Raw genomic sequence first — 72089 nt, forward strand, 5'->3', positions numbered from 1 at the left:
ATAATAACAATGGTATATTTAAATATACCTATACTTATACACGCACACATACATACATACATACATGTCACACATACGCTTATATATATACACATAAACACACATACATCCATACACATACTCACATACAAACATATATATATATATATATATATATATATATATATATATATATATATATATATATATATATATATTTATACACACACACATACGCATATAAACGTATACATACGCACATACATCACATACATACATATACATACACACAACACACATACATACACATATACACACACATTATACACGTACCCATACATATACCCACACATGCATACGTACATACACATTCAATCATTGTACAAGGACGACAAAAAAGCTGTACAAAAATGTAAAGATTCTTAAAAAAAAAAAGAAGGTATAAAATAAAAAATATATACATAAGAGAGTATTTTTTAATAAGACTATTAACAGTGATATATTGCTTTTATTGGAGTTATTATTCTAGTAGCTATCCAAATATTGTTTTTTTAATCTATTGAGAAAATTATAACGAGAAATTGAGTTTTCGGTTTTTCTCTATTCAAAGAATGAGGGAGATTGTTCCAAGCATTGGTGCACTAATGTTTAATTGATTCGCTGCCAAATTTTATAGTCCTAGTATGTTCTACAAAGATATTGTTGCATGAAGAGGATCATGAAGGAGGAAGTGAGAATGTTTGTTTAAGTTTAACTATAAATAACCAAATTATAACTGATAATGCCCTAATCACCAACTCATTTAATGACTATTTTTCCACAATTGCAGAAAATCTTTCTAAAACAATCATCTCTCCTAGGCATAACTTTAACCACTACCTTAAAAATACTCCTTTTATATAACCCTTGTTACACCACAAGAAATAAATGATTATATATCCAGTATGAACCCTAGAAAAAACACAGATCCTAATAGCATTCCTACTCAAATATTGATCTTAGCATCAAAAGATTTAAGCTACCCTTTGAGCATTATGATGAATAAATCATTCGAAATTGGAGTGTTTCCTGACTTGTTTAAAGTTGCTGAAGTTGTACCTATTTTTAAAAGTGGATCCAAACTAGATCATTGTAACTATCAACCTATATCTTTACTTTCAAATATTGGCCAACTAATTGAAAGATTCATGTTTAACAGACTAGAAAACTTTTTAAATCAATCTAATAGTTTCTATAGCCTTCAATTTGGCTTCCGCAAAAAGCACTGTACAAATCAAGCACTCATTGATATAACTGTGACAATACGTGAAGCTCTGGATCAAAAATAGTTTGCTGCTGGAGTCGTACCTGTATATGAGCTCTCAGTTTGTAAGCATTGGAAACACTTCCTCTAATACTAGGTTTACATGTATTGGTGTTCCACAAGGTTCAATCTTAGGTCCTCTACTCTTCCTCGTTTATATAAACGATCTGCACACATGTGTAAAATTCTCCAAAACATATCATTTTGCTGATGATACCAATCTTCTTATTGTTAGTAAATCTCTTAAAAAACTAAATAAAAATCTTAATTATGACCTTGCATGTTTGGTACAATGGCTACAATCAAACAAAATTATACCAAGTCTGAAATAGTTATCTTTAAATCTCAAAGCAACAAAATTACAAAAAAACTTAATTTCAGAATAAGCGGTAAAATAATTAATACTATATATAATATCAAATAATATAGGCATTATATTAAATGAAAGTCTATTGTTTTACCGACAAGTAAAAGCAATATCTTCCAAACTTCAAACAAAAGTCGAGCTAATAGAATGCTTTCCAAAGTAAGGCATTTTGTCAACTACGAAACATTGATAAATATTTGGCATGCTATATTTAATTCCCACCTCAGGTATGGCTGCCAAATTTCATCTACTCATCTTAAAAATCTTATAAAACTTCAAAATAAATCTATACGAATAGTTCATTTCCAGCCAAGTAATTTTAATCCAGACTTATTGTATAGTTTATCAAATATCTTGAAGTTAGATGAACCCATCTTCTTTTTAAACTGTGTTTTTGTGTGGGATATCATTTATAATACCATGCCTATTGCTTTCAACAACTATTTTAAATTCACAAGTGATATCCATAATTACAAACTTAGCTCAATATCTTGTTATAAACTAGCTCTACCTTCAAAAAAAACTAGCAAATATGGTATTCAATCAACTAAATACCAATCAATTCACTCTTGGAACTCTCTGCCACTTTCAATAAAAATAAATCTCGCAAACATTACTAGAAATGCTTTCATTGCCAATATCAAAAAATTTATCCTTCATAAAAATACTCAATAAAATTCTAACACAGCATTTTCACTATCTTATATCTTCAATTAATTCTGTCTATTTTTCTAAAATATAACAGCTTTTAGTTTTCCCTTATTTTAAACCTATTATCAGTTATCTCTTCTACCACTCCTTACCCTTCTGTTCCATATATGTATATATTTGTATGAACCTGAGTGTGCATTGTGTGTATGTATGTGTATATGTATAATGTGTTTACTTATTTTTTTATATGTTTTTATTTACATTAATGCATATGTGTGATTATGTATATGTATGTATTGTGTGTATGTTTGTATATATATATATATATATATATATATATATATATATATATATATATATATATATATATATATATATATATCTGTGTGTATGTATATGTATGAATGTATGTATGTATGTATCTGTATATATAAATGTGTGTATATGTATATATGTGTATATGTGTGTATATATATATATATATATATATATATATATATATATATATATATATATATATATATATATATATATATATATATATATATATATATATATGTATATATACATATACAATATATATATATATATATATATACATATATATATATATATACACATACACACATACATATATATACACATACACATATATATACATATACATATACACACACACACACACACACACACATATATATATATAATGTATGTGTGTGTCTTAAATAAATGTAGGTATAGCTTATATGGTATTATTTATAGCACTTCCTCAAATGACCACTTCTATGCCACATATTGTTATTGTAAAGTATTAGTATCTCTATAATTGACATTATTATTTTTATTATTGCTACTGTTGCAAATTACTAATGTTATTATTAAAATTATTATTGTTATTACTACTATTATTATTACAATTATTATTACTGTATTATCATTATTAATTTTATTACTATTTTTAATTTACTAATAAGTTTATATACTTTTACAAATTTACGGATAATATTTGTAGGTCGTCACGTTTTTGTCAGTTACATAACTGTTTGTGACTGATCCTAGCTTTGTATTAATTTTATTTTATAAAGTAAAATAAATGATTGATTGATTATTGTCAATAATCAATCAATCATTTGTGTAATTTTTTGTGTAAGTTACGCTTATTGACAATAAGAATAAAAAACTTACACAAACTGGAAAAATCCTTACAACGGCTTATTAAACTTTAGAATTAACATATACCTTGTCATTTCTATATCCATTTAAAACTTTTTTTTAATTTTAAAACTATAATTTTATTATTTTTTAGCTTACGAGCACGCTGTCAATAACAAGCTTTATAAAGATGGAATAATTAAAATAAAATTCGCATAACTTAATTTAAATAATACACGCATAATTACGTGTTTTTGTCATTGGACTTTGATCGTATTCTGAGTGATACTTTCTTGCGCTGACCCTTTTGACGCAGAAAAATTATTTCGCATTTTCAGGCGATTTACTTGATGTTTCCGGTAAAGCACCTGAACGTTCCGGTAGAAAAATTCACGGAACTTCTTTTGCCTGAACATTTCAGGAATTTTATTCTAAGTGTTCAGCTGGTTTGCTAAAATACCTGAACCAATACGGTAATATGCCTGAATGTTTGAATTAAATTGCCTGAATATTCAGGTAAATTTGCCCACCTGAACCATTCCGGACAGAGTTAGCCTGAACTTTTTTAAGAGTGTAAGTGAACTAACAAAACTTCCAAATTAGATTATTTGACCGCAAAAAATAACGTTCAATCAACACGACCTTCAAATCTGGTTATTGCATCATTATTCACCAAACCTGGTACCCCTCAAAATCTTGCAATAATAAAAGCAGTATCTGAAAACTCAAAAATTAGCGAAAATAAGTCATAAAAAGCTATATTTGTTGGTTATAACTTCTTCAAATTTTTCAGAGAGAATAATCTTTCTGAAAAATTTGAAGAAGAAACTATGACAGTTCAAACATTATAAAACCATTGAATATCGATGCTAATATCAACGTATTCAATTCAAATAGAAAAAAATATGTAAAGGCAAAGCCACAACCAACAGTTGAAGTTGAATTTGAAAGTAGAAATACACGCAACCAAGTTATAGCAGCTGCCAAACATATACATAAAGGTAACTATAAAAACATTTATTTAAGACCTGATAGAACAATGGCTGAGCGAGTTAGTTAAATTATTAAAAGAAAGAAATAAAAGCTAACAATGATCTACATAAGAATGGTCATCTTGACAAGCTCTTTAGGTTTATCCTCCGCACCAAACGGGGTCCGCTGCATTGATGTTACACAGACCCACTTATTTAACGGCAAAGAAAAACACACATTTACTGATCAAGAAACATCTGCTGATGCCTGCAAAACTTAATGAAACTGAAGTCAATAGTGGTATCTCTGTAATAAACAATCAAAGGAAATCTTGTGTCAAACTTATCATAACTACAAATATGAAGTCTAAAAACTTTAAAAGAAATATAATCAACTTAGGTATCCAAAATGTTCAATCTGCTATAAATAAATCTGCCATAATTTATGACACTATTAGTAATCAATCTTTAGATATTTTCATAGTCACTGAGACATGGATAAAATCAGACGACTCTTCTGCAATTCGAAATAGTATGACGCAATCAGGATTTAAAACAATTTAATATTGTTGATTAGACCGTCAGGGAGGAGGTGTAGCTATAATTTACCAAAACTACCTAAATATCAAACCCTTGTTACTGTCATCCACCTGCCATTCCTACGAATACATAGACATTAAAATGAATTTAGTTAATAATGTATATGAAGAGTACACGGGAAAAAACGGCAGTTACATTTAAAAAGTTTTAAGAAAGTATATAAAAGTTTTTAAAAAAGTTTTTATAAAAGTTTTCATATAAAGCATAGAAATAAATTAGAAAAAATTATTTCTTGATTAATTTATCTGAATTTTACATTTTTAATAAAGTATTTGTAACTTTTATAAAAAAAATTTTTTTCCTCACTTTATACTAAGACTTTTATAAGTGATTAATATATACTTTCTCAAAACTTTTTAAATGCGACTGCCGTTTTTTCCCGCGTACTCTTCATATACCATCATCGCAATTTAAAGATGAAATCCAATTACTCCAACTGGAAATTTTTTTTTCAGAATTGTACGAGCTCTTGAAACTTTAAACTATTTCTGAAGTTCTGTTTCTTACTTCAATTTCTGGTGAAGTTTTATTGTGTGATGATTTTAAATGCCCAGTCAATAGTCTAACAATAATAGACTCGTGACTTACTGATGTTTTCGGTACCTCTAATATGATACAACGGATTCATACTCCAACTCGCTTGTCTTTAATTACCGGTTCTGCTAATCTACTTTTTAATCAATCTCAGTGACGATAATTTGCTTTACAACCTTAAGGTCAAAGATCTTGCGTACACGCAGTGCCGGTTTTAGCACTACCAGCGCCCTGGGCAAGATTTCTACGGCGCCCCTAGCTCAATTTAACCCCATTCAAAAAAAAGGCAAAGGGTAAAATAACCAATTAAATTCGCCCCTTTATATTCGGCGCCCTGGGCTATCGCCCAACCAGGCCCTACCCTAACGCCGCCACTACGTACACGCGTAATTAAACATAAATTATTATTAATTATTTTGACGATTTCACTTAAAATTCTCGTTTATTTTAAATTTATAATTTTTTTATACAAATTAAATTAATTTATAAACCCAATTTAAATAAATAATAAAATACTTTTCTTTTTCTTTAAAGAATACCTGCCCAAACCTAAACCCTTAGTAGACATGTACACTCCACTGCGTCTGTCCCTATTTAAGTCAGTCGATGGATGTACACGCTATTGCACCTGTGCCTATTCAAGTCTGTCGCTGTATGTACACTCCAGGGTCAGTATACTCCACTGTGACTATATCTAAATCAGTCAATTTATGTATGCATTGATGCACGTATTCTATGAAACTTTGAAAGATGAAAATAGATAAAAGACATAACTATAAATAAAAAAACAACAACAGCTAAAAAGCATAAAACTACTTAGAAATAAAATATTAAATTTAAAAATTAAAAATCTCCCCAATTAGGATTCAAAATGCAACCATGACAGTCACACCTCAAATGAAAAATATTTTTACACCTACGTTGATATATTGATGGCGAGAAAAATTAAAGTATATAAACGTTTTTTGCTTAAAAATAATGACTTTGAATAATATATGCTCGTACATACATATATGATATATGTATGTTAAGTACATGCGTACAACATTTATGTGTTTATTAATGTATAAAAGCATATATAGATGTACATTGATTCATAGCTTCTTGTAGTCCCCGTGTTAAATATCTCTGTGGTAAATAATCTCTTGAGGAACTTCGGGGCCTCCCTTTTAGTGTTGTTTAAAAACAACCTAACTTGTTATCCATTCTAATCAAACCTGATGTACTCCGTCTTATCCATCTCGTTCTGAGTGACCAGCCTTTATATAATCTTACATATAGTTCTTTCCTGTGCCATTCTATTTCTCATCAATAAGAACCTCCACAAAATGAGAAATGTGTACTTCCAACATGTGTTGCCTGCAGATAAATCAGAACAGGGAAGGTTGTGAAGATGGTAAAAACTCTATAAAAGAACTTCAGTGTTGTCATAATAGCACTCTTCTATAATTAAGCATCATTATTAACTTTATTAAAAACAATCACTTCCTGGGTAGGAAATTTTTTTTTCTATTGATTTTTACATGCATGTTCTGTTGAGTGCTGTGCTTGAAAGCCGAATTGTTTTTTATTTAAGAACTTGTTTTGAATTAGGTATTCATATAATCTATTGTAGATTATTCTTTCAAGTATTTTAGAAAAGGTTAGAAGTATTGAGATTGATCTGTAATTGTTTATTAGAAATGTTTCACCGGTTCTAAAAATAGTTACAATTTTTTTTTTTTTTTTAAATTTTTATTTTTAGGTGCCCCAAGAAGTCCTAACGGTCTTGTCACAGAGCACCGCGGAAGTGCATTTTAGCTACTTTTAATTTATCTGGTACAGTTCCTGTTATAATTGACGATTTAAATATTTCGAAAATAGGTTTGCGTATCTCCGAAAAGACATTGACGACGATATTACTGCAAATGTACATGGAGACTTGTTTATTTTAAGAGAGTTTATTGCAATTTCGAGTTCATCAATTTTTAGTTCTTTAAATATTAATTCGTTGTTGACACTAGTTAAATAAGTTTCAAATGAGTTGTTTGGACAATTGGCTTTTGAAGCTAGATTTGGGCCTATGTTGACAAAAAAACTATTAAATTTTTCTGAAACTGTATTATTATTGTCATACTCTTTATTGTCTATGACAATTTGAGCAGGTAAACTATTTATTTTGCAGGTTTTTATCCCAATTATTTCTTTCATGATATCCCAAGTTTTCTTAATATCACCATTTATGTTTTTTATTTTATTTGAGTTATAGTTTTTCTTTGAATTTTTGAAAATTTTTTCAAACAAGATTTTATACTGTTTGTAAACATATAGGTTTGCCTCATTTCTATTTTTTAAGTATTTAACATAAAGTTTTTTTTTTTTTTTTGAGGATTTTTTAAAACCTTTGGTGATCCATGGATATTTTAAGTATTTTTCTTTTATTAATTTTACTTTAATTGGGAAGTGCATATTATAGTTTTTTAGGAAAATTTTAGCATGGTGATAATTATTTTAGCATGGTGATAAGCACCGAAAATAAATTTATTCATGAAAACAAGTAACTGTCAATAAAAGTATAATTCTTAAAATAAAATGTTCGTTAAAGTAAAGTACAAACATTTCATTTAAATTTTGAAAATAAAAAAAACTTTGTCTATTGGCTCTTAAGACGCTTTCTTACATAGAGAAACATCGTTTAAAATCTAAAAATGTTATTGTGGCATATTTAAAAGATCTCCACAGTAGTATAAATTTGGGTTGGATAAATAATACATATAGCTCTTAAAATGTTCTCTTTAAAATATCAAAACCATAGTTTCAATGACATTTTTAAATTTATTTTTAGTTGAAAATGCTTTCTCTTCGTTTATGTTTAAAATGGTATCAACAGCATCAGTAACAGCTTTGATTTCCGTAAATATCTTAAAAGGAAATTTTGAAACTGTTAATCCAAAAAACCTATATTTAGACAAAATAAGCAGAAAATTAGCTTTCATTGACAGGTCATCTAATGCATCTTTTGAGACTTTGATTAAAACCGCTTCCTCCTCATCTAATGAATTAAGTATTTGCCTAATGCTTTCAAAATTGTGTACATAATATTTGATTAGTGCAATCCAAGATCCTTCTTAATTTTTGGTGGTAGTGGTAAACCAAGGTCTGGTTTAAAATAATTGAACATTTCTTTTGATAAAGCTTATAAAAAATACTTTTTTTTACATTTAATACGATCAATGTTTAGGTATATATTTTGTATTTACTCATATACTCTATGTAATCCATGAGTAAAACAATTTAAGTGTGTTATTTTGGAGTAAAAAGTTTTTATTGCTTGACCAGCTTTAACCATATATGGTGCAACATTAGAAATGAACGGCAAAATAGTGTCTTTTTCAAAATTTATACAAAACCTTTACAGATTCATTGAAAAGTTTTTGCAATAATTCTATGATAATTATTCTCAAGCTTACTCAAGCTTAGCAGAGCTAACATTTGCAATGTATCTTCTTAGAAGATACATTGCAAATGTTATAAGCATTAGCTGTTTCATCAATTGACATCAACAAATATCGGTCGCAATTTTTTCTTTTAATGGCTTCAATATAGGATTTAGGTTTTGGGCGGAACTTTTTACTCCGTATACTTGTGTAAGAAATCTGTAATATTTTTGTCACGAATTTTTTTTGGGGGTATTTCAGTAGCATCAAAAGTACTACACAAGTCATGAGTAAATTTTGAATACCTGATAGAACTGCTCGTATCCCAAATTGGTTTTTGTGTTGAAATTGCTTCATGCTTAATTTTCCTTTTTAAAAAATGAGATGTTGAGCAATTAACTTTTTTATTATTATTATTATTTTATATTTTTTTTTGTAGCCCCATTCATCATCAATAGTTGTGACAACTGATTTCGATTGCAAACAGAAAAAAAGAGCTTAAGAAAACATTTAAATAATCAGTAATAGAAAGCATTATGGCAGAAAATCTTTACGTAATAAATTTCAAAAATAAAATTATAAGCAAAAACAAAAGCTTGTAATACGGCCTTAAGGTTCTGGATAACAACTCATTACGATCGAAATGCTTAAATGCTGGGTTCTTAATTGATAGAAGTACACATAAAACTAAACTAAAATCTCTTTATAATCTCGCTTGAATTACAATTTAAAAACATCGTTTTTCAAACTCTGAACCGCATTTTTTTTAAATCGTCGCCTCAAATGTTTTTCAACATTTGAGGCAACGATTTTTTTTATCTGAATTGACCTATTCCTTTTTCAAACAATCTATTAAAAAAATTATATTTTCAGTTGCTAATTGCATATTGATTTGTTATGTTTTATTGTAAGTTTCACTTCTAAAGTATTTACAGTATTAAATTTGATATATTTAGCGCGTATATATTTTAGATATGTATTTAAGGTATATAGATGTTTTTATTGTAGAAGAAAGTAGATTTTTGTTATGGGCTTTGTAATAAGGCCATTATAATCTACTTAAAGTCCTGCTCAAATAATATTATAAATCTTATTGTAAATAATATTAGGCGGCAAATAAAATAAATAAATATAAATTTGCGAGAAAATATTTCGCCATATCCACATTAGGCAACATAATTTTCTCAACTATAATATAATTAATTTCATTTCGAGACAACGTAGTTTTCAAAAATTTTTATTTTGATTAATGTTTAGCTTCTGATTTAGTTTTTCTAAATTAATTTAAAGAAAAAAATCTTAATTAAGAATCTTCTACTATACTAAATTATTAAACTCGATTGTTAACTTCAAAGAAAAAAGTGTATAGATAAACTAAATTTTCTTAAATTTGCTAAAATTCAATATTGGAACGATTGTTTAATAGAATTGGATTGTCGCGAAAACTCGGTCAACGTTACTATTAAATTGTGCAGAAATGTAAAGAACGTAATAATTAAAAAAAAAAAAAAGTAATTAACTTTCTAAATTAGTGTTGCCAATTTTTAAACTATTCTGCCCGAGTGTGTAACAGCTTCTTTAAAAAGTTAAATTTAGTTGAGTTCATTATAATTTAAATGAGCTCAAGTCATAGGTCTTAAAATATTCGTATTGACATTTAGGGATTTAGCACATTGTTAAGTTAACTAATATTAGTTAAACTATTAACATATTATTATACATTAATACATGTACTAATTTTAAAAGAGAATAAATAAAATTATACTTTTTACATTTTACTCTTCTGCTTTTCTGCTAAATTTTGAGTTAGCGGAAATAATTTATGGCTTAAAAAGAATGTCTAACTAATACTTTTCTAATTAAAAACTAATTAAAAATGCTTCAGGGAAATTAAAAAATTAAAATTGAAGAACGCTAAATTATTTCAATATTCTTATTATAAATATATATCTTTATTCGTATTAACTTTTTTGTCACAAACACCTTAAGTAATTAAGTTACATTTAAGTTACTGTTTGTAAAATTAAGTTAAACTTTATTGACAATTTTTAAATTTTTTACTGATCCAGCTTGAGCGGAATACCACTCATCACCTAGGTAAACCTTGACATTTTTGAATTCACGTGCATCATTATTTCTGACAGTAAAAATAATATTGCCATTTAGACTCACTTCGTAAACATAGTATGAATAATCAAGTCGCTGACGTATTTCGATCTTTGACCATTGGTTTAAAGGCAACGATGAAGTTGTAGTAAAGAAATAATTTTTGTTTCCATTTATAGCAGAAGTAATCAATAACTTTCCTGATCCATCTTCGTGAAACCATACACCTGGTATTCTATCACCATAACTTGCTAAATCCTGTCCGATAGTCATATGAAGGACGTTATACCATCCTGTTTGATATGAAGTTGGTTTAAGTTCAAATGAAACACTGTATTGTCTCTTTAAGAGCACCAATGTCCCAACCAAGTTGTTTTTTTTAATCACTATTTCTGATGCATCGTCAATAAATTCTAAAAAAACAAAAAGTTCTTTAGACATTGTTTATAAAAACTACCAACTGAAATATATATATATATATATATATATATATATATATATATATATATATATATATATATATATATATATATATATGTAGTATAAATAGTAAATACCTCTTGGAAGAATAATACCATTTAGATGCGGATCATTACCTAGAATTAAGCAAAGTCATAAAAAATTACATTTATAAGTAAATTAGATATTCCTTATAAAATATTTGATGTTACTATTGTACTGTAATTACATATTTAGAACAATTTTTTTGAATTATAATAAAAAAGATATGACATAAATATAGTTGCTGTTTACTTGAAACAAAAAAGATCTTTACTCACTAGATGCTCCATTAACAACAAACAAATTTCTTATTGAACCATCTTGAGCATCATACCAAGGATCAGATGCATATACTTTTACATTATCAAAACTTTGAACTTGGTTATTGTTTTCAGAAAAGACAACTTCTCCATTTATTCGAATTGTGTATACATAAACTGAGTTTCTCAAAATTTGACTTATTTGAACATTAGACCACTGATTTAATCCAATCGGATTTGTTGTAAAAACTCTGTCAATGTTACCATTAATTGGTGCAGAAATATAAAGACCGCCTCTTCCATCAGCATGAAACCAGATACCGGGAACACGATCACCATAATGACCAAAATCAGAACCAATAGAGAAATGAACAACACTATGCCAACCAGCAACAAACTTATTTGGATACACATCAAACGAAACTAAATACTCTCTATCTAGCTTTGGTAGTTCTGCAATAAGTTTTCCTTTTACTAATGGGGTAGATATGCCAACCAGGTATTCTACAAAAAAAAAAAAAATTATTGAAAGTAATAGAAATAATAGAATATTAAGTTTAAAAAAAATACTTTACTTTAATTATAATATCATTTCAACAGAACTCTTGGGCTTACGAGCATTTCCATTGAATATTTGAAGATCGGAGATTAAGCCATCTTGGCCAGCATACCAGAGATCAGATGCATACACAACCATGTTTGTAAAGTCTCTAGGTTCAGAATTAGCAACTTTGTGAATATTTGCTCCATTTAAATCAACAGAAAACCAATACTTTCCATCATGCATACTTTGACTAATCTTAATATGAGTCCATTGATGTAATGGAAGAGGAGCTGTTTCAACATTGTAGTTATTATTACCATTTACTGCAGCAAAAATTGAAAGTTTTCCAGAGCCACCTTCATGAAACCAAACACCTGGATTTCTGTCCCCGTAAGCTCCAAAATCATTACCCAAAGTTAAATGAAGAACACTCCTCCAGCCCTTAGTGTAACTTTTAGGTTGAAGATTAAACTCCACAGTGTACTCCTTCTTCAAAACATTAAGTGTTCCGAGAATTGAACCTTGAGTTATGACTAACTCATTTCTATGGCTAATATAATCTAAATAGGAAATAAAATATAACTATTCGATTTCAATATTCATATATATATATATATACTTGTTAATTTTAGAAACTAAAACCATTACCTAAAAGTAAGAATAAAATTTGCAATGAAGTATTATTTTAATTTATTTTTTATTTTATTGAAAAACCAGAACCAATGCAAAAAACTGCTGATACCAATATGTTAGAAGAAACAAAATATTGGCCACATAACAGATACAAATTAGAGATAACTCAATAGATCTGACACTACTCAAAATTTTAATTTAACTGAATTTTCCTAAATAAAATTAACTTTAATTTAACTGAATCTTACTATTTAAATTTCAACTCACTAATTAGGGCAACTCACTTCACCTGCTTGCATAGAAAAAAAGAAAATCAAATTAGCACCAAGTAGAAAAGTTCAACTATTATTATACAACTGGGTGTCTATGGTACCCATACATCTGGGTAAAATAACTGCAAAGAGTTTGATGACACTAGCAAAAGAATTAATTTGAATATATACCAAAACTACCTAATTTTAAAAACAAATAAAAAGTTAATCTAATATAAAAGTATTTTACTAGAGATGCAGCAGATGAAACTAAATGTAGCAAAAATAAAGTACTAATTTCAAGAAGAGAAGTTAAATCATCAACATAAAATACAGTCAACCTCATAACTTATTTAAAGTCATTCCACTCCCTAAATTTACTTTGAAGTTTTAGAGACAGAAAAGATGACTGACAAAAAGATGTGTGAAACAACAAGACCTATCAGGATATATCTTCAATTTAATACTTTTGGTTACTATTTACCATGTTGGTTTATTTTGTGTGTGTTTATGTGTGAGCTAACTGGTTTCTATGGTTTATAGCTAACTGATTTATAGCTAACTGATTTCTTTTGTTGAAAAAGTCTAAATTAATTTTGAAACTTTATATAGAAACCGTTGAACTAGTTGTTGAAGTAAATTTATTGTTTTGTAAAAAACTGAAAAGCTTGAAGCTTAAAAATATTAAAGCTATAATTTTTTTTAATTATTTTTTTTTTTTTATCTATAATTTTTTCATTTTTATTTCTTTAGATGTATTTTCATGTAAAGTGAATTTAGGACTATTTCTCTTTATTTTTACACCTAATATTTAATCGTATTTGGTTATTTGATTTTATTGATTTTACAACTTGTATCATTTTATAACCACTCAAAATGTCTTAAAGGAATCATTTTTTTAAAAGAATCAAAATTATTTTCTTATTAGTTTTGTAAAATTTGGACAACTGAACTTAGTAACAGTTGAGTGATTTTGATTCTCATTTCTAAAAAAAATAAAAACATGAGCAAATATGCTATATAAATAAATCTCACATTTGGCACATTTCTAAAATAAATGTAAAGTTATAAATCTCATGAAGTTCACAACAAAGTTAGATGTAAATTAACAAAATTTACATTTAATTTTCACTGAGAGTCAGAACTATCAACATTAACATATTTTAAGCAACAGCTTTATTTTTAGAAGGCATGAAGAAAATGAATAACAAAATATAATTAAAAAAAACTCAAGTCAAATTTTCCAGGTTTAATAAAATATACCCGAGGCCTTCCTTATTTATGCTGTTTCTCTAACATGTAAACAATCTAGAGCATTTTCTTTCCTCAATTAAAGCTCATTCATACAACATGTAAAGCACTCTCTTCAAGTTTTCTTAATTCTACATTTACCATTTAATCCTGAAGCTGCTACCTCTCTAAATGCTGGTACTTAAATCACTTTAATCTTCTCTAACAAACATTGTTCAACAAGGCACTTTTTTCTAATCTAACTTTATTACTCTTGTCCATCTTCATGTTTCCATTTTATATACAACCTACAACTTTTTAAGTCTTCAGTTAACCATTACCTAGTTTTTTAACTCAACATTCTATTTTAAAGTAACTCATAACATATAAGAGGTTGCTTGCAACCTTGTTGGAAGTAAATAAGAATTTAAAAATATATAAATTTATGCCAGTATTTAACAAATAGTAAATGTAAGTATAAAATTATAACATAAAAATATTTTAAATTTTTTTATAGCCCCAGCTATCAACCCTTGCTAAACGTTATAATTTTGCCGGGGCCGGGTTTCCAAAAAGTCTCATTTTTAGCAAGGCCCCTGTCACTTCCTATCTACAGATCAGAAGTATTTGTAAAAATATATAGTGCAATAGCATCCATAAAAAAGGTTTTAGTAAAATTGTCAAGACAAAAAATAAGGTGACTTTACATACATTTTTTCCTTGTAGGAAATGCCGTGCCACATATTTTTAAGACACATAATACCTGACCCTTGAAATGGTCGCTCAGACAATGACAAATAAACAAACAATATTTTGACAATAGGCATAGATGACACTATAAAAGCTGCCAGCCACAAACTTTATGATTTAAAGGCCAACCACGTAACTGTTCAAGGAACCATTATGAAGCATAGAATGTTTACTACAGATTACTTGGAAAATTTTAGCCAAAACTAAGTTCATTTGACAGAAGAGCAAAAGATAGAATTGGTAGCCATCACAATCTTAAGCAAATTGAGAAAACCATTAAAAGAGAGACTCATGCTTATTTGTAAAAAAGTGTTTAAATAATGAACTTTATGAAAATTTTACTAATCACTTCGAAACCATTAAAAATAAGAAATGTACCAAAAAATATTGTTAAGACTTTCGAAAATAAAACTCGAAATGACAAAAAACTCTTTAACTTTGCAGGAGCAAAACTTTTTAACGAGTTACTTTCGGACATTAGAAATACAGCAGAACTAACATTATTTAAAAAAAAACTAAACAACCACTTTTTTTAAAGTAGCATTTTACTAATTTTAATACTTTTTTTATACCTTTTGTTACTTTTGGATAATTATAATTTCTGTTTTAAGTTTTAGTTTTTAAACAGGACACAGTTTTTATAACTGAAAGTGTATACCCTGTAAAAATATTATTTTAATAAATAATAAATAGACTAGAAACAAAAATGAAAATTGGGACAAAATTCCTCTGAAGAGAAAGTAGTGAAGCAATTAGAAAAAAATTTCATCGAAGTTGTGAAATTGTAAACAATTTTATCATTGTTAAAGTAAGAAGACTTGAAGAAGATAGCCATCTGGACTCTAAAATTACAAAAAAGGTAAAAAAAGCATGGTGGATCACTTATAGATTAAAATTTCATATTTGGGAGCAACAATTGCAACAGGCATTCATCAAAAAAGAAGAGTGAACATAGTTGGTAAATTCAAAAGAATGAATTTAACAACTGAGGATCTCAGAGCCTTGATAAAAAATGCAGAAAAATCAGAATACAATATCATTATCAACAGGTAGCTTGAAATAATTAAAGCAATTGTAATCATATTCACGCTTTTATCGTAGCATTTAAAAAAATCACGCTTAGAAAGCCATAGATATTCCCAGCTTCTAATTGTAAAAACAAATAAAACAATATTAAGCATAGAAAATTGTTTTAGACACTCCAGCTATACTACTTTTTTATTGCCCACATGATTTGATACCATTTGGAAAGCAAAGTAAATACTATGCGTTTTGATTTGCCATCTTCCATATCTTCCATATATGAAAAATGTCATTTTAAACCACCATTTTAAACAAATTATTTAAACCAACCCAAAATGTCAACAAGGAATTTTTTAAGTGTGATATTTGGGCTCAGCATCCTTGAGAGCACAAGAATTCACCAAGCATTTATGAGATTTCTAAAAAAAAGTCCAACCTTATTAAAAAAAAAAAAAGAACATTAAAAACAGGAAAAGCATGAGTATGAGAATATCAATGATAAATATCGTAGCAAAAAGTTTAAATGATTTAATCAATTGGCAAATAGTGGAGATCGATGAACCATTACTTGTTTTGTTTATTAACAAACCAATTATTGCCCAAAATTTACATATTTATGGTCAATCTATTGAATGCATTGTTTAATTAGGTGCCAAGAGTTGTAATGTTAGTGTATTGAATTGAGGAAAGAGATGATTTCACAAAGCTACACATATACATACACACATAGAGAATTGATACTGTGTGCCAATCGAAGTAAGACTTACATAGTATTTTAACTTGATGTTAGTATGTGTAAACAACTTATTTTAACATTATTATGTGTAAACTTTAAAGATTTAAAAAACAAAAAATTGTAATAAAATAATAAGTTGATCATCTTATTGTAAGAAACATGTGTAACAATAAATGATATAAAATCAAAATGCAAAACTAAAATAAATATTCTTATAATATAGGAATATCCACAATATTGCGGTTTCCAGTAAAAAAATAAGTTTAGCTGGTATTAAAATTCAGAAGCCACCGCAACACCCAAACTGAAATCAGATTCAAGATGGACTGTCTGTTCTATGTGACCAAAAAGACTTATTGTCAAGACAGAAAAATAAAGTTATGTTGTTAGTAAAAAAGGCCAATTTAGATGTATGCTTAACAGGAATATCATAAATGTAGATAAAAACAACACAGGACCAATAGTAGAGCTTTGAGGCACCCCAGAAGTTACTGGAAAGGAGAAGGAAAGTGTTGGGCTTAGAGGATGACATTAATACTGCGGTCAGAAAAAAAAAAGTTTAATAGTTTCAAAATATTTCCCAGATAAACCATATGAAGCAAGCTTATGGAATAAAAAAACAGTATGCCAAACTTTATCAAAAATATGTCCAGAGCAATGGTCCTTGCCTCCCCACCTCCATCTAATGCATAATAGAATCTTTCAGTTACATCAGTTAGCAAGTCAGGTCTAGAACAAGAAGACAAAAAAACAGATGTTAGTAGCTTGTTGATTAAATAATCAACAAACTTGCAAATAATAACGAGTAAAATGATCAAACAATTGTTGGAAGGGTCAAAATAATTACGTTTTTAAAAATTAGACCCACAAATGCCATTTTCCAGCAGGCAGGAAAAAAAGATTCAGTCAAACACTAAAACAGAGAGATAAAAAATAAATTAAAGAAATTAAAGAGTTCCATAAACAATTTGTAAGACACTTTTGTCGGGATCACAAGCTGTAGAAGAGTTTAATTGAAAAACAACTGTGATAACAAAAGCCAGAGTGATTTGTGTGGATTAACCAGTTTAACTGGATTAACCAAATTAATCAGTTTAAATGGACTAACCAGTTTAACTGGAACGGCAGTAAAAGAATGGCAATTAGATTCTAGATTTAAATTAGAAAAAATTTTCTTTACATCTGAAATGAATAACTGCCTACCTTAACCAAAACTATTAGTGAACATAGCTACATTGATTAATAACTAATTTTATTATTAAGAAAGAATGATTATTTAAAACAATATAACTATGACCGCATCTATGCATTAAAAAAATAAGAAATCAAAAATTAAAATACTATTTTATATACCTGTAGGGAAAACAATAACTGGTTTCAACTTATTATCTAAAAAAGTTAAACAGTAAACAAACTTATAAAAAACATATAGAAAAAAGCATAGTCACAAAATCAAAAAAAAGGTTAAACACAAAGAATGAACACAATTAAAAACATACTTGAAATACCATTGACAATAAACAAATTTCTTATTGAACCATCTTGGACTTCATACCAAGGATCAGATGCATATACTTTTACATTATCAAAACTTTGAGCTTGGTTATTGTTTTCAGAAAAGACAACTTCTCCGTTTAATCGAATTGTGTATACATAAACTGAGTTTCTCAAAATTTGACATATTTGAACATTAGACCACTGATTTAATCCAATCGGATTTGTTGTAAAAACTCTGTCAATATTACCATTTATTGGTGCAGAAATATAAAGACCACCTCTTCCATCAGCATGAAACCAGATACCGGGAACACGATCACCATAATGACCAAAATCAGAACCAATAGAGAAATGAACAACACTATGCCAACCAGCAACAAACTTATTTGGATACACATCAAATGAAACTAAATACTCTTTATCTAGTTTTGGCAGTTCTGCAATAAGTTTTCCTTTAACTAATTGAGTAGAAATGCTGCCAACAAGGTATTCTACAAAAAAAGTATTTTTTAATAGTAACAGAAATAAAAAATAAGTATCTTTCTAAAATTGTTTTTTAACATTAATCATAATGCCATTGTATAAAAAAATTAAGCTTACGAGTATTTCCATTGAAAATTTGAAGGTTAGAGATTGAGCCATCTTGGCGAGCATACCAAGGATCAGAAGCATATACTTTTACGTTTTTAAAATCTCTAGCATCTGAATTTTCAACTCTATGGATGTTAAGACCATTTAGATCAACGGAATACCAGTACTTACCATCACGCAAAAATTGATAAATTTTAATATGAGACCATTGATTTAATGGAAGTTGAGTTGTTGAAACAGGATAGTTATTATTACTTCTAACTGCAGCAAAAATAGTAAGTTTTCCTGAACCGTCTTCATGAAACCAAACACCTGGAATCCTGTCACCATAAGTTCCATAATCTTTTCCCAAAGTTAAATGAAGAACACTCTTCCAGCCCTTAGTGTAACTATTAGGTTTAACATTAAAATCCACAGTGTACTCCTTTTTCAAAACATTGAGTGTTCCAAGTATTGATCCTTGAGTAATGACTAACTCATTTCTATGGTTGATAAACTCTGAATAAAAATAAAATTTAGCTATATATAGTTTTACAGAAACTGATTAACATATTTTTAATTTCTAGTTATAGTTTTTATTAACTTTAGAAATGAAAACCATAATTATTAGTTTACAACTTTTAGGTAAAAAAATCATGTATCACTTTTTTTGCGGATTTAGAAAGACTGTGCATATATATATATATATATATATATATATATATATATATATATATATATATATATATATATATATATATATATATATATATATATATATAAGGTTTATTAATAGTAATGAGGCAATAGCTTAGACTATTAGATAATGTACTGAGTATTACTTGTGCTTGGAGTAAAGTTGTTTAACCAATTTAAAAATATGAATAAAGTATCAGAAACAATAAAACACCAAAAACCATCGTCATCACCAAGTTCACTAAATCTATAGTTCACTAATATTCATGGTCTTTGAAGAAACTTTTCTTCTGTTGAGTTCTACTTTTTGCAAAGTTTACCAGACCTACTTGCTCTTTGTAGAACGAATTTGAGTTCAGCTGCCTCATTTTGGGATCTTAGTGTTAATGGCTATCTTCCTTTAATTCACAAAGACTTCAATAGTTACATGCTTGGTCTGGGCATTTACATTTGTAATAATTCACCAATTTGTCAGGAAACTAGGTTTGAATCTACAAACTATTCTTTGTTCTTTATCACTTTTTTTAATCTCAAGACTGCACTCTTTTCGATAATACTTCTGATAAAATTGACCAAGCTCTTCCTCTTTATCCTTCAACCAATGTTGTTGCAGTTGGTGACTTTAATCCTTATTGCACTAAATGGCTTGATTCTAGTGTCAGTGACTCTGCAGACATTATGACCCACAACTTTTGCCTTTCCCAATCTCTAACACAAAGAGCCAGATTTTTAACTAGCTTTCCAGAAAATCCAAATCATTTACCTTTTCTATTCGACTTATGTCTTGTTTCTGATCCTAGTCAGTGCTCAGTTTTTCAACATTCACCGTTAGGGTGATTTTGATCATGGTTGATCTCTCAAAAACTATTATCTTATTCTTCTTCATCATCAGAATCCCTCCTAATATCGTACCTCTTACAAATACCTTAAAGCTGACTGGGAATCTTTCCATAATTTTCTTTGCGATAGCCCTTAGGTAGAAATCTCTTTTCTCCCTGCTAATAAATATGCTTCTTTGGTAATTACTTGGATTCAGGCTGGAATGGATTATTTTATTCCCTATTGACAATTCCAAGACAAGGTTCTCTCTTCTCCATGGTTTTCCTGCTGCGATTTCCAGTTGTAACCATTACTTTCATATCTATAGCCAAAACAATTCTTAAAAAAAGACTTCTGTTTACTACTGCTAGAAACCATTGTTAAAAGGTTTTGTCTAATGCAAAAGCCTGCTATTCCCAGGTCACAAAAATTAGTATTTTATCTCAAAAATTAGTCTCCAGAGACTTCTGGAGAATGTCAAGCAGTATCTATAATAAAGGCTAACCTGTTGATCCACCTCTTTTGCATGGTTCAAATTTTCTTATCTCACCTCATGCATTCTGATGAAATAGAGAGCTGCTGGTGGCATCAATACATACATCATCTGATATAGGTAGAACATGCAAGGGAGATGCTTCTAAATCAACTGAAATTTTGGGTTTTTTATTATTATTCTTTTTGCCAAAAAACTGCAAGGACTTGGCAAAAAATGCTGGTGTATACTGATGTGCATAGTGAAGCACCGACAATCAACTATTGTAATTTTATGGAAGTATGGCACTACAATTGACTTTAATGCTGATAAGAAGCGCTAATATATGTGCTTCTTATGTATTATGTAAACAAAAATAAACAAAATAAACAAAATAAAATTAAAGTGCAAGTTTAAAGTAAAACCAACAAAAAAAAAAATTTAACATAAGAAATATAATGAGGCTTGTGCAAAATTATTTTCATAAATCCAAACCATCAGTTAATATAGGTACACTGACAGATAACTCATTTTATCATTAAGAAAGAATGAATAACTAAAGCACCATAATTAAGACAGCATTTTGCATTAAAAAATATTAATTAAATATTAAAATATACCTGCAGGTAAAACAACAACAGGTTGCAACCCATTATCTAAAAAAGTTGAACAGTAAACAAAAAATTATATAGAAAATAGAATAATCTCAAAATCAAAACAAAAAAACAATAAAAATCAAAACATAAAAACATATAAAAATAAAACAATAAAAAACATAAAAACATAAAAAACATTAAAAACATAAAAACATATAAAAACATAATAACAATCAAAACATAAAAACAAAAAAAAAGGTGGAACACAAAGAATGAACATAATTAAAAACATACTTGAAATACCATTGACAATAAACAAATTTCTTATTAAGCCATCTTGGACTTCATACCAAGGATCAGATGCATATACTTTCACATTATCAAAACTTTGAACTTGGTTATTATTTTCAGAAAAGACAATTTTTCCATTTAATCGAATTGTGTATACATAAACTGAGTTTCTCAAAATTTGACTTATTTCGACATTAGACCACTGATTTAATTCAAGCGGATTTGTAGTAAATACTCTGTCAACATTACCATTAATTGGTGCGGAAATATAAAGACCACCTCTTCCATCAGCATGAAACCAGATACCAGGAACACGATCACCATAGTGACCAAAATCAGAACCAATAGAGAAATGAATAACACTATGCCAACCAGCAACAAATTTTTTTGGATACACATCAAATGAAACTAAATACTCTATATCTAGTTTTGGCAGTTCTGCAATAAGTTTTCCTTTTACTAATAGAGTGTTGGAATTACCAAGAATATTTTCTAAAACATGAAAAAAATATAAAATTAAAAACAAGGTGTAAATGTAATTCAGAATTTCATTTAATTATATAATATTGATTTTGGTAATTATATGATATTGAACGACAAATATATTCCTATATGTGGCATAGTTAACCTATATTAAACATTAGTTATAATGAGGAAATAGTTTTTTATACTTTGATTTGATATTCATTTTTGCTATGCAAAAGCCTTCTCAGCTTTTATAAATTTAACAGCCTTACATATTAGGTTGGAGGTTGGGTTCTCATAATGTCATTTTCTATTGCAATTGTCATAACGGAAGAGTTTAAGCAATTTCTACAACCAAGGGCTTTTTCTAACAACAATTCATAATGCAGTTAAGGATTTTTTTCCTTCGAATTTAGTTTTTGTCTGTTAAAGAGTACTTTTATTGCGGTGCTAACACAATAATTAACATCTTACTAGCAACTGAATTGCTTTTCTCGCTGTTACCACGACTAAAAAGTTTCACTATATGTGCTATAAAAAAAGAAAGTCCTCGAAAAGCAACTTTTATGAACAGTAAAAAGACATGTATTAACTAACAAATAGGTAAAACATGCAAGGAGTAGTACAAGTATTAACTGAGGGGGTTGAACAGGATTAGGATTAGAGTTAGAGTTTTAATCAAATAATGCTTTATTTTTATAAATATTTGTTATTGCAAATAAATGAATAAATATGAAGTATAAAACATAATAAATAAATACATATCACAAAAATTGATATAAAAAGCGTACTCTTTACAATGTAAAAAAAATTAGTTTGAATATGTACAGATAAAAATATACAAAATAAAAACTTTCAGAAAAACAAACAGGAAATAAAAAAAGAAAGAGTTAAAAAAAAGTAAAAAAAATATTTTTTATAGAAAAAATAAATGTGCCTTAACAAAAGCATTTTATACATTGATTAAATATTCCAAATTTCAAATATATAATACCTAATTTAAAACTGCATCTGTATTAATATTTGTTTACACAAACACATATATGAAAACTTATATATACATACATACATATGTACATACATGCAAACATATTTTTGAAATAAAAAGGAAAATATTGTTCTTACCAGCTTTTCCGTTAATAATCAGAAGATCATTTATAAAACCATGTTGTGCAGCATACCAAAGATCAGATGCATAAACTTTTATATTATGGAACTCTCTGGCATCTGAATTTTCTACTCTATGAATATTATTTCCATTTAAATCAACTGAAAACCAATACTTACCATCCAACATACTTTGGCATATTTTAATATGAGACCATTGACCCAAGGGTAAGGGAGCTGTTTCAACATTGTAATTAACATTACCACTGATTGCAGCAAAAATGCTAAGTTTTCCTGAACCATCTTCATGAAACCAAACTCCAGGGTTTCTGTCTCCATAAGTTCCGTAGTCTTTATCCAATGTTAAATGAAGGACACTCTTCCATCCCTTTGAGTAACTAATAGGTTTTACATTAAAAGAAACAAGGTACTCTTTTCTTAAAACATTTAAAACACCAATTAAAGAACCTTTAGTTAATGCAAATTCTTGTTTTTGATTGATAAGTTCTACAAAAAAAAAAAACAGTATTAAATGAGGTTAATAATTAATAATAATAATAATAATAATAATAATAATAATACAGCACTGAAAAATTATTAGTTTTTAAAAAAATTAACTTTTTTAAAATTAATTTTTTTATTGTGGTTTTCTAGAATTCCATCCCTCATCTTTGAATTTGATTAGTAGTTGGCTTATAGCTTTCATATTTGTTTTAAACCGGCGCATAACTGCATTTCTGTCATTTCTTTGTTAGTTATCGTATTGTTGAAGAGTTCTGTAACCTTTATTTAATTTCACTCCAAGACATCTCATTCGATTATTTTATTAAACTAATGCCATCAAATATCTTTGTACTAATTATTTAAATTGATTATTGCTTAGCAATATATCATAATATGCTTTCAACGTTTCAAAAAAAATCTGAAAAAAAATCTGAGAGAAATCTGAAAAAAAAACTATGTTTATAAACTGTTTGGTATATATATGTATATATATATATATATATATATATATATATATATATATATATATATATATATATATATATATATATATATATGTTTTGTTTATTCGTAAACATTTATAACTTTGTTTATTTTCCCATAAATGTTATCTTTTTAGAGTGTTATATTATTAAACGAAAAAATAATTATATTGATACAATATATTTAGCCAAGATTTTGTGTGTGCACACATACTTTTACACTATTAGGGCTCTATAACATAAAAAGTGTGTGCATAATTGAAAACTTGAGTGTACTTAGTACTTAGGTCACAAAATAAAGTTAAGAGAAAACATTGTAATCGTTTTTTTGGATAGTCTTTTTTGTTTTTAAAATTTAAATTTATGAACAAAATCAATAAATAAAAATCAGTAAATATAATATTTAAATAAATAATGAATTATAATTTAATTATATTTTTATCAATTTTCAAAAAAAAAAGAACATATAACAATATTGATTGAAATATATTTTCCTTCAACTTTTTTTGTGTGACTTTTTTCAACTTTTTTTGTGTGACTTTTAGCACTAAGGTCTTTAATTTAATGTCTTGAACTTTATTTTAAGTATTCCGTCAGATAAACTGACATTACCCCCTCTTCTCCTTGCTGCTGTGGAAAGAAAAGAAATTAACTTTAGTCTTCCAAAAAGATCAAAACTAAAGGAGTACAACATTATGGATTTTCTTTTTGATATCATGAAGCAACAGTATGGGTTGTAAGTATTTTGATTACTGTTTAAATTATAAGTTAAAATAGTATAATTTTCAAATTTTGAAAGTAAGCATTATTTATCATCAGTATTAAAGTTGGCAAAACGTTGTTATTTTATATTTCTTAACATATAACTATCTTTTCAATAATAATAAAAATTGAAATGAAATATTTTATTGCTTTTCACCAAAGTGAATGCTTTATAAATTTCCAAGTACAAGTAACCTCTATGAAATAGCAAATGAGCTTTTCCTAAGGTATCCTTCCCTAAAACCTTATCACTGGAATGGCTCTGTGAGTATTTAACTGTATAATTAAAACTAATAATATAAATGATGTTACAAAATTATATAGCTAAAGAAGTTTTTCTTTTATTATATTGTCAGGAACCTCTTGTGCATTTGTTGAAGGCAAAATTTAAATGAGCTAGTTGCCCTTAAATGATGAGCAAGTTGTACAGTTTAAGATAAAGTACTCTAGAATTAATTCTGGTCGTAAGTGTAACTCTGATTTGCTGAATGCGTCTACTAATCTGTACTCAGCAAAACGTCACTGCCATCATTCAAGTGATAAGGTAAGCACGATTTCGCTGCATATATAACACATTTATGTGAAAAAATTACCATATTTTAATTATTATATTATAGAATGTGGATGATGGTATAACTCAAGAAGTTATACAAAGCATGGTTAATGAGTGTCAAAAACTGTGACCTGATAAAGAATTTTTGACTCACCAGATAGTCTTGACAATTGAGGCATTAAAATATACATGCCAATATGAAAGAACTTTGGATGTCCTAAATAAATTCCCAGCACTTTACCATGAAAAAGTTGTAAGAGGTTTATTATTTATTTTATATCTATATTGCTCTGTTAATGTTGTCTTAAAACCGCAATGTTCATGATATGAGCAATAATTATCCCATTTAATGCAAGTCCTGAAATTTCATTTGTTATATTACTTTTGTAAAGAAATATCCTTTAAATAAACATAAATTATATATAAAATACATAACAAAATTAAAACTATAATAAAACTAAATAAGACTATTAGTTGGATTTTTTTTTTCTTTGTTGGCGTGGGAAGATTAATATTTCTGTATTAATTCAATTTTTTATTAGTCTGTGTTTTTATTCATGATGCTCTGGGGTATTGCTTCCCTAATTTTTCTAGAATTGCCCCTGCAATGTTAGGGTGGGATTAAATATTTTTTTTCTTTATTTAGTGGCTTTGTGATATCATTTACTTTGTTTTATTTTTAGCTTTTTGCAGCAGCAAGAGCTATTACAAATAAAGATATTGAAATAACTACTTGTTATTATTGGGTAGAATGAAGGAGGGAATAAAGAAGTTGATAGATTTAAAAAAACTTTTGTTAGCAAGATGGAAAACATTATGCAATGAGGTACTGGACGAGATTAGTGATGGTAATAATTATTAATTTAATATTAAATTATTTAATTGTTACTCGAATTTTGTATTTTATTTTCCTATTTTAAGCAACAATGAAAAACCTTCATGCATTAATTCTTCAAAGCATTTTTGTGGCAAAGAAACAATCTTATTCACTATGACGCTAGTAAGTTTTGTTGATCAGTATATTCATTTAAATGATTGTATATCATTATTATCTAAATCATTTTAATATTCATTTATTTGAATAAAAATTGATAGAAAAAATTCAGTTTTTATTATTTAAAAACTCAAACAACTAAAGTCAACTTTTTTATTTTATATACATTATAATATTTTTAACACTTTATTATTCCAATTATTTGCATTTTTATATATATATATATATATATATATATATATATATATATATATATATATATATATATATATATATATATATATATATATATATATATATATATATACATATATAGATAGATATATAGATATAGATATATATAAATATATAGATAAATATTATTATTATTTAATAAGGTTAACTAATGCAATTTTCAATATTTGTTAATATTATGCTTCTCTTTATTAGGATCCAATCTATCCTACCCCAGCTCTGAAAATTGAGGGAGATGCTATAAATCCAACACGAATAAGTCTTGTAGTTGATGGGGTGACAGTAAGCAATTCTGTTCCTGATATAACTTGTGACTTGAGTCTTGTCATCTGTTTATATTATATTTTTGATATCGCATTTCCAAAGAAACTCCAAAAAACCTTGTCTTTTCTAGAGCATTACGTTTTGGAACGAAATAGTAAACTTCCTGGCAACATTCAAAACATTGCTAGTTGCATGAAATTGTAATATAAATCATTAGTTGTATGAACTTGTAATATAAAACTCAATAATATACTAATGTTATTAATTTGTTTTAAAAACTTATTTTAAATCAAGTTTATTTTTTGAACTCGCTTACAAACTTTTAGTTGTTTTTATAGAGAATTTTTTTCTTTTTCAAATGATATAGTTGTATATTAATATGTTCCATAGCACATAAATATTTCTATATAGAATACGATTTATATATAAGTTATATCATGGCCTACTATATAACACGGCCGGATTTGTTGCCTTGAACGCAAAAAATTAGTGGGCCGAAAAAACACGAGTTTGAAGTTTACAATGAACCGATTTAACAATCTTAAATTAAACTTTTTTTAATTCAAGTAATACTTTATTTTGCAATGCCGAAAAAGTGTTGTGTTGTTGGTTGTAGAAGTAATTATAAGCGAAAGATTGAAGAATGTTCCAGTAACAGCAACCACGTAACATACAAAACTGTGTTTAGTTTTCCTGATAGCAATCAGTTAGATCTTCGAAATTGTTGGATTAAGTTTGTCAACCGAGCTGATTGGAGCCCCATAGAAAACTCAGTTATATGTATCGATCATTTTGAAGATAAATATTTGAAAAGAGGTAAACGTATAACATTGAATTATTGCGAAAATCCTATACCAACAATTAATACCAACCAAAACATCCTATCAAAGCCATCTTTAATTCAATCAAACTCAGCTTTAAGTAAGCCCCCTGCAGTTCGTATATATTCTCATCCTTTTCTCGATGAAACATACGATTTTAGAAAACATGATACAATTAAAAGCATTATAGATCTTAATGAAAGTTTTTGTCCAGCAGGATTTTCATTTAAACTAGTTGATAACCTTGTGTTATTTCTTCGAATTTATTTCGACGACGGGGATGGTACTCCTAACATTGAGAGTATTACTATTGATAAAGACTTACATGTAAAGCTACATATGAAAGGTATCCCAGTTCCATTGCCTAAATGGTTTAGAGAAGGCAGTGTTTGTAAATTGACCAGTGCCAGTATGCTTGTTAATTTTGATATTTATATGCATGAAGTTGCAAAGAACGTATCAAAAAGTGTATTATCAGATTCATATAAATTATCTCTTTATAAACCACAAGGACGTCCAATATACACAAATGAAATCATTAGATTTTCTCTAATGCACAGATATACATCAAAACAGGCTTATACTTTGCTATTAGAAGAGTTTCCACTTCCTTCGTTGTCTTATTTAAAATCACTTTCAAAGGGTGGCATTGATCCATTATCAGGATTATTATTACTTTTGGAAAATGGTAGTATTAATGCTGACTGTGTTGTTTTAATTGATGAGATGTATTTACAAAAAGGTGTCCAATATCATGGAGGAAGTTTAATTGGTGCTGATGATGATGGTAATTTCTATTCTGGTATAGTTGTGTTCACGGTGGTTAGCTTGAAAGAATCTATCCCCTTTGTAATTAAGGCCTGTCCAGAATTTCAAATTTCTGGTTCTTTGATTAGTTCACATATAGAAGAAACGTTAGATACTTTATATAAAGCATCTTTTAATGTACGAGCTATAATAACTGACAATCATGCAACAAATGTTTCAGCATTTAAAATTCTACATTTAAAGTTTGGTGAACAAGATAATGAAATATATTTTACTTTTATGGGACACCGGGTTTACAATTTATATGACAGTGTTCATTTACTGAAAAACATTAGAAATAATTTATTAAATTCAAAACGGTTTGTATTTCCACCTTTTGATTTTATTGAGTTTGATGATATTATTCATGTTGAAGCTGGAGAAATTTCTTGGAGTTTATTGCATAATGTTTATGAGAAAGATGAATTGTTACCTGCTAACTTAAAAAAAGCTTTCAAATTGTCTGCCCAAACTTTACATCCAGAAAACAACAAACAAAGTGTTCCTTTAGCTTTAAATATTTTTGATGAAACCACCTCTGCTGCAATCATCAGCTATTTTCCAAACGAAACTGCAGCTGCTGGATTTCTAAGGCTTATTAATATTTGGTGGACTATTTCTAATTCAAAGGTAATGTTTAATACAAACAATAGGATTGGTAATGCAGCTATTCCAGGTGACAAAAAGTCACAATTTTTTCGAGTTTTTGCAAAATGGATTAATGAATGGAAAAACTTGCAGTTTCAAAGATGTAATAAGTATACTTTATCTGCTCAAACAACTAATGCATTAATTACAACACTGAAGGGTACTGCAAGTCTGATTGAAGATTTATTTTCAGAAGGATATAAATATGTTTTAACTAGCATGTTTCAAACTGATCCATTAGAAAGACATTTCAGTAAATATCGACAAATGAGCGGTGGAAGATTTTTAGTCAGTTTACGTGAAGTTCAAAGCTCTGAAAAGATATTATGCATGAAATCCTTAATTAAAGCCAATATCAATTGTTGGACGAGCAATCTTAAACTTGATACAAAAATTGACAAAAATGAACTTTTAATAAAATTGGAAAAATATAGCAATGAAATTCAAGAGAATGAGCTTTGTCATGACTCTTACGAAGTTGCAATCAATATATCTGGTTACATCACGAAAAAGATTGGGGATAAATATAACTGTTCTAACTGTCTGAAATCATTAAGTTTCAATAAAGTCTCAACAGAATATCTGGAAAATCTTTCACGTGGTGGTTTAACAAAACCTTCCAAAGAATTAGTTAACTATGTTTGTAATGGGTTTATAGTTCTGGACACTGTAAAGAAAATGTTATTAAAGTATTCCCATGATATAAAAAATGCATCCTTGCTAGCGCTAGAAAAATATCAACCAAGTGATAGTGATTTTATGTGTATAGAACATGAGGAATGGGTGAGGCATTTGGTAAACACAATTATTACCAACATATATTTTAACAATGAGCAACAAATTAAAAATGGAAACATTAGAAAAAATGAAGTTGCTGCCTTTAAAGTTCGACAAACCAAAAAACACAAATGAATAAACCCATAACAATACTATGATAATAACATATACTATGATATGTATATTGTTTTTTTGAGAAACAAAAGAAACTTGACTTGATTAATCTTTTTGTAATATATGTAAATGCTGTTAGTAAATGTGTACATTTAAAAATTATGCTAGTTTTACTAACATTTTTGTTAATTTTAGTTGTTTGAACCAATAATTTTAAGACTAAGATTTTGTAGATTAAAATTGATGGCTAAAATAGATAGTAAATTCGGCTTAATGCAATCATGATTTATTATTAGCTAACTGTTTTAGTGTTTGAAGGTTAAGAATTTTGGTAATAGTAATAATTATAGCTAAGAGCAAATTATTTAAATATTATTAATGTCTTTATAGAATTAACTTCAGGTTTTGCTTCGAAAGCTAAAAACCTAAAATCGGCCCATTAATTTTTTGCGTTCAAGGCAACAAATCCGGCCGTGTTATATAGTAGGCCATGGTTATATATAAATCGTATTCTATATAGAAATATTTATGTGCAAAAAATAAACTAAAGTTTAATAATTTATGACCATATTTATATATATTTTTGATACGTATTTATATACATTATATAAATAAATGGTGTTATATTATAACACCATTTATTTATATAATGTATATAAATACGTATCAAAAATATATATTTATATACATTATATAAATAAATGGTGTTATATTATAACACCATTTATTTATATAATGTATATAAATACGTATCAAAAATATATATAAATATGGTCATAAATTATTAAATTTTGGTTTTTGTATTAAATTGAAATCTCTGGCCGAATATTTCTATTCTGCAAAACATAACTCATGATGTTAAGTTTTGTAAAATAATCATAAATGCATTGAAAATTGCGTTTCGTGTCAAGCATTTTGACATAAAATAATACTTTTATTGTTATTGACGAAAAATCAGTTTTTGGTTTTACGGCTTGTCCGAATAAACGAACCAATTTTGATTATCCAGAAAACCAAATAGCGTCGGTTTTCTAGAAAACCAACTTAGTTTGATCATCTGGATATTCAAATTGGTTTTCAGAAAACCAAAATTGGTTTTTTGAAAAACCGATTTTCGTAAGAGTGTAAGTACAAATTATAAGAATGTTGCTAGTTACAACATAACAACAAATCTAAAGCTAGTTGTTGTCTACATGTTATAGCTTTTTAACTAGCGATGTTGTAACAATTTAGCAATATCTACATATTATACCGTTGTTGTTAGCTACTTCATAACAACAGTCGTTCAGCTACTAAGTGGATTTAGCCATCTATTGCTATAGTGATATATATATATATATATATATATATATATATATATATATATATATATATATATATATATATATATATATATATATATATATATATACATATTGCAGGTTTTTTGTTAACGTTTTAAAAATAATTTATTGATTACTACATATAGTAGTTTTGTAGCTTGCTAAAACACAACTATACATCTTTAGGTAGTTGATATCGCTAGTTAATAAGCTGTGATGTATGTGCCACAGATTTTTAGTTAACGATATTATTATTATTATATTATTGTAGCTAACTAAAACATATCGACAATTCTTTGACTCTTTGATACCTACGTATCGTAGCGTTGTAACTTTCAGCATTAGATAAAACTAGCCGTCTGTGACTATAGTAAATAAATAACATATAATAATAGTATTGTATATGGATAAATATAAATATATAATATAATGCAAATTTTCGCTAGCTAATTGTGGCCTTTTATCGTTGGCTTATTGCTGTCTTTATTGTTAAGAATATTGCTACCCGATTTCTTCCTGGGGATGCTCTATCAAATCCAGACTCTAGATTAAAAAAAAAAACAACTCTTTCTACCTCTTTTTCTTAAGAAGAAATATTTACCCCTTCTTCTTAAAAGGAAATATTTACATCTTCTTCCTAAGAAGAAATATTTACATCTTCTTCTTAAAAAGAAATATTTACCTCTTCTTCTTAAAAAGAAATATTTACCTCTTCTTATTACGAAAAAATATTTACCTCTTCTTCTTAAGAAGAAGTATTTACCTCTTCTTCTTAAGAAAAAACTTTTCTTTCTCTTCTTAAGTAGGAATAAATTTACTAATAATCTTCTACATTTTAAACTGCAAATGTGTCAAAACATTAAATAACTGATATTGTATATAAATGATAGATTTTTTAAAAATATTATTTAAAACTATAAACCAATTTTTATCAGTGCGGTAGTGTTGTTAAGTCCAAATAACGTAGCAAAGATAATCAACAAGGTAACTTGACATTAGGAATAACGGGGCGAATTCGGGAGATAAACGTTTTCAGTAAGTTATTTAAATTGCTTATAATAGCTTATAATAATCATAAAATTATAAAGGGAATGTATGTACTTGAAAGCAAATGACTTTTACATTTCTAAAACAATATTAAAATTTAAATATCAAATAACAAAATTCAAAAACATGCGTATATATTTTGGATCCATGTTTGTTAAATATAGATTAAACTTATAACCTCAAAATTATGCCCATTTTTCTATCCTCAGTCAGTAATAATAGTTTTATGTTTATATAATCATATAAATGTGCTCATGTGAGCAAGAAAAAAAAAAAAAAAAAAAAAACCTTGTAATTTTTTTTTATAAATCTTACTAAATTTATCCATAAATTTTTATTTAGTCTTAGTTAATGCAAACAATTTTTGTTTGGAAAACCTATTGGACGATTGAGGCCTTCCTAGACTTTAATATTTCAATCTAAATTTGTTCCAAGCTCAGAACGTTGCTATATTTTGCTAAACACTCTTATATGACAAATATAAAAACACAAAAATTTTGACATTGCCTTAATTTTTCTTTCTTTAAATTTTAAGTATAAGTAATGTAATACCTTGAGCATTTGCAACCACGCAAAGTAAGAATGCAAGTAGAATCTCCATCTATTTGAAAAACAATTCAATTAATAATTTTTTTTTTGAAAAGTAACAATAAAGAACAATTAAGTACGGGTCTTGTTTTACGCAAATGTGAAATAGAATACACGTATATACAAAATGTATAGTATCAGGGTTGAGCAGGTAAATGGTAACTTGATGCATTCACCAGTAATTTTACTGGTAAGCTATTAGTATTGCAACCAATCTATCCAAGGATCAAGCTTGCATATATAGTCAATATGATGCTCTATAATGTTGTTGATTACTCTAGTAAAAATTTACCGGTGAATAAATTACCTTGTCATTTACCAAAATTACCTGTTTTACCGGGTTCAATCCTTCATAGTATGTTGCAAAGATACACATATTATAACGTGTTAATGCATTTATTGTGGTGCAAATGCATGTATTGTATCATTCATGCCCGCATTATCATGCAAGCTGTAGATTGACAAATCACACGTTGTAAAATAATTTATATAAATATGTTTTTTACTCAGCATCATAAAAGTTTTATCTTAAACATGTTTAAGATAAAATTTTTGTTCTTTGAAATACTTTACCGACACTTGTAAATACTTTACCGACACTTGTAAATACTTTACCGACACTTGTAAATGTCACAAAAAATACTTATTAAGCAGAATTATTATTAAACTGTTACAAATTTGTTATGTTGTGTTTATATAAATATTTATTATAATATAACATATAAATAAATTAACCAAAATTAAATACAGTTTTATTTTAAATTAATTTTAATTTAAATATTTTCTTACCATCTTCAAAATGAGATTGACGACTTCCTATAAAAATAAAAACAATCCCACTTTATATAGCGAGTTTAAGGAAGAAGTAAATTATTTTTCAAAGTATTCTTATGTAACAAGTTCCGCCTAAAGTTTAAATATCGAATACTGGTTATAATGTATTGAAAATCAAGAATCAAGTAGTACTTTTAAATAAGCATCTAATACCAATAAGATAACTGTATATAAACATATTTAATAAGTTAAAATATATGTAATAAATAACGTTTTTTTTTTTTTTTTTTTTTTTAATGCAAAATATATTAATATTTTTTTGGAAAATTAAAAAAACTTTTTCAAGTTTTTCATTTACTTTTTTGTTTTATAGACTTTTAATAACATCTATTTTTAACTCTTTCTTTCCAAAAAAAACTTAAAGTTAATGGTTCTGTGCATTAATTAAGAACTATGAATGAAAAATATTACAAGATAGAGGTGCAGTAATCATTAAAAACCTTTTTCGGAGGAGAAAATAAAATTTGTTACTACGACGTGGTACTAATACTAGGCCTTATTTCCGCTAATTCAATCAATGCATTTTTAAATTGATGAAAATTTACTGAAATAGTTGGTACCTAGTTGGTTGATTTATGAGGAATATAATACAACGCAATACCAAATTATTAGCCTTAAAAAATATTTCTTAAACCTATGCAAAATGTGCCTTAAAAAATATTTCTTAAGCCTATGCAAACAATATGCACGAAACACATCATAACATAGAAAGAACCTATTTAACTTTGATGTAACAATAAAATAATGCTATAACCAATCAAAATAGGCTTTAATCATAATTAACAATGTTTAAGGAGATCCTACTTGCTTTGGAAATCCCTACGCAATAAGAGATCCTATTTACTTTGAAAATCCATGCAAAAAAAAAGATCCTATTCGTTTTGGAAACCCCTACACAATAAAATGAAGAATTAGATATAATAAACGAGTAGTTTACAAGTAAGTGACTTTTGTTGAATGCAGGAAAACTAAATTTACTTAACCATTTTATCCATATAAAAGTTATTAAAATGGTATTGACCGTAAACATTCTGGAAGTGATTTAAAATGAAAAACTTTCTTGGCAATAATATATAAAATGATTTGAAAGTAAAACTTGCAAATAAATTTATTGTAAACTAAAAGATGCTTTTAGGAAAATATGAGAGGTAAATAGAAATGGATATTGCGAACCTCTCATGTTTGAGATATTATCCGGCATTAAATATTTGTGTGTTAATATTATTATCCACCAAATTCAGCAATTGAAATCAAATCAAAACGTTAGTCAACTTTAATAAAATTTCAAAACTACTTTAAACAAGTTTCTTTAATTCACCTTTAAAAATTTAAAAAACCTATTTCAAATTTTTACTAAATTCAATAATGTTGGAATCTCTTTTATGAAAAAGTTTTCATAGTTTAAATATAAAACAAAGTTTAGCCTTGAACAGCACTTTTGAGAGTTTTCAAGCAGTACCAAAAAAGCAGTACCAAAACAGGATCATCTTAACATGGGCTTTAAGTTATTAGATTTCGAATATCTTATTTAGAAATAATTAAAAAAGCTCGAATCAAATTAACTCTTTAAAATCGTCTTACTTATACAAAATAATGGAATTGTCCAATAGCTTTTTTCGTAAATTTTGTTGAAAATGGAGATTTTTAACAAAAGCTCATTTAATCTTTTATAAACTATTTTTGACTAAAAACCAATATTGTTTTCAAAATCATATTTTCATATAACATGATATATTCTTGAAAAGATTTTGATTAATATAAGGACCCGTCAAAATTGTTGAATCCCACTCTAGAGATTCAACAATTTTGACGATTTTAATGAGTTCTTTGAGTTTCTTAAAAAAACCTCAAGAACTCATTAAACCTCAAGAATCGGAAAATGTTTTTTTACTTTCCAGTTATAACCTTTAAAATACCATTCGTGCCTCAGAAGTATTTATTTTTAGGTTTTTTACTTGTTGTTATAATTTTTTGTTATGAAAATTGATATATATATATATATATATATATATATATATATATATATATATATATATATATATATATATATATATATATATATATATATATATATATATATATATAAATATATATATTTTTTTAAATTCGCAGTATAATTTTATTTACACGAAGATTTATAATATTATAGGGGCAGGACTTCAAGAAGATTGTAATGACCTTATCACGAAGCCCTTAACTAAACTCTATTTTCTTCTTCAATAAAAACATATATACACTATGTAAAATAAATATATACCGAGATTATATAATAACTAAATATATCATAAATTTAATACTCTACATACTTCAGAAGTGAAACTCAAAATAAAACAGATCAATATGCAGTATAGCAACTAAAAATATTTTTAAAAAAATCAAAAAATTTTTTTGTTGAAAAAATGATTTTTTTAATAGAAAAAGGAGTAGATCAATTTAGAAGAAAAAACAAAATTAGGCCGTACTATTTCATTACAGAGAAAAGTTCCATGATAAGATATACAAAATTGAGATGGTTAATTATTGCAAAAAGGTTTTTCTAAAATGCTATTATTACGTAGGTTATATTTGTTTTGGGGTTTAATTTTGTAAATGTTTATAAAATAATCGGGGGACATAAGTTCTTTACATTTATACATAAAACACAAAACATTAAATACATTTAGTTGATGAACATTTAAGGCGTCCATTTCTTTAAAAAGCGGTTCAGAGTTCGAAAAACGATTTTTAAAATTTATTATGCGAGCTGCGTGTTTCTGATGCCGATAAAGAGATTTATGTTTAGTTTTATGTGTACTTCCCATATAATACTTGCATAATTGGTATGACAGTGAATAAAAAAGTAATATAATTGTGCTAATTGCTTTTTGTTTAAAATACCTCTAGATTTGTATAGAATTCCAATGTTTTTTTCAACTTTATAAGAAATATTATTGATGTGTGATTTCCAAGACAGATTTTCTTCAATAAAAACTCCTAAAAATTTTGTCACTTTTTCTTTTTTTAAGATGACATTGTCTATAAAAAGATCAGGCATATTTACAGAATGTATCTGTTTTGTATAGTTTGGATTGAAGAGTATCTATTTTGTTTTTTCAAAATTTAAAGATTGTCTAATTTTTTTATTCCAAAATGAAATTTTTTTATGTTCTCTGTTCAAACTAATAAAAAGTATGTTTTGCAGACGACACAAACTTGTTTCATGTGACTGAAACAAGTTTGTGTCGTCTGCAAAAATTATAGTCTTTAAATTGGATACTTTGTTAAGATCATTTATATATAAAACGAAAAGAGGTGGTCCAAGTATGGATCCTTGTGGGAAACCATATTTTATGTTCATTAATGTTTGAGGCTGGGAATCTTTGTTAAAAACAAATTGCTTTTGGTTGGAGAGACTTTTGAAACAACTTAAACTTTTTCCTGCTATGCTATAACATTCAAGTTTGTTTAGCAAAATATTATGATCAACCGTGTTGAAAGCTTTTGACAAGTGAATGAAAACACCAAGTGTAAATTTTTGATTTTTAAAAGATTCGTTAATACAACGTGTTGATTGAAGAATAGCATTTTCGGTTGAGTTGTATTTTTTAAAACCGAACTGATTTTCATATAGGAGTTTATTGGTAATTAGGTATGTGTACACTCTGTTATACATTATTCTTTCTAATATTTAAAAAAAAACTGGAAGAAAAGAAATAGGTCCGTAAATTGTTATATTGGTCGGGTCTCCTGTCATAAAAATGGTAATTACTTTTGCTGTTTTTAGAGAGTCTGGGAAAGACCTTGTTTAATGGATAATTTAAAGATTTTGTAAAGAATATCTTTCATGACATCATTTAGAGTCTATCACAACATTTCCATTTATATCTTCAGGTACTATGATTTGTTTCTTTTTAACAATCTAAAAGCTACATCAAATTCCTAAAACCTTACGTTTGTAAAAGGAGTTTGACGTTTGAAGTTCATCTGCTGATTTATAATTTATTAAAGTGATTTTGTTTGATAAATTTGTTCCTATAGTGGAAAAAAGTTTGTTAAATTCATTAGTATCATTAGTTATTTTATTTCCAACTTTTATTGCAAGTGGAAGAGCGGTTGAAATTACTTTTTGCTTTCCTGTAATTTCTTTCATTAATTTTCAGACGCGTTTTAAATTATGTTTGTACTGAGTAAGCAATTTAAAATAATAATTCTTTTTAGCATTTTTGCGCAGTTTTTCAAACAGATTCTTGTAATTTTTTGTAATTTTCTTTATGTTTTTCGGAATTTGTTTTTCAGTATTTATTATACACCTTTTGTTTTAGTTTTGAAGACTTTTTTAGTCCCTTAGTTATCAAAGGAGATAATATGTCTTTGGCCTTGAGATTTATTTCACATATTGGATAATTAGCGTCATAGATTTTAAAGAAATTTTTAAAAAACATGTTAAAGATAATGTTTATGTTATCATTAAAGTTTTTGTGATTTCAGTCCTGCTGTATATTTGATCTTTGAATGATTTTAAGTTACAATTGTTTACAATTCACTTTTTTATTGTCATTCTGCCTTCATTTTTTATTTGATAATCTGATTTAATTGAAAAAAATATGGGAAAATGATCAGAAATATCAGTTTTTGTAATTCCTTTTTATAGAGATTTATTAAAATAGTCTGCGGTTAATATATTTTCAATTAAAGTCAACAAATGGTTTGTAATTCTAGTCGGTCTATCTATTATTGGTATGGTACCCATTTCAAATAAATTGTTATAAAATGTTTTTATATTTTCGTTTAGCTATACTCAAAACAATCCAAGTTGATGTCACCCAAAATATAACTTTAATTTTTCTCTTGACTAGTTTATACTATTAGATTGTATTTCAAAAATTTACCAAGCTGGAGTTTCCAGTTGTAAGCCTATAGCAACAACTGATTAAAATGTTTTTAGAACTTTTGTTTATTAGTTCAATTGTTAAGATTTCTTGATCCGTGTATGTATGTATATATATATATATATATATATATAAATATATATATATATATATATATATATATATATATATATATATATAAATATATATATATATATATATATATATATATATATATATATATATATATATATATATATATATTTATATATATATATATATATATATATATATATATATATATATATATATATATATATATATATATATATATATATATATATATATATATATGGTAGATTAGGGTATTATAAACCCCTTGAGCAAAAATTGGAATATTTTCAAAAATATTTCTTTCGGATCTAAAAATTGCAACAATTACCTTGCAAAGCCGTTGTTTTGAAGTAAGTTTCTGTTTCGATCGCGTTAACGACTAGTTTCTTAATTCTCGATTGCTTACCGATCGTACGTTATTTAAACAACTGATTGAAAAAAAATAAGACGCGAACGATTAAATATGAGAAATGATTGACGCAAACAAATTGTAACGAATTAAAAATAAAATAGCAAATAGAAGTCTATAATTACTAAATAATTTTTCAGGCAGTTTGGTAATTGCTTTTTAAGTTAATTATTAAGAAAAAAGAGAGAAAGAAATTAATTGGATTTAAAGGTTTTTTCTTTAATAAATTTTTTTTTATAAAAAGTAATCTTTAATCAAAGGTTTATGTCATAAACCATTATTTATGAGAATTATATGATTAAAAATATGATTATATGATTAAAAGTGGGTGTTGGTGATCATATTGCCCATGCAAGCAAAGAAAAGAAAAACATAAAAAAAGGGGAGACATAGGTGACAAAATTACCAGTATATTAATAACGAGCGTCAAAAAATAACGTTTTAATTTTTAAAATGGGATCTAACTTTTTGTTTTTTAAAATCTCTATAAACCTTATTTGTTGATCTCTTGATTGTTAAGGCCAAAAATTGTTCAATGAAGCAATGTTTATTTTAAACCTCCTCAAACTCCTTTAATCATCATCCATCTCATGTTTTTTTGTTTTCTTAAAGTAGTTTTAAAGTTGTTTGTTTGCGCCTTTAAAGGCATAATCTAGAAATAATTATTCACAATAATTGTAAAGTCAAACAATTTATCGCATTTGTCACACTGATAATACAAAAATGTAAAATAAATACTTATAATAAAAAGAAATTTCCACTAAATGCTTTTTTTGTTTCTGTTTTTTTTCGGATTGTTTGAAAATTTACTGTAAGATTTCTATACAGCTCAATTTTCTCAACTACTTTTTCTTTGTTCAACAGTAAAAAAGAGTTTTGTTCTCTTTGTTATGCACTAAATTTGCCAAATCTAGCACTTGCTAAACTGCAAGTTCAAAACAATCATCAACCATGAAGCAATCATTAACCGGGTTCAGTTTTTCACACAATCAACCGGGTTCAGTTTTTCACACAGTCTGCACAAATTTTTTCATTTCTTTAAGCAAATAAATTTGTTAAACTATTTATTGTGTTAAAATTATTTTTAAAAATTAGACAAAATTTATATTTAAAAATATAATTTTTGTCCTATAAAAATTATTTGTTATTACAACAACAAAAAAAGGGTATAATATTATTATATAATGTAAAAGTTATAAATTTTTTTTGTTTATTATTGTATTGACATTTTTTCTATTTTGATTAAAACAACAAAAATTCAGTCGATATTTTTATTTTGCTTTATATATATATATATATATATATATATATATATATATATATATATATATATATATATATATATATATCATCATCATGGCATTGATGAGTTAAACAATAATCTAATTAGATTTTCATAAGATTTATTCAATTAAGATTGTTCAAGATTGCTAAGTAAGATTATTCAAGTAAGATTGTTTATAATAAATTAAATCAAGATGGAGTAATAACTAACGCAATTAAAATTAACAATCAAATAATCAAATAAAAAGCAAACAAGAAAAGTAAAAACCAACACACGTGTCAAAAACGTATTACTTCTATATTTATTTAACTCGTCAATATGGACTAATATTTCTCGATAACATTCCACAATGTTTTTTTTAAAGTTATAATCTATATGTTTCTTTGAAGTCTTAATAGAACAAGTAGAAATAACAAAAGACAAAATATATACGTGAAATAGAAAAAGATTAAATAAATTAATAATTTACATCATATATTTTCATAAAAAGTGTTATGTTAAAAATTTAAAAAAATAAATATTGTATAAGATAAACTGAAATTCATAAAGCTTTTACATTTTAGTCACAAAATATAATAATTTATTAATAACACTGCCTTGTATTAATAAAAAATTCATGGAAGCCAATATCTGTTTTATACTAATTTGAATGTGTTAATTTCAAATTTGAAGTCTAATCACGCTAATTATTCAAAGTTTGAAGTCAAATATCTGTTTCTAATCACGCATCACTTTTTTGAAATTGTAATTTGGTTTTGGATTTTTAAGAATTTTTTTTTTGAAATTCTTGGAAATATATTTTTACTATAGTACACTTCACAGTACTCAAATAAATTGTAATAAACAGTTACAATGACATGGTTATAAACAATTACACTCAATAAACTGTATAAACAATTGCAATTCTTACAAACAGTTTCTATGAACACTAGACGTGTTTGGTGTGATATTTTCTGCAAAAAACTGCTGGAATTGCAAGTGACCATTTTCCTTTGTAACTTTTTCCTCCATTACAGTAATGTTTTAATGAAATCACTATCTGTGTTTATATATTTTACACTACCCATATTGTCAGGGAAAAGTCCATGTGTGACATATGAAATCTGAGCTTCAGGAACATTTTTTTATTCCAGAGCCTCATATAAGTGGAGCAGTTGCTAAATGAGATGCATTTTGTTGGGAGGACAATAGTTGCCGAGAAATTATTTTCATATAGTTTGGAATCCTTTCCAGGCTGTCAATTAAAGGTCATCTATTGTCTGCTCAAACTGATTACTATTCTTCAAAATTACTCTCCTTATTCTTGGTATTTTTCAATGCATGAAATTTTTGAACCAGTAATCTAAATTCTGCGCTTTTCTTCACAAGTTACCTAATAAAACCCAGTTTGATGTGTCGAGGTGGCAATGTCACATTTTGCCTTTCAACGAAGGGAAAGTTGCCTTTATTGCTGGTAGCAGGAGTATCCATGTCGTGCCACAATCTTTACTTCTATACACAAAACAAAAGCGATATGTTCTGGCGTTGATCTTCATTATGAGATGTACAATTATTTCTAGGATAAAACCGATTTTTGTCTCTCCACAACCGCAAGTGACATTTAACATACAACGCTACAAAAGTGTTTAAAGATGAAAGCTCTAAGAAGTCTCTCTCATCAGGTACCACTCCACTAGTGGTATTATTAGGGTTACATATAAAAGTTTTCCAGAAAGTAGAAGATCTAAAATATTTCAAAAAAATTAACACAGAAAAAAAAAATGTAATTGCATCTACTTCAACCAGTAAAGAGAATGATAATAGCAAAGTATCCGTTAGCAACAGTATTACAGTTAATCTAGAAAAAAACATCAATCTAAGCCTGAGGAAACTATTATTAAGCATAGGAAATGGACTTCAAGTGAACAAAGAGCTCAAAAAATAACTATGCTTATCGGAGAAATGTGTAGACATTCAGCCGTATTCTTTAGTTACAGATCAAGGATTTAAAAAACTAATTATGCATCTTGAACCAAGGTATACCATGCCCTCTAGAAAACATATGACTGAAACAGTTGTTCCTTTTATTTATGAAAAAATGAAAATACAAATTATGAATGATGTAGCAAAAGCAGATTTTTTGAGTTTTACCACTGACGGATGGACTACACATCACAATGATCTAAGCTTTTATTCATTAACAGCACACTGGATAAACTCAGAGTTTAATTCTATGACAGCTGTGTTCAACTTAAAAAAATAACAGGCTCTCATACAAGTGTAAAGATATCAAAATTTCTAAAAGACTCTTTAAATGAATGGAAAATACCAACTAACAAAGTGTACTTTGTCCTCTCTGACAATGCTGCTAATATGAAATTAGCCATAAAAGAAGCTGGTTTAGAAAAAATTCTCTAAGTTGTGTAATCCACACTCTTCAGATTTGTATAACCGATAAGCTTTTCAAACAGCAAACAATTGTAAATGATCTTATAGCTAAGTCTAGAAAAATTGTCACACACTTTCATCATTCTTCATCTTCCTTGGATATGCTACATGAAATTCAACAACAGCTAAAGTTACCCCAACATTCACTTATGCAAGATGTAGTAACAAGATGGAACTCGACATTTTACATGCTAGAAAGACTAGTTAAACAAAAAACTTCACTAACATTATTTTTTATCAGAAATCAAAAGTTTAATGCCTCTAATCCTAATGAAGACCAATGGTTATTAGCTGAGACGCTTATCTTAGTTTTAAAGCATTTTGAGGTGGCTACACTAGAGATGAGTGAAAATAGGGCATCCGTGTCTCAAATTATTCCATTTATAGTTTCAATGGAAGCGTATCTAGCATATGCTTCAGAAAATGCAGGTGAAATAAAAACCATAATAGAAGAGTTGAAAAAAGATTTTATCTTAAGGTTTTCCAGCTATAAATATAACAAAAACTTGAACATGTCTACAGTTTTAGATCCAAGATTCAAACTTAGTTATGCCATATTAGATGAGGAAAAAGACACAATAAAATCAAATATTCAAGAGAAATACATGAACCTAAATAAAACTGATATTACAGATTGCCTTTTAACTACCGACAACTTAACTCAATCAGATAATGAAACAAACACTTCATCTGAACTGACCCAAGAACCTAGCTCTCCACTCAAAAAATTAAAAATGGCAGAAAACATATACAATTTCTATCAAGTTTCAAAAGCACCTCTTGACACTGAATTAACAGAATCAACAAAAGTAAAGAACTGTAAAAAAAGTTAAAATGATTTTTTTAAATAAGAACTTTGATAACTTTTTGTTCTTTTCTAATTTATAATAAATTATTATAGATAAAACTAAATTCTAAATTATCATAAACAAATAAAAATTGAAAAATAAAATGAAATAAAATAATATTACTAATATTCATTAATATTTAACAACTTTTATTAATAAAAATTCGTACTTTACATTTTAGTGTAGTTTTTATATTTTTTGTTTACTTACTTTTCTTTTAGAACTGATGAAATAAACTTTTAATTATCACTGCCTAATCTGCATCAAAAAGAATGTCCATATAAATGGTGGGGAAATTACAAAAATACATGTATAAAGAAACACTCAAGTAGCAATAATATTTAAGACCTCTCATACCTTGCCAAAAAATATTTAGGAGCTCCGATTTCTTCTGTGTTCAGTGAAAGATTGTTTAGTACAGGGGGAAATATTTATGAATCGGCACGGTCCCGACTAACTGCAGAACATGGAGAAAATCTAGCTTTTGAGCATGCGAATTGGAAATTTTTTGGAGAAACGGAAACAAAAAAATAGATTCACAGTTTTATATAACATATTTTATTAATTTTCATAACATAATAAAAATTTATATTTATTTTTAACATGACGCAAGTTGGTCTATAACGTTTTAAATATGTTATACTTTATGTTTATATTTTTTAAATGTACATTTCTTGATTTTAAACTTCTTTGTAGAGTTTTGGATCCATAAGTTATATAATTAATGTACTAAATTATGAGAAAACTCTGAAAAAGTAGAGAGCCCTGTTAAAAGCACTCAAAAATTTTTAGTTTAGTGGTTGCATATATGCCTATATAATAACTTATTAATAGTAAGTTAGACTTATACATTGTAGTTTTGTTTATGGCGTAATTCTATGTTTGGATATAATATAGAAACACAGAATCAAAAATAAAATTTCAAAAATTTCAAAACAATCGGCATCGGCCGATGGTTATCAAAGCCGATGCCGATGCCGATACATCGGCTAAATGGTGGATGCATCGGCAGGCCGATGCTGATGCCGATGCATCTGTGCACCCCTTCTTTAAAGTAGTTTTTTTTTTTTTCAATTACGGTTTTATTAAGGGTTTTGTTTGATATTATTTTATTGTTAATTTCATAATTTTATATAATTAAATATTTTTTTTGCTATTTCATTTAAAAATGAATACAATATTTTGTTATAAATAAATACATTATTATAGGTTTTATTTTATTCAAATATTTATCTTTTTTATAATTATAAAATATTAAAACTATTTTACTTCGAATTATAGGATATTAAAACTATTGTTCGTACGAATGTATTTTTAAGACGTATTTTAAAAATTTACTCGCTATTTAGAATATTGTTTATACATTTTTTCAAATAATTTAAAATATTTTATCATGTAAAAACTACACAAAAGTTTAAAAAAGCAAAACTAGCGTAATAATTGTTTATTTTTTTTTTAAAGTATTATAAAAATTTTCTGTTTACTGAAAACTGGCATAAAATAAACGAGTCAGGCAATGTACTTTCCTATTTTTTATTATATTTAAGGATTCTATTAGTTAAAATGCTTAAAAAAAAGTTACGACTAGTTAACTTAATTTTGAATCATGTTCGCATGAAGACAAGTAAAACTAAAATTTGGGTAATAATTTGATATGGGTAATAATAAGATATGAATATTATTAAGGTATGGGTAATAATACTTTGCAATTGCAAAAAATGTTACTTTCCCCCTCTGTCCCCCCTCTTTCTCCTATAACTTTTTTTTGCACAACGGGCGTAGTTGCGTCACTTACAACACGGCGTTTGGTGCTTATTTTTTTTTTTTTTTTTCCGACGGGGTAAACTAAAAAACTGCGCCCGCCCCTGAATATTTGTATGGTTATAGTTTATTCTAAAAAAATACACATTTTATGATGTAACATTATTATTAAAAAGAGAGACATTTAAAAATATAGTTTGAATTAAATAGCAATTTAACTAAACATTAAAAACATCATAAACATATCTATTTATTAATTCAAACACAATAAAAAAATTAAAATTAGTAAATAAAAATAAAAAAAATTATAAACAACATTGATATTAACAAGATTGATTTTATAAATAAAGATTATATTATTAAATACTCATACAAATATTTTAAAAATTCAGAAAGTAGATCTTAGCTTTTATTTTGTTGAAAACCATCTTTTTTTTTTTCCACATTTAATGGAAGATATTTTGACATTTCGAACAGGAATTATTTGGATGGCATATCGAGTGAGAAAATGAAGTTGAAAGTGAAGAGAATTTTAATTGGTTAGTTATTGCCTGGTGATTCACCGGATCGTCACAACTAACTGGAACGAATGAAGCCTTATCTAACTTATTTCACAACTGGTTGAACTTTCTTTGGAAATTTTTAGAATTTAAGTCAATTATCATTTGGTAATCGTTCCATATCTTGATAAACGATTACTTAGAGTGCTCACAAGCATCAACAGCTTTTAAGTATATGTGTTCATCTTGCTGCTCCATCTGGTCTTGATCACCTCGACCCAAATTATGAACTCTAGAGTTATTATAGCTATCATTAACTATTGGTTGATTTGACTCTGTACTGTTTTGTAAAACTTTGCTGTTGTATGTATTATCCTAATATATATACATGCGGAGACTATTTTAGACATGCACTTACACATTTAAATACATAATAAATAATGAAATATCACTTCAATTCACCAAGGACATATAAATAGATAGACGTTTAACGCGTTGTTACAAATCAGAAGCGCCACCATTAACTGTAGCAATGGCTCATTTCTATTCACCTGGCTTGGTATTAAGACTAACAACTTCAAATACATACGTATAGATTTCTTTAAAATAACTTCATGGAATAAAATCCTTATGGTTTAGAATATAGTTCTATTATTTATAAAACTATATTCTAAAGATATCTGAATGATCTATGTCATAAATATATATCATTCAGACTATTTTTTTAAAAAATCCGGAAAATTGTTTGGGTAAAATATTCGGAATATATTTTCCTTTTAATTTTGCTTTTAGCTGAGTTGTTTCTAATTTTTTTTTAAACTTTTCTTAGTTTTGTATGAGTGACGAGTAAAAAAGCTTAATAAAGAAATATATTACAAAAAATATATACCTAAACTTGTATGTATAGAAAACGTTTTGGATATTCGGAAAAACCAACAATTTAGAAAATCATCCGGAATTCCGGAAATATCTGGAAAAGGATAACTCCTGTTACATATTGACTTGGTATACTAGGTGCAATGTGTAAAGGTATTAAAGTACAAAGTATTTTGTTTACTCTTTGAAGAAATCACATTAAAAATTATTAAAATATTATAAAAAACAAATTTGCATGCACTTTCTAAAGATACAGATTAAGGATATCATATTTAAATTGTTTTTAATTTATTTTTATAACATATGCTACTGGGGAAAAAAATTATTATTTCAAGGAAATTTGTATTATAAATTTCCTTGAAATGTTTGAAATGATTTTAAAGTTTTAAAAGCGCATTTTAAAAATAACGAGTGAAATAAAAACTAATTGAAATCAGGCTCATATAAAGATAAAAAGCTATGTATGTATCACAGATTTATCAATGGTAAAGGTAGTGGAAAAAGCGCTTTTGCAGAGCTTTTTAATTGTTCAACGGTAAGTGCTTTACCTTTGGCTGCAATCTTTATTTTAGTTCCCTCCTCTTTAAATTATCTTTTCAATACTTTTGAGCTTTAAAAAAAATTTATATCCAAATACAAATTTACGTTTTTAGTTATTTCAAATATTAGATTAGAACTTCTAAATTTTAAATTTTGAATCAAGAATAAAAAGTTTGTCCTACCTTTGTCAAGTTCTTCTGTTAAATTTTCTCATCTGTTTATTTACAAAATACATACCGGAAAGGCGTAGTTATAAAATTGAAAACACAGTAGGTTGAATGTTCAGTAGGTCAAAAACACAGTAGGTCAATGATTTAGTATATTGGAAAATTAGTAGTACATATTTTAATGAGGTGTAAATATAAAAATCAAAAATTGTCCGTTGAAAGTCAAAAATGTCATAATATACGATCAACGAAAATTCAAAATTAGGTTGAGTTATAGGCCTAACTTTGACTTTTATAAAAAAATTAGGTAGACTAAGGCATTATTATCTTTGTGAGATTTTGTAATGTTTGGCATTTTGAAAAGATGAGTATTACTTATCATTTTTTTAAATATTTTTTTAACAACTGCAGTAGATAAAAAGTTCATAATACCTATTCGTAAATTTTCTGCATATTTGGGACAGTGGGTCACATTATTTTAGGTATATATTGTTCCCTGACTTTAGGGGATCGTCCATAAATGACGTCACCCTTTATAATGGAGGAGGGGGGGGAATGGTTTTGTGACGACTCATAAAGAAGTTGTTACTAAAGAGTAACGATGTTGTGCAGAGGAGGGGGGGGGGGGAAGGAGTTCTGTAATGGTCAAAAATTTTGTGACGTAATTTGTGGACGACTTCTAATCACTGTAATTTCTTGTAAAAAATTCTTATTTGATACCAGTATCAATATTACAAAGTTTAAAGTTTGCAGCATTTCTGGAAATAACCAAAAATCCATGACCAGTCTGTTTAACTCCCCCTCCCTTTTTTTTTGAAAAAGGTTGAAAGATATTTTTAAAATTTAGATTATAATTGTACAAAGAATTGCATCGGAAATTCAAACTATTTTTGGTGGACATGAACTTTCAAATAAACTATTTCCGCTCCATTATTAGTGAATTGTTTCTTTTATCAGATCAGTTGCAGCATGCAACAAAAACGGTTTTAATAAGCTACAAAGAAAATTATAAACTACAAGGTAGATAGTATTTTATGTCTAATTGCCTCCCTCCTTATTTTAATAAAACGAAGATTATATTTCATTGTATCTAAAGTCAACTTTGAAATTATTTTAAAAGGAATACTTCTTGATAACAAATAAATAGAAAATTTTTTTTAAATTCATTTGACTACTTATAAACTAGTTTTTATATAATGTTGTAAAGTAATTGCAGAATATATAACAACAAAGTTGTCAATCTGAATTATTATAAGATAAATAAATGATAATACATTGTAAAAATATGACAAAGGATTTTATCATTTTCAAGGATTTTATCATTTTCAAATTTTTTTAGGGAGATAATTTGGATTTTTCTAGTGAGGTAATTAGGAGTGCATGTAAGTTTTTTTTATTAATGGCAGCCTACACTTTTATAAATACACAGTTGGTTGCCAAATTATTAGGGAAATTTTACATTTTTAGCAATTTTAAAGAATAAACTACTATAATGAATAAATACGTATCTTGTAGTTATTTTTTTATTGTTAGAGAGCTTTATTTAGAATTTAAAACAACATAATTACTTATTCATAGCTATTTATTTTTTTATAAATAGTTTTAACAAATGAGGTAATAATCTTAATATTTTGTAATGCAACCCTTTGCTACAATAACGGCTTTCAGGCGTCGGGGCATGCTTTCTATGCAGAATTTTGCATAGTGTTGGAGACTGGGGTCACTATGCCACTCTCTTATGAGGGTTTCTATCAATTGCTGCTTGGTAGTGATGATTTTTTTGCAAATTTCCGTTTTGTGAACTCCCATAGACTTTCTATGGGGTTTATGTCAGGTGAGTTCCCTGGCCGTGGCAAAACACGCACTTTTTTTTCAGTTAGGAATGGTGTAACATTGCTAGCTTTATGGCACGATGCTGAGTCATGCATGAAAATATACTCTTCATTACCAAGGAAACATTCTTGGACCTGAGGTAGGAGCCTGTTTTCCAGTACTCGCTTGTACTGGTACCGTCTCATAATCTCTTGCACAATGTAAAAGCAGCCCATACCCTTTACTGTGATCACAGACCACACCATTACACTCACAGGATGTTTAACCTTATCCAAAAGGCAGTCCTGGTGGAATTTTTCTCCTAAACATTGTCGAACAAATGAGCTTTTGTCCATCAAAATTTGAAATGTTGATTCGTCCAAGAAGCAGACCTGTAAAACATTTCAAAGATATTTTAAGTTATTAACCTTAAATTGTTCTGGTTTTTCACAATATTATAAACTATACTTACTCTACTCCAGTCTTCAATAGTCATATGCTGGTATTTTCGAGCCCATTCCAGTCGCTTTTGTTTTCAAGGCTTCAGTTAAATGTTTTTTGGTTGGACAACAACTCATTAAATTCTCTTCAACGATCCTTTTTCCGCCACTTTTGCCGACTTGTTTTGGTTCTTGAGGCACATTTTTATCAATTTTTCTTTTAATTCGGTTCACTACTGACTTTGAAACACTTGCAATTGCTACTATCTCTCTGAGAATGTGTAAAATGAAGAAGTAAGGTTTTTACTTCCCTACTTTTTCTTGGGGTTAAGTCTGGAGACTTGCCCATACTAAAAAAATTAATGAGATGTGAGAATGGTTACTAATATTTATATGTACTCACATGTACACACACATATGGCATGACTGCAAAAAAAAAAAAGAAAAAAAAGAAAAAAGATTAAAACATTGATTATAGTGCCATACTATAATAATATAGTATTATAACAATAGTGGAAATATTCTTACATTTAAATTTACTCCATCTTTACTTACATGGCATTCTCTTTTACGCCTTAACCTCTCAACCTTGGCTCGCTTGTGTTCTAATGCCTCTTCATTCTGTAGTCGTATAGCAATCCACTAAAAAAAGCTTTTTTTTTGAACTTAAACAGTGAAATGAGAAAAGTTAATTCTTAATAGATAGGAATTTAATTAAATAATATACTTTATTTAATAAGATTTATGGTAGCAATCTAAATAGCTCACTCTGTCATTTTCTTCAATTTTTTTTTATTCTAAAAAATACAAAAGTAACTATTTATTAGGAATTTTCAAAACACTACAACCGTCACCATCACCACCACCACCACCATCATCATCATCATTGTTATCACCATTGTCATCATCATCATCATCATCATCATCATCATCATCATCATCATCATCATCATCATCATCATCATCATCATCATCATCATCATCATCATCATCATCATCATCATCATCATCATCATCATCATCATCATCATCATCATCATCATCATCATCATCATCATCATCATCATCATCATCATCATCATCATCATCATCATCATTACCATCATTTCTTATTTATTTGTAACAACCTCATCAGTAAGTCTTTCTGATTCTTCTAAATGATTGATTGGTTCGGGTAAATAGCTATTAGTTGCTGCTATCAGTTAACAAAAAAGAAAGAGGTAGCATTAGAAAAATACCATAACTTAAATCAAAAATAACATAAATTTACAACAATTTTTGTAAAGCAGTTTTGATAAGTATTGAAATTTACAGAACTGCTTTACAAAAAACAATACTGCACACATGTTTAAAAATTTCTCTTCTATATATGTTTAGATCAAAAGTGTAATTTCACTATGTGCAGAATTTTGTTGGAATATATGTTTATATGAAAGTTTAACTTTATTAAACAAAACTTCATTATATAAATTTGTTTGAATATGTGTTTGAATCAAAACATTATTATGTGAAGACTTTTTTAACTAGTAAAGTAAAAATGTTTATAAAAATATAGTTGGCCCAGAGCACAGTGGGCCGGATATTAGACTTATGGTGGATAAAATTACTTTCATATTTTATTTTTTACTAAAGATCTTTAAATGTCCAAATAGTTACCTTTAGTTAAGAAATTTTTACTTTTATTATAAATTTTAGTTAAATTATTGCACAAACAGAAAATAACTAAAAAACTTTAAAAACGCGGGTTTATAATTTTTAATATTTGAGTTGTTTAAACTCTCATAAAACGCTCATGGCATTTTAAATATAAAGATATTTTATGATGAAATGTAAAGTCTATTGAATAGTTATGATCTAGTCTAAAGTATTAAATTTTTTATTTTTATAACCTGTTGCCCCCACATTCCGAATGACATCATTTTTAGTTTCTTTATACCAAAAATAATTATGGTTTAAAAAACGCGAAGAAAAATGAAAACAAAGGTTGGACTAATTTATATATTACAAATCATCAAGTTACGGAGCTCATTCTCTCGGCAATTCTAGAACTTCACTGAAAAATTAATGCAAACTTTGATTGTTTTTTAAACTTTAGTTTTCGAAGATATGTTATTACTGGATCACTAGATACAAGAAGCCTATTAATAAAATCTTGGTTTATATCTTTTCTTGAGGTCTTTCTTATAAAATGTTCCCGAAAGCTCCTGAGTCTATACTTTGCATTTCTAGGTCATCTTCTGATGTTATTCTGATTGGTAGAAACTATCTTGCAATTATGGCATAACCATGAACCAAAATTTTGTGGACAGATTGTGACATATTGTACCATGTACATTTTGATGTATATAGTTTTAGAGCGGTTATGCAATAACTTTAAATTTTATAGTCTCTATTTCGTATCCCAATGACAAAGTGACTAAAATAATATAAAAATAATATGTAAGAGTTTCATTAACTTTCAATATCTCAGCATATTTTGAAATATTATATGTATAAATAATATATATTTTATATAATTTATACTATATATTATATTTATTATAACTACTATATATTATATATATATATTATATTTATACCATATATTATACTTATATATTATAAAATTTGACTTAAGCAATCCTCCACTTTAGGGAAAATCCACAACCAATCCCTTTTGATTCATAAAATCGGTCTGAATTCCGGCACTATTCTTGCTGTACCACTATTTCATCAGCGACAGTCCTAGCCTGGCATTTTCCAGTTTCCTTTTTATATCCAATATGCAGTATTAGCTCCAAGAAATTATTTCCAAGCGTGTAGGTTGGATAAACCATATTTAAACTCTAAATTATCGGTGTCTAAATTCAACACTCACTCCAAGTTGTTCATATTTTTGGGAGATATACCACAAACTGGACAACACTGTGTCGAGTTTGTTATTGTTGATAAAATTGATTGAAACTTAGCTCAATAAAACATTATACAGTTATTTCTTTCCGTCCAAAAATAATGTTAATAATATCACATTTCTTATTTTCGGAATCGATAGTTTTTTTTCTTCTTCCGCAACATTCTTGGTTTCCTTTTGAAACGAAAATCCTACTGGTTGACAATATGCAGTCGATGATGGCTTTTCGTTTCTCCACACTACTACTTTTTTATTATTATATAATCCACTTAGTTCTAATGGTACTATGCAAGTAATAAATAAATACTCTTCATTCTTTAGATTTCTTTCAATGTTTTCATTATGGCTAACCTACTTGTAAATACTTTGCCCTGGATCACCCTAAAACCCAGCCTTACATCTAAATGTCAGTTTAGTTAGTTCCTTTAAGATTGTAATTAGCACAGAAGCTTGTACGTCATACAGTCTTTCAAGAGTGTGCATCAGAAGGTCTTTTATCGGTATGTTTACTGTATACTCATTTACATAAATGTTTTTCGGGTAGCATTTAGCTTTTGAAAAACGTATATCATTATATAAAATAAAGATGTGGCAGCCCTATTCTTCAGCGCCAATCAGCGTTGACTTTAATATACCACCATCAACAATCATTGCTAGACCTTCATTCGGTGAATACCTCTTAGGAGTTTTAACGGGTTTGTCATCTGAAATTTTTCAATTTTTTTCAACAGTCTTGTACTTAAACTTATTCCTAAGTTTTTTGCATGAAGTAATTCAACGCCAGATGTGTTAATAACATTGTTTTTTTTTTGTTCTGTCGCATGAGTTTTCAAAAGAGCAACATGATCTTCCAATTTCACTAACTGTAGGATTTAGCGTAATGTACATAAACTGAAGATCTTGAGCTAGCCAATTTTCATTGCTTCTCTCAAAATGAATTGTATCATTGTTTGCAGCTATCCATTTTTCACGATATTTTTAAAGATTTTAAACTCAAAATCTTTTAATTTTATATTTCTTGAAGCTAGGAGAGCTAATATTGATGAAAAAAATGATCTATCATTAGGAACTAGTTTGTTTTATCTTATAAGTTTATAGTCTCACCAATTTTCATGTTATAGCTTAGATAAAAAACAACTAAAGTATTGTTTAAACAGTACAATGTGCATTGAACTGTATTGGTGAAAAAATAACATGTATTTTTGCTTGGATGAATAAAAAATATGACGCTTTAAACAAGTATTTTGATTTCAAGCGAATAATACGACTTGAAACTTGTAATTTTAAAATGCCAAATAAACTCAAAAGGGGAAACTAGGGGCAATGTATGTAGTTCTAATAGGTCGTAGACAGGTTGCATGTACTAGGCACTCGATATAGGTTCTCGTAGGTTCCCTAACTTATCTGACACTTTTTGTACAAAATAAAAGTATTAAATATTATAAACTTACCTTGTTGTTATAAAGCCAGTTTATAAACGTTTTATAAATGTTGATCTTTCCTTTATATTATTTTCGTAAAGTTATATTATTAAATAATTAAAATGCAAAGACTAATTGCGAATAAACATTTTTTTTTAAAGTAACTGTTTACTAAAGTTGAGCATGAAAATAAAAAAACTTTACGGTTTTTTGTAAAAATAAAGGAATTTTAAAACATGGAGCCGCAATTTATTTTTGTGGTTTTGAAAGATGACTATTATACTCAAATAAATTTTTTAATAAGACATTAGAGTATTACAACTATGTTTTATTATATGGTTTTTAAAATAATAAATTTTCATTTTTGAGGTTTTGTCCACTACCTGGCCCACTGTGCAGAGGTGGAAATAGATAAAAAATATTTTTTTGAGAAAGTTATAATTATTACTAACTATAATTATAATTAGTTTATAACTATTACTAATTGTAATTATTAATAATTAGAATTATTACTAATTAGAATTATTACTAATTAGAATTATTACTAATTAGAATTATTACTAATTAGATTTATTACTAATTAGAATTATTAACAATTAAAATTACAACTAGCTTGTGTCAAGTTACACCCGTGAGGTGCCTTGATAGTTACTATAAGAATCATTAAAAAAAGTAAATACAAAGTATAAAACTTAAAGAAGACAAACAAATTAATAATTATTTCACATATGGCAATAAGCAGAAAAAACTCTGACTAACTTCATGCAACACAAACTTGTCAGCTTCATATGAAAAGTAGGAAACAGAATTAAAGTAATAAGAATGTATGAGGTAAATATAAAAAATTAGACGTCTAGAATCAAGATTATGAAGGTCAGTCAATTATATTGCAACTAAAGACGATAAAACTTTTTTTTGTATATACTCTAATAATGAACTCTGGTAAATCAGTAATGTAACATAGCAGGTTATAAATTTGAACTTTCTAAGAAATTACAATCATATCTATATGTAATTCTACTATTGTTAAGATTGGTTATTATGTAACACTAAAAAAAAAAGATTAAAATTTTGATAGAATTAAAGAGAAAGTACAGAGACAAAAAACCTTTCTTGTTAAATAATTTGTACTTTGTCATTATTATTTTTCAGAAGAAGTTGTTGGTCCAGTTAAACCTACTTACCCCATAACAGGGTGTGGTTAAATATTTCTCATATGGCAATAAACAGAAAAAGTCTGTTTACCTACATGCAATGCGAACCTGCCAGCCTCAGATGAAAAATAGGAAATATAGAATTAAAGCTATAAGAATTTATAAGGTACACATAAAAAATTAGACAGATGTCAAGAAAGAAATTATAAGATTGTAAAGGTGAGTAAGTAGATTATATTACAACTAAAATTGATAAAACTTTTTACTATATATAACCAAATATTGAACTCTAGTAAATCAGTAATGAAACATAGCAGGTCATAAATTTAAACTTTTAAAAGGTTACAACCCTATCTATATGTTATTCAATAACGGTTATAATTGGTTCTTACATAAGACTGAAAAGAAAGATCAGAACTTTAACAAATGTAAAGTAAAAATAGAGTACAAACTCTTTAACAAAAAACCAATTATCAAAACAATTGGTTAGGTGTCTAGTCTAAAGCAGGTAGTAAAAATGAGGAGATTCAAGTCACTGATCATGTATATCTTGTATACCGTATAAAATGTATTCCATTTTAGTTAGTTATTCATTATATACTTAGTTTATATCTAATTACACTGGTCAACAATGAACTTGCACCAGCTTTAATTTTAGGCTTACTAGATGTAGCTTTTCACGCTGATTCCAAATCTGTTTTATTCCAAAAATTAACTTATATAATGCCTAGAAGTTGCAAAAATTCACCAGACGCCTTTTGATACATTTGTAGGCAATTTATATTGTCAGGGCAGCGAAAGAAAATCACTGTAGAAATCTCGAAAATTTACAAGCTGCATTTTGGTTGTCCTTTGGGAGATCAAGATGAAACTTGGGCACCACATGTGACTTGTTATAGTTATTGCAGCTTATTACGAGAATGGATCAACAAACAAAGGTCTTCTTTTCAATTCACTATACCGATGATTTGGAGGAAACCAAAGATCATTACAATGACTGCAATTAATGCGCTGTTAATACTGCTGGATTTTTGTCGAAAAATAAGCACCAAATTGTGTACCCGAATTTGGATTTGGCGATGAGGCTTGTTCCTCGAAACAGCACCCTGCTCATTCCAGTACCACAAACTGATGGATTAGACTCTGTTGAAGACGAATGTGTTGCTGATGTTGAACGTCAAGATGCGGCTGATGTTGACTTTGATCCAGATATTGACGGCGAAGAGCCCAAAGTTTTCACACAAGGTGAACTAAATTATTTGGTTAGAGACTTGTCCATTTCCAAGGAAAAAGCTGAAATTTTGGTGTCAAGACTGAAAATAAAAGAAATTGTTCGCAGTTGGTGTCAAAGTATCCCACTTTTGAAAGCGCAACAACAATATATCTAGATTTTTCACCATTGATGGACCCTTGTGCTACTGCATTAATGTCAATGGTCTTTTCAAAAATTTATCCTAAGTGCATTCGCCTCGTGATTGGCGCCTCTTCATTGATTCATCCAAAAGGAGTTTGAAGGTCGTGTTGTTGCATATTGGCAATCAGAAGCCATGTATTCCTATCGCTCATTCCGTACACTTGAATGAAACTCACGAAAATATGAAAATATTACTAGACGCTATTGATTACAAAACTCATCAGAGGAACATTTGTGGTGATTTGAAAGGGATTGGTATGTTAATGGGTATGCAAACAGGGTTTACCAAGTTCTGCTGCTTTCTTTGTTTATGGTATAATTGTGCTGTGAACGAACATTACGTAAAACGTGATTGGATAATGAGAACTGAATACGGACCTGGTGTAAGCAGCGTTCACCAAATTCAACTGGTTGATCCAGACAAAACATTTTTGCCACCGCTTTACATCAACCTTGATTTGATAAAAAACTTTGTAAAAGCATTAGGCAAAACTGAATCAGCGGGTTTTCAATACTTGGTTGAAAAATTTCCCAAAATTAGTGCAGCGAAACTCAAAGGAAGCGTTTTTGTCGGACCCCAAATTCAAGAGGTTTTGAAAGACCATGGATTTGAAGAGTCACTTACTTCCGACAAAAAAGAAGCGTGGAAAGCGTTTGTATGAGTTTTTAAGAACTTCTTGGGGAATCACAAATTGTGTGAATATGAAAATTGTATTCAAAAGCTACTCAATTCGTTCCAAAAAGTGGGCTGTCGTATGTCATTGAAAATGCATTTTCTGCATTCGCATTTGGCATTTTTTCCTGAAAATTTGGGCGCTGTGAGTGATGAACAAGGTGAGCCATTTCATCAAGATATTCAAGTGATGGAAAAGAGTTACCAAGGATTCTGGAATAAAATCATGTTAGCTGACTACTGTTGGATGCTTTATCGTGATGAACCAGAAAAAGTCTACAAAAGGTGATTTATATGCTTTAGTCAACAGTCTTTAAACTATTAAGTGTGTATAAATGTTTACGAATAAATCTAGTGACAGAGAGTTTGACTTATATGTATAGAAACATAAGTGGTGCTTGAAATATTGAATGTTTATCAATGTTTATGCATAGGGATTGAGTACAGATTTTCCAAAAATTAATATTTAAAATATCTCAAGAACTAAACGTGTTGGAAGAAAACTGAAAGCAGATTTAAAATCAGCGCAAAAAACTGGTTTAGAAAAAGCTATTTAGATTCATGGTGCATTCAAAAAGTATATTTTTGTTGACCAGTGTTATAGCTTATCCTGTTTTATTAAAAATATTTGTTTATTAATTTTATTAGTTTATGTTAATTCATAATGTATACCCTTTAACCAGAAATATTTGTTAATATTCATTTTACATTTAATTTTAAATTATATCATATATGTGGAGCTATTCATCTTATCCTTTATTTATATATAATAAAGATCTGCGCCATTTCAGTGGCGTTACTTGCTTTGTAAAAATGTAAACCGTTTCAGTAAAACTACAGGTTTTATACTTAGTTTATATTTAATTGTAATTAACACCATTAAACTGGAGATTTTTGTCATAAGTCATATTTAGTTTTAGCTAATACCGTTAAAGTAACAACTTTAACGGTAAAAGCAAATTTTAATAGAGGAATTGTTTGTTTTATACATAGTTTATATGTAATGATAATATATATCTTTAATCTGGAAATATCCTAAGTTTAATATACTAAGTTTATATTTAATCAAAATTTATTTTGCTTAAGTGGGATTATTCAATTTATACCTAGTTCACATCTAACTATACTTTATACTATTTCAAACCTAGTTTATGTAGAGCAATAATTTATGCTAATGTTGTAGAGTTGTACCCGTCATACTTTGTTTATTAATAAATATGATTTATACCATTTTAGTTGATTCAATCGTTTTAAAAATGTATACCATTTTAGCATACCATATAATGCATCCAATGGTCAAAATAACATTTCAGAAATCTCGATAATATATCATTTTTGTTAATCTTAAGCATCAACACAATAATGTTTTCACAATTTCCTAGGATTATATTCACATAAATCTTTTAAAAACTGACTGTAAATATTAAAAGAAACGATTTTTAGAATTATTTATGACACAATGGAGTACTATTCTGAGTTTTAAGGTCCCACTTAAATTCTGTATTAAGTTACCCCATACCTACTAATAGAAAAGAGTTAATTTTAGTATTAACTTGTTTTTCAATAGTTTTGCTTATTAAAGTAAAGAGCTCATAGATTGTAGTTTACAAAATAATGTTACTTACCAATAGACACATAATATACCTTAAAACTTAGCAACTTTAAAAACTAATAAATTACTTTGTCATCAAAAAAACACAAAATTTTACCCCTTGCAGACCTAATGATATCAAATATTATAATTTTTTTTTTTCAAAACATAGTTCTGGCTCTTCACAATTACAACTTTTCATGATACCCAACTCTCCATTGATTAATTTTAATTAGGACTGTGCTGGAATTGAAATTTTGAATTCCAGCCAGAACTGGATTTGCCAGAATTGTTAATAAAATTCTGTCAGGAATTCCAGCCGGAACAAGAATTACATTTATGTAACTTTTTCGCTTTCAAGATTGAAAGTGAAAGCCTGTACCTCAGCATCGTGGCTATATAATATATTTATAACCTATAACATATATACATATATATATATATATATATATATATATATATATATATATATATATATATATATATATATATATATATATATATATATATATATATAGTTATTTATTTAAAATGAATAAAAACAACTTTTGATGAAACTCTGAGTTTCATGCCCTTCGGCAATCATCAGCTATTGCCGAAGGGCATGAAACTCAGAGTTCCATCAAAAGTTGTTTTTATTCATTTTAAATAAATAAATAAATATTGCACTATTATTTAATAATATTGAGCACTCTTAAACGCACAAGAATATTTGTATTATTATTATTATACCATAATAATACATTATCTATTTTGTATATATATATATATATATATATGTATATATATATATATATATATATATATATATATATATATATATATATATATATATATATATATATATATATATATTATTTTACTGGTTCCACTTTTAGAAACTCTTGGATAGTAATGACTAAAAAGTTAAATTCTTTCTTTTGAAACAGTTTTTGGCTTTATAAGTTTCCATTTAGTTTTATAATAAATGATATAAGCCGAAGATGTAAACTTTTTTTTAGCTTATATGTGAGTTTAAAAAAATAATTAACAATAGAGATTTTGTGCTTTAGCAATATAACAGGCACATGCTAGGGAGTATTTTATAACAAGCACATTGTAAAATCTCCACGCTGCGGCCAAGGTAGCAGCATGGATTTTCGCTCCCCTCTCTCTAATGATTATTTTACAAAAAGATGATTTTGAAAAGATAAACTTTCAGTTAAATATATAAAGTACGACTTACAAGTGAAAAATTTTATGTTTTGAATTTTTTATTGCTTTTCCAATCCATGTTTTTCAATTTCAAAATCATATCCTTTACGATTGTACCATATCACTGTTTGATATGTACATAGTCCTGTATTGCAGAACTGTAGCAATAAAACATGGATTGGGTGAACAATAAAGCTTGCTATATACTCTAAGACAAAGCCCTGTAGAGATTACATGAAACTTTCTTTGTTGAAACCATACCAAGTATAATTAAAAGAATCTGGGCACAATTTTTACTTGCGTCTTAATTTTTACAATTTTTTTTTGTCATTATAATTGTCATTTAGACTATTTATATCCAAATAGTTATTAAGACTAATCCAAAGTAGCGTCCGTTATTGACCAGCATGTGTACAGAAGTACTACTCAAGCCCTAAATTTGCGGTAGCGGGATTTGAACCCGTATCGTACAACAGTCCAGGTTATATCTTTTTGTTTGACACTCTAACCAACTAAGTGATCCAGACACACCATATAAATTTGAATAATATTTTTTTTATGCTTCCTACTAAAGATTTATTATAGCCTAAGAAAAGCACATTTTAAAAGTAAAGTAACTTTTGAATTATTAGTTGTCAATTTTTTTAACAGGAAGAACACAGTACACGGTACACAGTCACATAACTCATTTTGGAGTTAATATATGGTTTAAACATTCGGAGAACTAAACCTTCACTTTGATGAGAAAAAGAAGATTGCGTAATCATGAACAATAAATTATAAAATTACACGGTTTTAATATTTTGATTCGTTTGCAAAAATCAAAGAAAATAGAGAGAAAATGTGTAATCCATATGAGTGAAGAGGCGTAAATATAAAGTCTTAAGTAGATACAAGCTCTTTGAATTTTTCGTATTGTAGCGTGTCTTTATTAAATTTAAAAAATTACACAGCAACAATTGTTTAAAAAACCACCGGCTGTGATAAACCAAGTCATAGTCAACGCATCTAAACGTTGGCATCGCAACGTTTAGATGCGATGAGAGAAATAGCACGAAAACAAGTTAACGGAGCTTGGCAAACGGAGGATTTTTAACTATAAAAGTTATTAAAGCGTTTAAAAAACGAAGCCTAAACGGAAGCATTAGAATACTATTTACTTCCGTGCGTTTTAAAACCGGCCGTTTAGAGTTTCTTTCTTAAGGGTCACTCATATCCTCAGTTAGTTTAACGAAGAGATGTGAATACGGCTGCTGAAAAACCAATTTTTAGCAGCTGAAACAAATAAAATAGTGCTTTATAAAATTCTTTTTTATTTCCCTATGCTTTACCTAATAATAGAAAATTACTTATTTGCATTATTCTAGTTTAGCATGGTGATAAGCACCGAAAATAAATATATTCATGAAAACAAGTAACTGTCAATAAAAGTATTATTCTTAAAATAAAATGTTTGTTAAAGTAAAGTAGAAACACTTCACTTAAATTTTGGAAAAAAAAACTTTGTCTATTGGCTCATAAGACGCATTTTTACATAGAAAAACATCGTTTAAATTCAAAAAATGTAAATTGAGCTTATTTAAAAGACACAATAGTATAAATTTAAGTTGGATAAATAGTACAAAAAGCTCTTGAAAAGTTCTCTTAAAAATATTGAAACCATAGTTTCAATGACATTTTAAAATTTAGTTGAAAATGCTTTCTCTTTGTTTATGTTTAAAATGATTTCAACAGCATCAGTAACAGCTTTGATTTAGATTAATAGTATTGAAACTAAAAATCTAAGAAACTTATATTTAGACGAAACAAATAGAAAATTAGGTCTTAATGCAGGTCAGCTAATGCATCTGTTGAGACTTTGATTAAAACCGCTTCCTCATTATCTTATGAATTAAGTATTTGCCTAATGCTTTCAAAATTCTCTACACGATATTTGTTTAGTTCAAGATCCTACTTAAGTTTTGACGGGGATGGTAAACCAAGGCCTATTTGTAAATATTTGAACATTTCTGTTGATGAAGCTTATAAAAAATTCTTTTTTATACATTTAATACAATCAATGTTTGGGTATATATTTTGTATTTACTCATATACTCTATGTAATCCATGAGTAAGACATATTAAGTGTGTTATTTTGGAGTAAAAAGTTTTTAGTGCTTGACCAGCTTTTACCATATATGGTGCAACATTAGAAATGAACGGCAAAATAGTGTCTTTTTCAAAATTTATTCAAAATCTTTACAGATTTATTGAAAAGTTTTTTCAATAGTTCTTTGATAATTATTCTCAAGCTTAGCAGAGCTCAGAGAAAATTTTTATTTTGCGAGTTCTTTCTCTTCATATATTTTTCTAGAAATAACATTTGCAATGCATCTTCTTGGAAGATACATTGCAAATGTTATAAGCATTAGCTGTTTCATCAATTGACATCAACAAATATCGGTCGCAATTTTTTCTTTTAATGGCTTCAATAGAAAATTTAGATTTTTGACGGAACTTTTTGCTGCGTATACTTATGAAAGAAGTCTGTAATATTTTTGTTACGAGTTTTATCTGGGGGTATTTCAGTAGCATCAAAAGCACTACACAAGCCATAAGTTAATTTTGAATACCTGGTAGAACTGTTGTATCCCCAATTGGTTTTTGTGTTTAAATTGCATCATGCTTAACTTTCCTTTTAAAAAAATAATATGTTTGGCAATTCGCTTTTGTTATTATTATTATTATTATTATTATTTTTTTTTTGTTGCCCCATTCATCATCAAAAGGCTGTGGCATCTTATTTCATTCGCAAAACATAAAAAAATGAGCTTTAGAAAACATTTAACTAATCATTAATAAAAAGCATTATGTTAGAAAAACTTTACGTATTAAATTTTAAAAATAAAATTAAAAGAAATAACAAAAGTTCGTAATGCGGCCTAAAGGTTCGGATGACAACTCATTACGATCAAAATGCTTAAATGCTGAGTTCTAACTTGATAGATGTGATTAAAAAGACCATTATAGGTGTATGGTGTGATTTGTCAAAAGCTTATGACACGGTCGATCATAATATTTTGTTCAAAAAACTTGAATGCTATGGTATAGCAGGTAAAACTCTAAGTTGGTTCTAAAATCTTTCCAACCGAAAGCAATATATTTTTAACAAAGATTCTAAATTTCAAACAATTATGAACATTACATATGGTGCCCCACAAGGATCCATATTCGGACTACTTTTTTCATTATATATATATATATATGATCTTAAAGAAGCATCGAATTTAAAGACTATAATTATTGCAGACGACACAAACTTATTTCAGCAACATAAAAACATAAACATAGTTTTTAATAATATGAACAAAGAACTTTAAAAAATTGTTAAATATTGAAAAAACAAAATGGATACTTTTCTATCCAAACTATAAAAAACGGTTACTGCCTGTAAATACGCCTGATCTGTTTATGGATAATGTCATCATAAAAAAAGAAAAAATGACAAAATTTTTACGAGTTTTTATTAAAGAAAATCTTGGATTTTACACATCAATAATATTTCTAATATAGATGCAAAAAGCATTGGGATTCTATACAAATCTGACGGTATTTTATACAAAAACCAATTAATGCAATTATACTAATCTTTTATTCATTGTCATTTGAATTATGCAAATATTATATGTGTAAATACACATACTTATATGTGGAAGTACACATAATTATATGTTGACACATAACTATAAGTAGAAGTACACACAATTATATGTGAAAGTACACATGAAGCTAAACTAAAACCTCTTTATAATCTCGCTTGCATAACAATTTAAATAAATGGTTTTTCAAACTCTGAACCGCTTTTTAAAAAAATCGTCGCCTCAAATGTTTTTCAACTAAATGTATTTAATGTTTTATGTATAAATGTAAAGAACTTATATCCCCCGATGCTTTTATAAACCTTTACAAAATTAAACCCCTCAAAAAATATAATCTACGTAATACTAGCATTCTAGAAAAACCTATTTGCAAAAATGAGCAAGCTGAATTTTGTATATCTTATCGTGTACATTTTTTCTGTAATGAAAAACAACCTAATTAAATTTTTTATCTGAATCGACCTATTCCTTTTTCAAACAATCTATAAAAACAAATTATATTTTCAGTAGCTAAACTGCATATCGATTCGTCATGTTTTACAGTAAGTTTCACTTCTGAAGTATATACAGTATTAAATTTGATATATTTAGCGCCTATATATTTTAGATATGTAATTATTTTATAAGGTATAAAATAAATTATTGTTAAGGGCTTTGTGATAAGGTCATTATGATCTCCTTGAAGTCCTGCCCAAACTATATTATAAATCTTATTGTAAATAATATTACACGGCAAATAAAATAAATAAATATAAATAAACTCGCGTGTAAGCATTTCGCCATATCAACATTAGGAAATATAATTTTCTCAACTATAATATAATTAATTTCATTTCGAGACAATGTTGTTTTCAAAAAATTTTATTTTGAATAATGTTTAGCTTCTGATTTAGTTTTTCTAAATTAATTTAAAGAAAAAAAATTTTAGTTATGAAACTTTTACAATTCTAAAATTTTAAACTCGGTTGTTAACTTCAAAAAAAAAAACATCATCATTGACTTGAATAGTGTTACTAGATACATAAGTTACTAGATTATTCATCATTTCATCATTTACTCTGATAGTGTCACTAGATACATTAGTTACTAGGTTACTAGTTACTAGATACATGAGATAAATTTTTTTAAATTTGCTAAAATTCGTTATTGGAACGATGGTTTAATATAATTGGTTTGTTGCGAAAACTTGGTCAACGTTACTATTAAATTGTGCAGAAATGTAAAGAACGTAATAATTAAATAAAAAAAGTAATTCAATTTCTAAATTAGTGTGGCCGATTTTTAAACCATTCCGACCGATTGTGTAGAAGCTTCTTTAAAAAGTTAAATTTAACTGAATTCCTTATTATTTTAAATGAGCTCAAATCATAGTTCTTAAAATATTCGTATTGAAATTTAGGGATTTAGCACATAGTTAAGTTAACTACCATTAGTTAAGCTATTAACATAGTATTATATATAATAAGTTAACTAGTTTTAAAAGAGAATAAATAAATAAAATTTTACTTTCTACATTTTACTATCTTGCTTTTCCGCAAAAATATGAGTTGTGGGAAATTATTTATGGTTTAAAAGGAATATTTAACTAATAACTTCGTATTAAAAACTAATTAAAAATGCTTCAGGGAAATTAAAAAATCAATATTGAATAATGCTAAATTATTTCAATATTCTTTTTATAAATATTTCTTTTTCCGACTTTTTTGTCAGTTTAAACAGTTAAACCTTAAACAGTTAAGTTACATTTAAGTTACTGTTTACAAAATTAGCTTAAACTTTATTGACAATTTTTAAATATTTTACTGATCCAGCTTAAGTAGAATACCACTCATCACCAAAATCTAAAAAAAAAATAAAGTCCTTTCGACATTTTATTAAAACTGCAATATATATATATATATATATATATATATATATATATATATATATATATATATATATATATATATATATATATATATGTATATATATATATATGTAGTATCAGGCTTGGTCGGGAAGCGGGAGCGATCGCTCTCAATTACTCAATTACGATTATAATCGACTAATTGACTCCCTAAGTTACAATTACTTAATTACAATTGCAATTGACTAATTAACTCACAATTACTCAATTGCAATTGACAAAAACTCAATTACAATTGACAACGGAAATAATATTTAGTTGCTAAAAACTGGCCAGGTTTTTATAATCTTTTGAGAACATTTAAGTTTATGTATGTCCGTAAAACGTAAAATTTTTGTTGTACGGACATACATGGAAACATGCATACATTGGATGTTCTCAAAACATCTTGGTGGGGAAGAATAAAAAGAATATTCGCGGACACTAAAAGCTCGCCAAATCTAAGAGTGGTTTTAAAAATTGTATTTTTCAAAATTTGTTAAATTTTGAGATTACTAGCATATATTGTTTAAGAATATACTATCAAACGAACCATTTCTTTGATACTATGGTTGATTCTCGGAGCCACATCTGCAAAACCATATATCTTTTAAACTATTATTTGTTTACAAAAATAAATGTTTTAAACATATATTTTTTAAATTGTCAAAAATTTGAACGTTTATTATATGTCATTGACTTTATTAGAATATTCTTATTTTTTATTCAAAAAGTATGTATTTTATATGTAAATGTAATTTTGTGTATCTGCTTTTTATTCTAATGTAATCTTTTAAAGCAATTTTTACGATTTGTTTTGTAAACAAAAGACTTACAATAATTGCGTTTTCAATGAAGTTGTTAATAATCATCAAAGTTAATAAAACTAATTATAAAATATATATTTATATATACATATATACATATATATATATATGTATATATGTATATATATACATATATATATATATGTATATATGTATATATATATACTCTTCCTGATGATCCAGCGATGGTGAAACTCCGAGTAGAAGATAAAAGTTAGATAAGTGTTTTTTACTAATTATATATATATATATATATATATATATATATATATATATATATATATATATATATATATATATATATATATATATATATATATATATATACATACATATATATGTATATATATATACATATATATGTATATATATATATATATATATATATATATATATATATATATATATATATATATGTATATATATATATATATATATATATATTTATATATATATTGAGAGTTATTAGATATAAAAAAAAGTTTTAAGTTCTTAGATATTTGTAACTAGCTCTAAGCATTTTTGCTTCAGTTACCATTCTTACAAACTCATTATACTAAAACATTTTTCTTTTTCTTAATACTAATTAAAATTAAAAAGCCCACTCACTAAACATTATCAGCGGTATTGTGAAGCAGTTTCGCTTCCTCTTCGTAAAGTATTTTTAACTTTTTTAGTTAATTTCTATTTAGTTAACTTAATTTCTACAGTAACTCAATGATTTAATTTTTTCATTTGTTTATCTTACTAAGAAGAGTTGTTTCAAATATGTTATAAATTTCAAGCTACGCGAAACGTAAAATATTTATTAAAAAAATCAACTTTATTATTTATAAAATAATTTAGCTTAAATAAAACTAAAGCTAGCGTTAGTTTTATTAGAATCTTGTTAGACTTTTAGGGGCCGGGGGCTGTTTTTATTTTGGAGGCCTTTTTATATGCCACAGCGTAAAAATGACTAAAAAAAAAAATTTTCTTGCCTAATTCGGGGTCTCTGACATTACGGGGCCCGGGGCAATAGCTCCCTTTAACCCCAACCCTCCTTATTCCAGCACTAGAAATAAGACACGAGTATACAGATAAAAATTATATTTAACTCTTTAATAAATAAAAGAACATTTCTTTCCTTCTTAGGCAATCGTAAGATGTTACTTTATATAAATAACGTCGCTTAATTTTATAAAAAAATATAAAAGATGCTTCGAAATTATTTGTTCTAAACGTAATTTATTTTGCTTAAAACTTTATCGTGTTAAAAGTTATTTGCTTTACCTAGATTTTTTTTTTTTGATATTGTCTCTAATCGGTCCAATCAATCTTTTTTGCGTTTTTTGTTTTGTTTTTTGAAATGTTCTCAAAACGAGTAAAATATCTGTTTTTCGCAAATAAATATTATTTCCGTGGTCAGTTATTGAGTGCAATTGCTCCTGCTTTCCGACGAAGCCTGGCAATGAAGTGTTAATTTTTTTAATTTTTTATTTTATTAAAAAACCAGAACAAATGCAAAATACTGCTGATACCAATATGTTAGAAGAAACAAAATATAGGTCACATAACAAATACAAATTAGAAATAATTCTATAGATCTGACACAACTCAAAATTTTGATTTAACTAAATCTTCTTATATTAATTTAATTTTAATTTAACTGAATCTTACTATTTAAACTTCAACTTACTAATTAGGGCAACTAACTTAACCTGCTTGGGTAGAAAAAAAGAAAATCAAATTAGCACCAAATAGAAAAGTTTAACAATTATTATACAACTGGGTGTCTATGGTACCCATACATCTGGGTTAAATAACTGCAAAGAGTTTGATGACAAGAGATAAAATGATGATAAACGAATTAATTTCAATATATACCAAAGCTACCTGATTTTAAAAACAAATAAAAAGTTAATCTAATGTAAGAGTTATTTAGTATAGATGCAGCTGATGAAACTAAATGTAGCAAAAATGAAGTACTTGTTTCATGAGGAGAAGTTAAATCATCAACGTAAAATACAGTCAACCTCATACCTTATTTAAAGTCTTTCCACTACCTAAATTTACTTTAATGTTTTAGAGACAGAAAAGATGACTGCCATAAAGATGACATAAGTATGAAACAACAAGACCTATCAGAATATATCTTCAATTTAATACTTTTGGTTACTATTTACCACGTTTATTTATTTTGTCTGTGTGTGTGTGAGTGAGCTAACTGGTTTCTATGATTAATAGCTAACTGGTTTCTATGGTTGATAAAGTCTAAATTAATTTTGAAACCTAATATAGAAACCATTGAAGTAGTTGTTGAAGTAAATTTATTGTTTTTTAAAAAACTGAAAAAGCACCTACTTAAATATTAAAGCTTTAATTTTTCTTCAATAATTTTTTTTTTAATTTTTGATAATTTTTTCATTTTTATTTCTTTAGATGTATTTTCATATAAAGTGAATTTAGGACTATTTCTCTTTATTTTTACATTTAATATTTAATCGTATTTGGTTATTTGATTTTATTGATTTTACAACTCATAGCGTTTTAAACCATTTAAGTGACTTAAATTATTCATTTTTTAATTACCTCAGTATCTAATCCTAAACTACCAACCAAGATGTTTATTTTTTGAGAAAAAAAATTGTTTTATCATTAGTTTTTTAAAATTTGGGCAATTGAACCTCAAGTAACAGTTTGAGTAATTTTGATTCTCGTTTCCTTAAAAAATAAAAACATGTGCAAATATGCTATATTAATAAATCAGATATTTGGAAAATTTCTAAAATAAATGTAAAGTTATAAATCTCATGAAGTTCATAACAAAGTTAGATGTAAATTAACAAAATTTACATTTAAATATCACTGAGAGTCAGAACTATTAACATTAACATACTTTAAGCAACAGTCTTAATTTTAGAAGGTATGAAGAAAATGATTAACAAAAGATAATAAAATTTTTTTTTCGGGTTTGACGGAATATACCCGGGGCCTTCTTTATTTAGGCTTTTTCTCTAACTCATATCACATTAGGAGTTGCTTGCAACCTTGTTGGAAATAAATAAGAGTTTAAAAATATATAAATTTACGCCAGTATTTAACAAATAGTAAATGTAAGTATAAAATTATAATATAGAAAATATTTTAAATTTTTTCTAGCCCCAGCTATCAACCCTTACTAAATCTTATAATTTTGCCGGGGCCGGGTTTCTAAAAAGTATCATTTTTAGTGGGGGTCCTGTCACTTTCTATCTACAGATCAGAAGTATTTGTAAAAATATAAAGTGCAATAGCATCCATAAAAAAAAGGTATTTTTCAGCAAAACGGTCAAGACAAAAAAGAAGCTGACTTGTAGATCATAGATACATTTTTCCTTGTACGAAATGCCCTGTCACATATTTTTAAGACACATAATACTTGACCCTTAAAATGATCACTAAGGCGGTGACAAATGTGCAAACAAGATTGTGACAATAGGCACAAATGATACTGTAAAATCTGCCAGACATAAACTTTACAACTAAAAGGCCACCCACATAACTGTTCAAGGACCCATTATGAAGCATAGAATGTTTATAACATATTCCTAGGGAAATTTTAACCATTCAAGCAACGACTCTTCCAGACACTTACCTATAAATTGGAAAGTTCGACGCTTCTGTGTAATTTTACTTTGGAAGAAATAAAAGACTATTGGTTTCTAGATTATCAACTGACCGAGTGACTGCTAATCCACAATGTATTATCTCAATGTAGATAAAAGCAAGATTCTCAGGTGTTTAGCACATTTAATTCTGAGCGTGGATCAGCATGTCAATAAGATTTCATAAACAAAAAACAGAAGATTGATATACAGAAGCTAATACCATTTGTTGCCAGTAAGGTGTTCAAGCCTGACTCCAGTAATTACACTTTTAGTCTTATAACTATTGGTAAACTATTGTTGAAAAGAAGCAGATAAACATTCATTGAAAAACATTCTCAAAAAAACATTGTCAGGACCAACAGAGTTCTAGTAGATTCTTTTTTCACAAAAATCAGTGAGTTTGATTTGCCTGAATGTCTTAAGTCAGCAAAAATGATATTTTATGCCTATGATATGATATTATATGAATGTCTTAAGTCAGCAAAAGTGATATTAGATGCTGTCATATGCTATAGTCATAAACATCTCAAGACTACTCAAGAGTGTCTAAACTTGAAATTAAACATTATAGCAAAGTACTATAATAATAATAAACTAATAATTAATCTGAATGTGGGAAAAATGGAAACAATGCTATCTGGAGCTGCAAAAAAATGTTATAAGATTGTAAGTTGTTTAAGTTACGATTAAGAAATAATCATCTTAGTAAAGTCATATAAATTCCTAGGGTGCAAATTGAATCCAACGATTTCTTTAAAAAATCATTTTAAAGATAGTTAGAGAAAAGCATGCAGTCATTTAAAATTGTTGAATAAATTAAAGATCTTCCTTTCTGAAAAGGCAGCTCTCCAGATTTATAAACAAATTATTGTTCCAATATTAATATACAATTTCAACATCAATCATTATTTTACAACAACACAAAAAGCCAAACTATATTCATTTGACAGAAGAGCAAAAGATTTTAATGGTAGCCGTCACAATCTTAAGGAAACTGAGAAAATAATCAAAAGAGATTCATGCTTATTTGTAAAAAAGTGTTTAAATAATCAGTTTTATGAAAATTTTACTGATCACATCGAAACCATTAAAAATAAGAAATGTACCAGACAAAGAATATTGCTAAGACTTCTAAAATTAAAACTCAAAATGGCAAATAACTCTTTTTACTTTGCAGGAGCAAAACTTTTTAACGAGTTACCTTCGGGCATTTAAAATACGGCAGATCTAACACTCAAAAAAAAAAACTAAGCAACCACTTTTTTAAAAGAAGTATCTTACTAACTTTAATAATTTTTATGCCTTTTGTTATTTTCGGGTAATTATAATTTCTGTTTTAAGTTTTAGTTTTTAAACAGGACACACGTTGATTACAGTTTTTAAGTCTGAATGTGTATATCCTGTAAAAATATCGTTTTAATAATAACCAAATAGACTAGAGACAAAATTGAAAATTGGGACAAAATTCCTCTGAGG

The 72089-nt window shown here is 27.3% G+C and overlaps 1 protein-coding gene across 2 annotated transcripts; it reads right to left on the bottom strand.

Annotated features, from left to right (window-relative positions):
• Window positions 1–10895: 10895 nt before the first annotated feature.
• LOC101235088 (uncharacterized) lies at window positions 10896–39788 on the bottom strand. 2 transcript variants are annotated; one of them, XM_065800153.1, is made up of 13 exons: window positions 39561–39788; window positions 34227–34253; window positions 33402–33450; window positions 23539–24027; window positions 21952–22440; window positions 21682–21717; window positions 19105–19593; window positions 18507–18995; window positions 18361–18396; window positions 12456–12944; window positions 11859–12344; window positions 11637–11675; window positions 10896–11492 (listed from the first exon to the last, which is right to left on the bottom strand). In XM_065800153.1, the coding sequence occupies exons 2-13, from the start codon at window positions 34227–34229 to the stop codon at window positions 11002–11004; spliced, it is 3585 nt and encodes a 1194-aa protein (XP_065656225.1). In that variant the 5' UTR covers window positions 34230–34253; window positions 39561–39788; the 3' UTR covers window positions 10896–11001. The 2 variants fall into 2 exon arrangements, with proteins under 2 accessions (XP_065656225.1, XP_065656226.1); XM_065800154.1 differs by lacking the exons at window positions 33402–33450; window positions 34227–34253; window positions 39561–39788 and adding an exon at window positions 27262–28247.
• Window positions 39789–72089: the final 32301 nt, after the last annotated feature.

This window comes from Hydra vulgaris, chromosome 06 (genome assembly GCF_038396675.1).
Source record: "Hydra vulgaris chromosome 06, alternate assembly HydraT2T_AEP".
NCBI lineage: Eukaryota > Metazoa > Cnidaria > Hydrozoa > Anthoathecata > Hydridae > Hydra > Hydra vulgaris.

Coding starts and splice junctions, on each gene's coding strand:
- LOC101235088 (XM_065800153.1), bottom strand. Junction 19,594..21,681: donor TGTTGTTGTTTTACCTGCAG/GTATATTTTAAT, acceptor ATTTTTATTCAG/AGTTTATCAACCATAGAAAT. Junction 18,996..19,104: donor AATTTTCAATGGAAATACTC/GTAAGCTTAATT, acceptor CTTTTTTTGTAG/AATACCTTGTTGGCAGCATT.